General features: G+C 34.0%; 5 protein-coding genes across 5 annotated transcripts; 4 read left to right on the top strand and 1 right to left on the bottom strand.

Annotated features, from left to right (window-relative positions):
* Positions 1–15,038: 15,038 nt before the first annotated feature.
* Rcc1 (Regulator of chromosome condensation 1) lies at positions 15,039–17,821 on the top strand. The gene is made up of 6 exons (XM_018462000.1): positions 15,039–15,172; positions 15,283–15,363; positions 15,618–15,997; positions 16,234–16,600; positions 16,959–17,231; positions 17,322–17,821. Coding segments are annotated over exons 1-6 (1,293 nt in total). The 5' UTR covers positions 15,039–15,171; the 3' UTR covers positions 17,513–17,821.
* Positions 17,822–18,339: 518 nt separating this feature from the next.
* On the bottom strand, positions 18,340–18,802 carry Tim10 (translocase of inner membrane 10). Its single transcript, XM_018462004.1, has one exon. The coding sequence runs from the start codon at positions 18,718–18,720 to the stop codon at positions 18,445–18,447; it is 276 nt and encodes a 91-aa protein (XP_018317506.1). The 5' UTR covers positions 18,721–18,802; the 3' UTR covers positions 18,340–18,444.
* A 1,501-nt stretch (positions 18,803–20,303) lies between these two features.
* On the top strand, positions 20,304–22,653 carry LOC108731609 (G patch domain and ankyrin repeat-containing protein 1 homolog). The gene is made up of 3 exons (XM_018462008.1): positions 20,304–21,769; positions 22,132–22,360; positions 22,456–22,653. Exons 1-3 carry the CDS (start codon positions 20,636–20,638, stop codon positions 22,623–22,625), a joined length of 1,533 nt encoding a protein of 510 aa, XP_018317510.1. The 5' UTR covers positions 20,304–20,635; the 3' UTR covers positions 22,626–22,653.
* A 2,001-nt stretch (positions 22,654–24,654) lies between these two features.
* mst (misato mitochondrial distribution and morphology regulator) lies at positions 24,655–27,568 on the top strand. The gene is made up of 6 exons (XM_018461997.1): positions 24,655–24,729; positions 24,841–25,087; positions 25,191–25,271; positions 25,951–26,391; positions 26,475–27,279; positions 27,360–27,568. Exons 2-6 carry the CDS (start codon positions 25,010–25,012, stop codon positions 27,566–27,568), a joined length of 1,614 nt encoding a protein of 537 aa, XP_018317499.1. The 5' UTR covers positions 24,655–24,729; positions 24,841–25,009.
* Positions 27,569–28,302: 734 nt separating this feature from the next.
* On the top strand, positions 28,303–30,122 carry LOC108731610 (Calcium and integrin binding family member 2). Its single transcript, XM_018462009.1, has 4 exons — positions 28,303–28,388; positions 28,444–28,564; positions 29,307–29,472; positions 29,904–30,122. The coding sequence occupies exons 1-4, from the start codon at positions 28,303–28,305 to the stop codon at positions 30,119–30,121; spliced, it is 591 nt and encodes a 196-aa protein (XP_018317511.1). The 3' UTR covers position 30,122.
* Positions 30,123–72,089: the final 41,967 nt, after the last annotated feature.

Below are 72,089 nucleotides of genomic sequence, written 5' to 3' on the forward strand. Positions count from 1 at the left end.
GAGAGAAAGCGAGAGAGAAAGCGAGAGAGATAGAGATAGAGAGAGGGGAGGAGAGAGATATAAAAGTGGAAAGACAGAGATAGAAGAATGAAAGGACAGATGATAGAGTACGTAGAGATGATACAGGAGTGGCGTAAAGGGTGCAGAAGTTCGCGTTTATCGGTCGACGAACTGGGCTGCGTCCACGGTGTCAGCGTTATTCAAAATGCAATTTGCATCGGTGGCGCTTGCCTGCGGAAATCACAAATGCGCTCTGATTAGAGCAAGTTTTCCGCCATTCGTTGCCGGAAGATAGAAATAGGCTGAACAAAAGAGGGGCGAAGGGAGAGGGGAGGGAGAGGGGAGGGAGGAGGAGGGAGGAGAGGAGAGAGAGAGAGAGAGAGAGAGAGAGAGAGAGTTTTGAAACCGGCACGAGATACCAGGAAAGAGAGACAGGAGAAAAAAGAAATAACAGACAGATAAAGAGAAAAAGAAAAGGAAAAAGATTTCCCTCGGCTAATTGCATGAGATACGCGATTGTTTCATGCATATTCAGCGGATCCTCGGGTGGGAATAGCTGATCGCCATTTCTTCGAGGGAGGATCTTCCTGTTTCCTTCTCTTCCTCTTTTTCTGGATTTCCTTTTTCATCGCGAAAGAACGAAGTACGAATCTTGAGGGATCCTCTCTCGATAAAGAAACCCGATCATTAAATACAATTGCTCTAAGCCGCGAAGTGCTCCACTCGACGGCAATTAAACGCGACGATCCCGTTTTGCTACATTTTCCTTGGTTATCATTGTAATCCACTACCATGGCCAGTATACATAATTATATATTGTATATAATCAATTATATATTGTATATATACATATACATATATATACACATTTTTTTAATAATATGTAATAGACAGAATTATGAACAAAGAGAACCTCTAACTATGGATATCATAACTCGGTGAGCAAGATCTGGAATGGTAGTTGCGCCGCGATCGATAATCGCGATATTAACGCGATTGGCCCGTTCGACGACTTTTTGTCCGTATGCGAATAAGCTGGATGCTAGCGTGTGCACCGCGGCTAATTGATAAACACAGCCGTTCGAATAGCCGCGTTATAACCACGTCGGCATGGCGCTTTGTCGAAAATCAACGGCGATTCGACGACTAATTAATACTGTTTTTGATATGCGTTCCGCACCTGCTCGTCAATCAGAAAACCATCGATGTCGCGCCAGCCTCCCGGAAATCTCGCAATTCGCAGACCTCCCTGCTGCCTGCCTCTGTCGAACGTGTCATGAATGTCGATGGATTTTTTCGACTATGTGATGAATATTAACGCACATTATCGGGGCTTTATCAAATCCCAAGCAAAAAGTGGTATCGCTTTATTTTGTGTATCACACGTTCTACATGGTTTTTATTTCATGAATAGATTTATTATATAAAAATAATCATTTAAGAGGATGAAATTATAATTACGAAAAATTATTAAATCTGATAAAAGAATACAGATAAAAATATTAATTCATGTGATTGACCTAAAAACACACCATTGTAAGAGACTAATTTAGAATTCTTTCTTTCTCGATATTACAAATCTGATGTTGATGTAAAAAAAACATCAGTATCTTTGCACACATTAAATAGGTATTCTGACTTTTATATTATGTGTTATTGCATTAGAAACTCTGTACACGTTTATATCACACGTATAAATTCTAATCATTAATTACTTCATTCTTTGACACTACAGGAACAAATTCATATAACAGATTTCGTAGGAATCTGTTAGATGTAACTAAAACAAACAGATAAAATTCCGTTTGAACTGTTATTTCCATTATCGATCGGCGCGTCAATCTCCGTTTATACAGAGGATCGACAAATTGCTGGCCGCAAGCAACATGGACCATGCGCGGTGGATGGTACGATTTAGTATACGACGAATGACGCGCTCCGATAAACGTGATGCGATTTCCTATCAGGGCATAGAACTTCCGGGGATGCAAGTATTATCTTCGTACGAATATTATCTAGAATCTCCACGCATGCACGCGCACAGACACGCAGATCCACATCGTAATCGGTTTTGCCTCTGCGCGATCAAACGGAACACACGCATCACCCTTTTACGAGCTCTCACGTAAATTACTATTTTTTTTATTCCCGACCTCTCCCACGTCGCATGCAACCTAACGATATATTTCGCGAGGGAGACACGTACACACGCGAAGTGATTCAATTGTAATGGATCACGAGCGTAACTTTTCCAGAGATGGACAGGACAGACGAGCGAAAAATGTACTTTCGACTTTTTTTTTTTTTGGAAAAAGGAGGACAAAACTGGGTAATCATCGTCGCGCTTTCGGGACGTATCTCGACGAGCCGCGAAATATGCGACGCACGCGCGATTTGTGGAATTTTCTATCGGTACCTACCTGTGCTTTGCCCGTTCTTTCCCGAATGCTCGGCCGATGATTGATAACGGAGAGAAAGCGGGTCACCTATATTTTTCTTTTTTTTTAAGCGAACGTTTTACAGTGGCTTCAACCCTTTTATTCCGCTCGCGCGCTCTGATTGCGAAAGCATACCGGGCGCGAGCGCGTGTCGCGTACATTTCGTTGGTGTGTGTGTGTGTATGTGTGTGTAGTGTGTACCTCTCGAGTTTGTCCTTCTTTGGCGAACTCACGCGGTTCATCGAACGACGTTTCACGAGGAAATCCATATACATACACCACGGCTTTTGAATAATTCCGCACTTTTAAGAGAGAGAAAAACGTTCGCGCAATTTGCAATGCGCTTATACAGAAAACGTGATTCAACACGGTGATGCAGCATTGGGGTGAATTAAGAGGATCAATCGCGACGTTTTTTTCTTTTGCAAATCTTACATCATTGATTCGCTGGATTGCCGTTTGTATCCCTCTTCGTGATGCGAACTCATTCGATTCGAAACTCAGGTCAAAATGGATCTCATAAATATCACTATCGTTTCGCGCAGCTTTACGATTTTAATGTTCTCACTGTCTCTTCAATTTTTCCAACTTTTGTGCTAACTATTTTTATTTCCTATACAGCGTTTTTCTACGGTGTTTCGTTTGTCATGTCGAGTATCCAGCGCGAATTCGTTTTTTTTAAATATCATGCTTGTGAAATAACACGTATTTTCGAGTTTGTATAATGATAGCGCAGTTTTAATGTAAAAGTATGTTGTGAGGGAAAACAAGAGTAACTTTTTTATTGCAAAGTAAAATTAAAATTGAGATAACAAAAGCTATTGCCGGCTTCATAAAAAAAAATAAAAGAAGCGGGACATCGAGATGATTCTGCGTATATTGCCAACAATGTTTAATTCATTATAAACGATACCAGTTTTTCTGATAACCTCGTTTTATTTAATATGCTCGTTTTATATATTTTATACTCGCTATTATATGCGCAAACTATGGAAAAAAGCAATATTTATTATAAATAGTGATTTAAAAAGGATAGAAAAATTTTTAATCATAAAATGTGAAAAAAGAAACACCCTATGATAATTTTTGTCTTTTAACGCCTTTTCGGTATATCTGTGATGATCTTTTCTTAATCGCTTTTTTAAATTTTTCCTGCTTTTTTAAATACTTGATATCGTTATGTTTCTTAATATTTAGCGTTTCAATTTGAAAAAAAATTTTTTACAATATGTTCATTTTTATCAAAATTATAAACAATCAAATTGGGTCGAGTATCATACACTAATGTGTTGTTTCCGTAGTGAGATGCTTAGGGGTTAAGTAAACTTTGCTATATATAAAAATTCATTATACGAATTTTAATTCCAAATATGAATTTATATAATGTTAAAAGAAAAGAGACAGAATTTCCGATCGAATTCGTATTAAAATTATATTATTTGGAATATTATCACAGAATTCATAAGAAGAAATGCACGGTTTCTCGAAGAACTCGGTAGACGCTCGGTAGAATTTTTTGAAAGCGTTTCGTATAATTTCAACGCGAAAGGCAGCTATCTTTCTACAATCTCCATCAGAAATTCTATCAGCGCCTCGTGTGCCACAGAATACCGTGTGATGATTGATAGCGAAGAAACTGGGTTAACGGCGGCTCTTTTTTTCACATTTTGTTTCGATTGCAGTATCCGTCTTTGCGCGTGCAATGCACCGCAAAATGGACACCCGGGCGAACGTCATTTGTATCATGTGTGTCTTACAAACGAAAAACTTGAATACTTTGAAGCGCGCCAGAAACGGGAGATGAGTAAATGTCTACCCACTGCGAATGAGAAATATTAAAAGCGAAAACGTGTCTTCTTCGAGAGTACGTAAAAAAAAAAAACGGACACGAATACACTCTCTTTCCCATCTATTTCGTCGATTTTACTCCGAAAATGAGACGCGAACGCGAATATTACTTGCTCACTTTTTAAATATTGATGCATTTTTTTTCGATGCCAAGCTAGATAATTTCGATCACAGTTGTCGCAATCTAAACTTGTTTACAGATCTATAGATTTTCTCTGTAGAGAACCAACGAATTTAATCGGTAGCAGTCATCTAATTTTTTTACGTAAACAATCACTTGGGGTTTTTACTTTAATTAAAATCATTATTATCAACAACTTATTAATTGTTTTTTTATTTATTAATATTCGAGAACATTTTGGATTTAATCAAAATTTTCTTAAAAAATAAATAGAAATTAAATAAATGTTAAATGGAATAAATACGTTAATTAGGTTTATCATGATTTATTATTTTTTAATTAAGTTTTTAATTATTATAATTTTTTTCCTACGGGTTTTCAATAGAATTGCATATTTAAAGATTCATAAAGAATAGTTATTAAAAAAGGAAGAAAATATATTAACACTAGAAGGACTGGATTTAACGATCCCCATAAAAGAATTGTAAAAGCCAATTTGGCTCCAAGCACATTTTCTTTAACAAGTAAACAACAAATGGAAAAAAATGAAACGTACAGATAATTATAATGAACGTTTTTTTAACAATAATATCACTAATTTTATTAATTTATTTTATTACAAAAAACAGTTATCATATTATAAAAAAGTTATATTAGTTTGAGAAGTATTAGTTCGCGAGGAGCCAAATTGGCTACCTCGGTCCTTCTAGTGTTAAACAACATCCATACAAAATAATATTTTACAACAATTCATATTTTCTCCCCACTGGGAGATAAAACATAAAAACATCCCAGGTAACTTCTTAAGTAACTTCTTAAAAATGATAAGATTTGAATAAAAAATTTTAGAGATATTCTTTAAACATTATTCATAAAATAAATAAAATTAATATTTCTCTGAAGATTTTGCTAAAATTCTAAAAGTTTAAATACGGATCTGAAAGTAGTTTTGTTGGACTATCAAAATAATTATGTGGAACATTCAAGCATAATGAGCATTGCTGCAAAAAACTTTGACATTCTAGCAACTAGTTTAAACATTCTACATACTTACATAATTATTTTGATGATCTAACAACATTATTTTCAGATCTATATCTAGCAAAATTTGTAGTATTTTAGCAAAATCGTTTTTTTCCATATTGAACTAATTCATTATTAATACGAATTCTGTTTTTATGATGTATATTTCATTTTCTAATACTTTTCATAGTAAATTTTTATAATAAGAATTCAAATTTATATTTCTTATATTTAAATTGAAATGGTATCTACTTTCCGTCATGTAAAAGATAATATTGGTGATCGAGTGTAATAGATTCGCGAAGGTCGTTACGTCATATTACGTACAAATATACATATGTATTAATTCAATATTCTAAGTGTTTCACCTATTGGAAATAACATTTTGTGTGATCCGTATCGTATTTCTTAAGAGCACGTGGATGGATATCGATAGCAAACGTTGCGTCGCGCGACGTTCGCGTCCACTCAACTTGATTGTGGAGACGCTGATACGTTCATCCGAAGAAGAAAATCAATCCACTTTCGTCAAGCGAAATTTCTGTCCCGCCCCGTGTGAATTCGGCGCACGCCTCGTTTCCTTTCCACCAAGAGGTGGTGACTCAACAAGTCGCACAGCCGCCGAGAAGTCATCATCACGGCGATGCAAGTAAGCAAGTACAGGAAGCAAAGAAGAGATTGTAATCAAGATCACGTTCGCGTCTTTTGTCTACTTGATTTTATGCGACGAAATCAATTTATTTCATAAAAATTAAGATTGATTTGCCAACTTATGTAACTCGCCAGAATGTTTTATAAGGCATGTTAGAAGCTTTTATCTAATATATTGAATTGGAGCAAAAGTTTGCAGCGCTATTTCATTTTTATTATGTCTACATGTTTTCAAAAAAATTTAGAAATTATACTCGCGATAAAGCTAAAAAGTTCCAGCTTTAAGAATTTACTTCTTTAATTATGGTACGATGAGTTTTAACTTAATTATAAACAATCAAAGTAAAAATGCTCCCTTTATTACATTTGCAATAACTCAGTAACAAAAAATCTTAATAATATTTTTAAAAAACGGTTTTGTAGGGAAAACTAAGCTTTCACGTTGGAAAGTCGAAAATTTTCGCAAATTTTTCTTGGGACACGTGGCAGACCCGTAAAGTAAGAAGAATGTTTTCCATTTTGTCCAGATCGTAGTTTTATGTATAAAAATGACCAAATTCACAGAAATTCAAAAGATAGGGATAGATGGAAAACAGAGATTTTAAGTTCAAAAATCCTTTTTCAAATTTAAATTTTATTTATTTTTAACGAAATTTCAGCTGCTTGAATTTTAGCACTACGAACTTTTGTTCCAGCCCAGTACAAATTTACTAATCTTAAGTTTTCGCGAAGAAAAGAGTGAGGGACTTAATATTTCATTTGCAAAGTTAAATGCATTTGCAATGTCGATATCACATTTTGATAGGCTGGTATTCGTAATCAGTTCTTATATCTAATACCGTTTTAAGTACAATCTTGAGATGTCATAAGGCAATCAAAGAGCCATATTAGCATCTTAAGACATACTTAAGACGGTCTTAAAATAAAAACAACTATGAATACCAGTCTTACACGTCGCATATGAATGCATTATTTCATGATTTCTTAGTTTATTATTATTCATTGTTCAATTGATATACCAAATTTATTCCAATACGTGGGTTTAACGTTAATCTTTTTATCACTTTTTTTACTTGCAATTTTTAACGATAATAATTAATGTAACATTCATCTTATCAATTACACATTTTTTTGTTGGCTCGTTATTAGTTTTTTTACTCTCAGTGAAAATCTTGTACGAAAAGAATCGCAAATTTTTCGTATTTTTAACAGTAATGCAATAATAAAACTTATTCAATCGCTTCTTACATAACTTGTTACACATTAAGTATTGAAACAGCCATCACTTCTTGGTGATCACGCGACACCAAGGCTTGCGCATGTTCTCCAGATGAAATTGTGCACGTGAAAAGTTACTCACCCCCTACCAGCAGCAGCAGTAAAAATCGACGTGTCGTCCTCGTCATCGTCCTCGTCGCTCTACATCAAACGATCCTATCTCCTCGAGCGAAGATCTGACGACGTCGTTGTCACTCTTGATCGACGACGATCCCGCGTTCTTCCCGCAATTGTCACGTGGGCCCCTCTTCCACTTGCAAATATTTCGCGGAGGTGTTCGCGCGAGAAGCTGAATAATTGGCCGTTACTCGATTCCACGCGTTGATCGTGACGAAATCAAATTACACGCGGACGATGAACGGACCAGTCGGATGGATGGCGAGGGAGAAACAAACGGGGAAGCTGCGCGGGCGAAGTCTCGCCGTCGACTGGCGCGCTTCCGCGTATCCGACCCCTCTGATAACCGGCCGGCACCCTCTGCACCCTACCGCACGCCCTCCCCCCCCGTACCGCGTATCACGAACTCCCGTGGTCATCCTCCACTGTGCGCTAATTCGCGCTGCGACTCGCAACCGCGCGCACCGTTTTGTCGAAAGATAACAAATTTCCGAGAACTCGACTAATTTCCTGTTTCTCTATGGACACACCTTTCGACGCTACCCAGCGACCTGAAATGATTATCAAATGGAATTGTTATCGATGAGAAAGTTATATTTAAATTAAATTGAAAAAAGCGGGCAATTAAAAGCCTAAGTAATTGGTGCGATTATATTTTCAAACAACATATGTGTTTCATGTCTTATATAATTATAAAGATCGAATGTTCCGATTAGGCTCTTAATTTCCCGTTTTTTCAATTTAATTTTTGTTTAATCTCTCAAGAGCTCAATTTTGATTATTTGTTATTTAAAGTTATATTTATCAAACAATCAAACAATGGCTGCGTTCGGCAGAAAAAACAGTTTTGCAACTGTTGTAAAATTCTTTAATATGATTGGTTTTGCCCTTAGTTCCTTATATATTGAATCTAAATGTATAAACTAATCATACCTTATACATACATATCAAAAGAATTGCACAGCTGCTTTTTCTGCTGAACGCAGCCAATGTTAAACAACTTCTCTCACTGATACTTTTTTTTAATTACTAGTACGTTACGTTACAATGGAAGAATTCAACAGAACGTTTATTTTGCAATTGTTGGAAGTTTTCTTCGTAATGATTGGATTATATTTTTAGATCTAGAGGAATGATCCTATCTCAGAAGACAATCATAAAACGGTTGCAAAACTGTCGTGTTCTGTTGAACGCAGTCATTATCTTACTAAATCGCGATATGAATATAATTTTCGAACGTCTATTTAACATATTTTCTTATCATTCACATATTATATCATAGCAGGTCGGATCGAAATATATATATATATATATTTTAATGGTATGAATGATTTTTAAATTATCTGAAGAATTTATCGTTATAATTCAATGCCTGCACGTGACATAAATATAGAAAAATGCGCTTATTTCCGATAATGGAGAAAACGCAAAAGTTACTGTAAAATATTATTCCCCTTGATATATTCACTGTACAAGTATCTAATCGTAATTGATACATGAAAGGTTAATAAATTTATTATAAAAATCTCCGAAGTGTTTTTATGAGCATTTTATTAATTATATTTTATCTTAATACTCTATTAAAATTAAAAATTTTTTTAAATTAATTGAAAATTAAATCTTGTCATTTTTGAAGTTCTATTATTCACTCGGTAATAATTAGAAAAGTCATCGACATTACAATAATAAAAATTTGTGTCTCCTATAGCTTACAATTAGATGAAGATTGACATCTTATCTTTATAGAAATCCAATACTGGCCAATTCATATTGACTAATTAATATTGGTTAATTAAGTACTGACAGGTAGTGATTAATTACTTATTTTGAATACTAAGAACACTGAATTAGCAGTACTTTTAATACTCAAAATAATAATTAATTATTATCTTTCAACATAGGCGTAGTCGAGAAGGATCGCAGTACTCTCTTAAAAAAAAAACAAGAAATTTTAAAGGACAATAGTTACAAAAAAATTACACATTTGAGGACTATGTTTAATAAATATTTACAAGAAATTAATTTTAGAAAAGAAGAAAAAATTGGAGATAAAAGTTATAGAAATATTTTCTGGGAATCTAAGACGGCTAATATTATAATAAAGTAAATTAGTAAATTAAACGTGATTTTGTGATTCATATGCTAGTAATTAATTAAAAATAATATAAATAAAACAAATCCGTATCACTCGACTACGGCTGCTTTCCTTTTAGGAGACACAGTCGACACAAGTGTTTCTATCCTTCTTGATATTCAGAGAGTGTCAAAGATAGAACGACACTTTGATTGGGAGGGCTAAATTAAAGTTGAGACTTTAATTTTGTATTCGGAAGGGAGAGATACCCTGCTTTCCATTTGATGATATAAATCGACACAAATCGACACAAGCGTCGAAGTCTCAACTCTAATTTAGCTCTCCCTTAAACAAAATCCTGGCTACGTCCATGCCTTCCAATGTTAAATTCTTTAATAAATGTATACGGCGAATCGAATCTCTCCGTGTTCGTAATTATGTAAGTATCTGTCCGTAAAAGATCGTACTCACCATTGTAACGCGTGCGGGCTTGCGAATCAATCAGTGAAATCTCTCGTCGTGAATCTCGGCAACTTCACGCGACGCCGCGGCGATAAACATTCTTCACGCCGAATGAGAGATAGGCTACTCGAGAGATCGTCGTATTTTCAGCGAAAACGATGGCCGGATCGATAAATACGCGTACTCACATACTCACGTACTCGTTTAACTCGCGATTATGACGGGCGATTACCCGTGCATGGCACGTGAATTCCGCATGAATCTTACCCGAAAAGAAGAGCCACCCGCGCGACGTTACACGCTCGCCCGCCCTATTTACTAACAGTGTTTTGTTATTGGCGGGAAGCACGGTTGCCAAATGCCAGGTCTCCAAATTTTGACTGGAGACGCCAGTTTTCGGGACCAATCTCCAGTTCTCCAGCAGACGGGCAAAATCTCTAGTTTTTCGCTCGCGTGGGGTATTTATTGGTTGCTTTTGGTTGCTATACCAGAAGCACGCCAAAAATCACCCTATTAAAGCTCGTTTTATAGTCGTTGTATATCCGAGATATATGCCCGTATTCATAGTCAGGCCTTATACTTAAGGCTTCCTTAAATTTATCTTTAGATGCTCAGTAGCCAATGAAATAATTCGTAGAGCATCTGAAGATAAATTTAAGGAAGCCTTAAATATAAGGCCTGATTATGAATACGGGCCATAGTCATGGTATGGATTATTGAACTTGTTTTGTTTTATATTATTTTTAATTAATTAACTGGCATATGAATCACAAAATCACATATTTATAGCGAATTCGATTGGCGCACTCAGTGCGCATTGGTGCATATTAAAGCCATCGTACACAAAATAACGTAAAGATATGTTTATAAATAAATATAGAAATCGATTAAATCGTGAAATACTCAATACATTTTATTGTACTATTGGGTAAAATATGTATTTCATAATTCGAAATATTTACATTTCATTTTTATATTCAAATTAAATCAGTATACAACGGCTTTAATATGCACCAGTGCGTACTAGTGCTTCCAATCGAATTCACCATTAATTTACTAATTTATTTTATAATACTAGCCGCTTATATTCCTAGAAAAGCACGTTGTACACTACTCTGATCTAATTGTGAATATAAAAGTGAGATATCTCTCTCTTTCTCAATTAATAAAACGGTCAGTGTGTATTTTATCAAATAACGCAATAAAATGTATTGAGAATTTCACGGTTTAACTCGTTCCTGTATGTTTATTAAACATACATCTTTATTCGATTTGTGTTCAAGCACTAGTTCTGCCAATGAAAAACGCTATAACTGTCGGTGAATTCATGATACTCGCAGGACCCTCACTCACGTCGCCGAGATGCGTATGCTCCACAACTAATATAACAAATGACATAATTAGAAGAAATGACGGATACAAATAACAAAATTAATGAGATAAATGAACGACAATAAAGATAATAAATGACAAAAGTAATGAAAACGGAACCGTGAAAAACGATGGCGATTAAACTTGCGATATATTATCATGAGAATGGACATTTGCCCTTTTCAAAATGTTCAAATATTACCATCAGAATCTAACTTCCTATATATTTAAAATTCTTTTATCGATAATATCTCGAATATCGCAAAAACAAAAATAAAATTTGATACTTACAAATATAGTTTTGTTAATTTTATTTTTATTTTTACAAGATTCAAGAGATCACCAATAAAAGAATTTCAGAAGCGTAAAAAAATTAGAACTGTTTTTTATCCGTTTTATCTTAATCGGCCGATTATTCCATTTAAACTGATCAATGGTATTTGTTGTTAAACAAAATTGACCAAACACAGTAGACACTTAACAAATAACCGGAAATGATGTAACCGGCCTTTAGGGCACAGACACACAGGGTCACTTTGCTTGGCAGTTTTTTTTAATGTCGCAATGTAAAGTAGCTCGTTTGCTTGCACTAACCCATTTCTTCCCACTGTCCTATTTATTTATAGGATAGCATCTTTTTAATTTTTTTTCCTCCATATATGCAGCATTTAAAACATTTTTCATCACATGTAGGTATATACATATAATCCATGTGTATAAAAAATTGAAAAGATGCTTCATATGGAGTAGTCATATGGAGAAAAACATCAAAAGAATGTTGTTTAAATAAAATGTGGGATGAAATGGGTTAAATGACATGCGCATGTCGACCCAAGCTCTTATTTATGATCAAATCGTGTATAATATTTCGTGAATATAAAACAGTTTTAAATGGACAAATTTCGAGCTGTTGTTATCTTTGTTGTCGTTAGGCCCGATTGCATCGGTTAATATTACTGCGATTTTAAGCGAGGTTTTAAAATTTTCTCTATCTTTCTCTCCTTCTCGGCTTTAAAAAGAGAAAGTGAGAATTTTTTAAGCTTCACTTGAAATCGAAGTATCGTTGGTGCAATATAATTGGATCTTAATGATCGTAAATTTGGAAAGAGAGAAAAAGTATCGATTATCCTAAAAATCTAAAATTGAAAATGCTTATATATGCAGAGAGATAAGGCGGACTAGTCTTAGATTATATCATATAATTTAAGACTGATCTCTGCGAAATTAAGGCCAGTAGTCATGTAACTCAGTTCAACATTTTTTGGGACCTGAATAAACAAAGTGTTTTTCGATGGATTTTTGTTCGCTGAAAACGAATCCGGCTGCGAAATTGGTCTAACTCGACAGGTTTCTGAGAAAATTGAGGTTAAACTGAGGCAAAAATTGGCGTTTTTGGCCATATTTACCACTTTTTTACGGCTAAAAAAATTTTTCTTTTTTTCAATTTCGTTTACGCCACTCTCTCTCTCTCTCTCTCTCTCTCTTTAAAATATTATCTTTTATCTATAAAATAAATTTATATCTATTACAGTACGATTTTTTTTTATATGCATAATTAGCATATACTATCTAAATCATTAAGGGCCGGTTGTTTTATCTTTAAATAAACTATGAGTTAATTTATTTATTGGATAAACAAAAGAGTAAAAGAGTAAGAACATAAGAGAGTAAGACATTGAACTAAAATTTACCGAAAGATGGAACAACTCAGCCTTAGTTGAATAGATATAATATGATTATTACTATTTATATATGTATAAAATGTAAGTACATGAATTATAATAGTAAGAAATAAACAATTTCACGGGATAGTTAAAGTGCCAAAGTGCGTGACTACGTTCCTGTCCAATAAAAATATTTGGAAACATAATTATTATTGGAATCTCTGACAGTACGCATTGTAATATAATTGTATCGTCATGAATATAAATTTATTTTATAGTTAAAAGATAGCACTTTAAAGTAGCGTAAACGAAATTGAAAAAAATGTAAACTTGGCCGCAAAAGAAGGTAAATATGGCAAAAAATGCCAATTTTGGTACATTTAACCTTAATTTTCTAAAAAACTTGACGTGTTAGGCAAATTCCGTGGCCGGATTCGTTTTTAGCGAACAAAAATCCATCGGAAAACACGTTTATTCAGGTCCTAAAAAAAAAAGTCCATTTTTGTATAACTGTGATAATTGGTTTTTATATTTAAGACCGTCTTAAGTATTATAGCCCTAAGATGTCATAATCCAATCACAAAGTCGATCGCATTAGCATCTTAAGATATTACTAAGACAATCTTAAAATAAGAACTGACTATGAATACTGGCCTAAGTTATTAATCTGCTAAACCAAAAAACATTAATCTTGGCTTCTAAGATCTAAGATATTAAACCACAGAATTCGAAAGTTTCTTAATGTATTGCAGCCGGTTTTACGAAATGTTGTAATATTTGCGTCCGCCTTCGTTTATTAATTTACTGCGAGAAGTTATAAAATATTAATCGTTCTTGTTATCTCAGGGTCGTAATGTTTTTTACGAGTGAACTTACCAAACTCGTATGAATGCCGATTGTCAAGTTCGATCCAACTCCTAACTAAAATATAAAAGTGCATAAATATTATGAATATCAGAATGTGCGAATTTTATTCTTCATCCAACAAAAATATAGAAGCGAAATGAAAAAAAAAGTAGTATCAGATCACGCAAAAAATCTGTTCCTAAACCTTTTTTAGATATAATATTTTAGTCTGGATTTCTAATAGGTGTAATAAGTCTTACTTATAGCCTTTCGGTCTAAGCTTTAAACTGTAAAGTTTTTCCAGCAAAAAAATGTTCTAGCGCTGCGTTAAGCCATAATCCTTAATTAAGCTTTAAGTAAACTAACTAGATCCGAACTACAAATTAGTTTATTAGACCTTACAATTAGAGTAAATTAACGTTATAATTCAAAGCTTAGAACAAAGAGCTTACTGCTGCTATTATAGATCGAGGCTTACAAAACTTTCTATTAATAGCACCTACGATTAAATACTAAAGGCCATTTCGAACAACTCTGATTAACTTAATTAGCACTATTTTATTAAGCAATACAAATGAAGCTATCAAATTAATTTAATTAAAATTAATAGAATTATATTTAATAATCGAAAAAAGATTAAAAACAACGAACTGTATATTACAGATATTATTTTGTGAAGTAATTCTGCCGATCAAGTTAATCGTCGATTAAAATTAAACGAAGTCAAAATGGCTCTTATATACATAAAGCCCGCATTCATATTCAGGCCTTATATTTAAGGCTTCCTTAAATTTATCTTCAGATGCTCTACGAATTATTTCATTGGTTACTGAGCATCTAAAGTTTAAGAAAGCCTTAAGTACAAGGTCTGACTATGAATATGAGCGTAAAACTCGCTTTGATTAACTTCGAATGAGTTGCGAGAGATGGTAAACATTTTGGCGGGCAATCGCAATTATGAAGTAGTACGCTGAACACGACAAAAAACAATTGGATGGCAACCAATTAACCTCTTTATCACCACACGTTTTATCTCATTCCCTAGCGTTCCGCCGGTTCTCCATGCGTGAATCGTATTCAAATCCACCAATGAGAATCGTCCGTAACGATTAAAGCAGCTGTTGGCGCTGGTTGGCGGCGTTGAAGCCGGGTTGTTCCTCGACCGTCGACGTACTTCACGAGTTGCGCAACAATAACGAGGTTTGGAGCATTGTGGCTTTTGGCGCCAACGGAGCGAACGATAACATATATTAGCAATCCGCGAAAAATAATAGCAAAAGTAAGTACGTATATAAATATTGACGTTAAAAGCGCCCGCCGAGACGCGGGTGACAGTCATGATAAGCGTTTTATGAGAATGTTTTCGAATCTAACCTGAAAATGTTGCAGTGCCACGAAAATCCACAAAACGGACGGCCGAAGCCCCTGTACAAACGGACAAGGCGCCAAAACAGATCAAAAAGAAGCAAGGTATTAGTTAGCAATTTTTTGTTTTACTCCGAAAACATTTTTTCTCCCGTATTTAAATATCGTAACTCATGCAATCTCTCCTTCCAAAAGAACATGTTTTGTAAGAATATAAAAATATATTTTTCGATTTCTTTTTCTGTTGGAATTGAAAGTAAAGATATTCTCTAAAAATGCTCGACAAATTAATATCAATTGTCCTTCTATTAGGAGATTGTGTGGCATAAATTTAATTTCCATACATTTGTCTTGTACAGGATTAAGTGTAAAACCTGATTTACGATCGCTTTCAATTGGTGGTGTTATGCTTGTATTTGGACAAGGCGATTTTGGACAGCTTGGTCTAGGAGAAGATGTCACTGAGAAAATGCGTCCAGCAGCCATATCTGATTATCAAGATGTTATAACTGTAGCTGCTGGTGCTATGCATAACGTATGTCTGAGAAATACAGGAGAAGTATTGACTTTTGGATGTAACGACGAGGGGGCGCTTGGACGAGACACTACCAAGGAAGGATCTGAGACAGTACCGGGCATAGTTGAATTACCTGGTAAAGCCATTCAAGTGACAGCAGGAGATTCACATACCGCTGCATTGTTAGATGATGGTCGAGTATTTGCGTGGGGCACATTTAGGGTATATCTTTTCTATTAATTAATAATCATTCCTTTTTATGAATTATTACTTTTATATATTACTATATTTTTATAAATATAATTTATAAGAATATATAAATTATGTTATGGTTTCCTAAATTATATAAAAATATGTAAAACATACTTTTAGAAATTATTTTATTATAAATTATTATTTTTATTAATCAGTGTTAATTAAAAGAAAACCTCATTTATGTGAGATAAATTTATAAATAGGATACACATGGTTCTATGGGATTAACGTTGAAAGGAAATGAGCGATTCCCTATAGAAATATTACCTGACGTAAAAGTTGTCAAAATAGCATCAGGTAATGATCATTTAGTGTTTCTTAGTGAAAATGGACGTGTATATACTTGTGGACGCGGTGAACAAGGACAATTAGGACGAGTAGCTGCACGTACAGCCAGTAGAAATACACGGCAAGGAATAGGTCTGCTATTGACTCCAGGCATAGTTGAATTTAAAATCAGGAAGAAATTATATTTTGATGATATATGGGCTGGAAATTTCTGTACTTTTGCTAAGGAACATGAAAAAGGAGACTTATATGTATTCGGTTTAAATAATTTCCACCAAATTGGTAAGAGAAAGACAGACCAATAGGAAATAAAAGCCTTTAATGATCAAAGTTAGATCTTAAGTGCTTAAATAATTCGATATTACATATATCATTATACGAAAATTGCACGTCGAATTGATTTTTCAGATTTTTTTAAAATACAATCCCGACAGAACTAGAGTAGTAATACAATAATTTAATGCTTACAGGGGCATCTTAGAAAGACAAAGGTATCTTAAAGGCTTTTATTTTCTATTGATTGTGTATCACATGTACGCAGTCCAATAAGTTTCTTTAAAAAAAAAAGAGAAACTTATTTTTTTAAATCGTATATTTTCCACACACAATTTTAAGTCGCATTTGTTGGAAAATATTTTAGGTTTGAAGGACAATGATATCCATTTTCATCCACAAATATCAAAAACCTTTAGTGGTAAAATATGGAAACATATCAGTAGTGGAGAACACCATACCATAGCTTTGGATGATGGAGGACAAGTTTTTGTGATGGGTCGCAAAGAATATGGTCGCCTTGGTCTTGGACCTAATTGCTCAGACGCGGAAGAACTTACATTAGTTCCTGCTTTAAGTTCCACTAAATGTATTGACATAGGCGCGGGTAGTAGAGAATCTTTTGCCGTCACGGAATCTGGTAATATGAAGTGTTAATGTAGTATAAAATCAACTATTTTTAAAAAAATAAAAGATTCACGTATATAAGATTCCATTTTTATTATAATAGGTGATTTATATTCATGGGGTATGGGAACCAATGGAAATCTTGGAACGGGAGATGTAAAAGATGTCGAGGAACCAGTATTAGTTAAGGGAAAGCAGTTAGAGGGAAAGACAGTGGTACGAGTCAGCGGTGGTGGCCAGCACACTTTGGCGTTGGCAACAATTCGTCCAGTGAAAGATAAAACTGCTGGTTAATATTAAATATATTTCGAAATATTATGTATGTGATATGAATTTAGACAAGAACAAAAAAAAACCATTTATTCTTACTACTTATTTCTTAACAACGGCGGATATTATCTTGCCAAATAGGACTACAAGAAACCTTCAATTAAGTCTTCAATTTTGTTCAGAATCCATAACATTTAAATTTGTACATACTCTGTCACATTGCCATAAATTCATTCATTGTTTTTACAATAATTAATATATTGTGTTCTTGTTGTATTGTTAGCATTAATACTTATTGTATATGTATATTGTCAAAACAAAAATTTTTCTATGACACAAAAGTGTGTCTAAAAGTATACACGAAAGAGAATTACTTTGAATGGACAAAAGCTATATTTTGAATAATCAATAAAAGTTGTTAAATGTGAAATAGGAGTAATAGACAAATTTTTCTGCTATTTAAATTTCATAAAAATTTAGGTAATGTATTATGCATTATTATTTGCAAATTGTGTTGTATGAAATTTTGAAGAATAAACTATTTGTAAATGTATTTATTCATCACAGTGATCTATATGTCCCAAGGCTTTATGACGCAAATAAATCTTATAGATATTTAAATATCTTATATTTTTTACAGATAAATATCTGTTCAAAATAAGTTTAACAAACTTATAAACCACTTTAGTAAAATTCAACAAAATGATAATATTTAAGAAAATCAAGAAAAGAATATGATGTACTTAAATATTTGATAAATTGGAAAATTAAAAATTTGTAACATGTTATAACATTTAGTTTATTCGTAATTTAAAACATTAAAGTACAGAATGATACTACAGTTTATCATTAATTTTAATTTAGGACACATCCTAGTAAACTGTCATAACTGAAGCAAGATTAAAGACAACTTATAATACATAATAAGTGTATCAAATACAATTAATGATAATAGATTAACTTGTCTTTGGTTGTTCTGCAATTTTTGCTTCTTGCATCGAAATTTGTGTGAGTTTCTTGCCGATACGTTCGTGAACGTCTAAATATTTAGCGATGCAACGATCTAAACATATTGATTCTCCTTTGCCTAGTTCAGCCTCAGTATATCTTGGTGCTATACATTTTCTGTGGCATGCAGATGTCATACGGTTATACATGTCTGACATCATTTCTATTTCTAAATCCTGCACCAGCTTCATTTTATCCTCGTCCAATTGTGGTAATGCTGCCATTCTTCCAACTTCGTACTCTACAATTGCGCTTTCTTTGTTTAAAAATCTTTACTTCTTAATAAATTAATCTACAATATTGACGTCGCGCAATCGTTGTCTAGCTTTCATAATTTCGTATCTCTGAGCATTGATGCTTCTCCTGGACAACACAAATGAATAAAGTCCTAGAACAGTGGCTACAGACCTATAAAATATAAATTCATCATTCTATAATAAAGATCACATTAAAATGTTTTTTTTTTATAGACTAGCAAACGCAAAATCTGAGATCTTCGATCTATATAAATGTCAAAAATCATAAATCGAAATTATTCTATCGGCATGATAACCAGTTTAATTTTTAGGTTAACGTTAACGTGATATGCAAAAATCAGACGTGAGAAACTTTTCTCAAGATACTGTGCACACGTACCATCCAATTCCTACCTTCGCCCAAATTGGCAAAGCCATGTTTTTATTTAATCGTAATGATAGCTTTTATCATTTACAAGTTAAAAAATTTCATGTACCTGAACATGTACGCCACATGCGTCACGCAACCGCCGGCAATAATTTCTAACCTAACCTAACCTCTCTCAACGTTTTGCTCGACAAATTCTGATTTCTTGAACCTATCGTTTTCTATAGAAGCAATTGGAGAAATCTGTAGACAAATTTGTGGACATTAAAAATTGATCTGTTAGCGTTGCTTGTATTGTTTGCATTCAATATATTTGCTTTTTTTTCTTTTCAATGCCTAAATATGTATTTATCTCATTTTAAATGCAAAAACTTTTGAGGCTTTCAAACGCAATTTATATGTATAAAAAGTTTCATTAAAATTTTTAATAAAACTTTTTATACATATAGATTATTTTACACATAAATAGATTTTAATAAATAGAATTTAGAAAACATCAATTGAGGCGGAAAAATAGTTTTAATAAGGAGCGAAATGACTCCTTATCGATCCTTATTGATAAAGTGATTTTTAGATTTTTTTCGTAATGTCTCAGAAACATTCGAGATATTAAAAAATATTTAATACAAAAATTTTATAATAAAATTATCTCTATTTATTTACGTCAATAATATTTTTAAAAAATAATTTTTTAAATATGAATTTTGTAAAAATATTGTTTTTTAAAAATATTATTAACACCTAAATAAATAGGTAATTTTACTATGATGAGAAGACGCTAAATGCAAAAAGTGCAAGAGAGAGAGAGAGAATTAGAATTACACTATAGATTCTCTTGTTAGATTTCATTTATGAGCAAATATTTCCGCGACTTACGTCGAAATATGTCAGAATAAGATATCTCATAAAAATTATAACAAGTTTTAAACAACTTTCTTATTTCACACTTACAAATTTTTTGATTACTTAATCGCTTTCAAAAAACGCGCTTTAAAAATTGTCGGGTAGATTTCGATTTGTCGCCCTAAGTGCTAAATTCCCCACATTGGGTTCTCTAGAGCCTCTAGAGAATATTTGGCGTACATAACCTAATTGTGAATTATTCGTGATTTACGTTTTATGTGACTACGTTCAGGCGAGACGATTGCAGTGATAGCGCGTTGAAGCAAAGGTAAATTTTGCTATCGACGTATTATCTCGTTAACATAACATCTCGATCGTCTGTCAATCGAACAATACGCGCCAGATCTGTATACTCTTTTGAGACACGACTTTATTTTGTCTTTACCAAGTTTTGCAAACTTCTATTGTGGCAATAAGGTATAGAGCAACACGTTGCTCATCGTTTGTACTTACATTTTTACGACGTTTTAAACCGCAAGAACATATTATTTGTGATAAATATGAACTGAGATGATAGGATATTTTATAAGGATTCTATACAGATTTCAACAAGGGAACGACTAAAGAAAAGAACATGTACCAGTAGTATAAGACAACGTGACGTAAAAAAAGATGCCTTTACAACAGTGGCTGCATATACGACACAACATCGATATACCGTGGAAGACCTTCGTCAGAGAGTCACCTAATGTACAGGATAAATCTCCAGAGAGATACGTTCGTCAATTGACTTTCCAAGGTAACGAAGCAAAGGCTGCCTATGAAGAAATTGTTCAGCAAACTAGTAACAGCAATACTCCATCAACAAGATTAAAGAATTTAAGGTTAAAAATCACTGGAAACCAAGACAATTCCAACACAAATTCAACTTCTATTGTACAATCAAAAAAGAATACACTTTCCGATGATATTCTAGCAAAAGTCACAGTCAATACATTGTTAAAAGCAGTGGAGCAAAAGGACTTAAAGTTTTTGCAAAAATACATGACAACAGAAAATGTTAATTCGTCTGATGATTTTGGTTGGACTCCATTAATGTCTGCTGCTTACTGTGGTCATTTAGAAATTGTGCAATTTTTATTAAATCTTGGGGCTAACAAAAAAACTAGGGATAAGTCTGGTCTTACTGCAGCACAACTAGCTTTAAAAAAAAATTATTTGAATATAGTAGCGCTGTTGAAGAAGTCTAACTCCATAAGCAGTATTAATCAGTTAACTGCAAATATTCCAAATATAAATAATACAAGTACTTTATCAGTAAGATCATTGCCTATAGAATCATCAGTGGAACATAATAAAGATAATGTTATGGAAGATAAAACACAACTCAAGCAGAACGCAGCGTTTTATTGTGAAATCTGTAAAGCGACTTTTCAAGAAACAACGCCACAAAAACACGAAAGTTCAACTCTACACATCTTTAACACAAAGCCGAAACTGAAATATGTAATGTATGGAATATCGAGGCAAAATAAAGGATACAGAATGCTTTTGAATACAGGATGGGACGAAGAAGCTGGTCTTGGTCCTTCTGGGAAAGGAATAAAATATCCCATCAAAACATGTTTAAAAATGGATCGCAAAGGATTGGGACAGTTAATAGAAAATGAGTATAAGATTACTCATTTTAAGCCGGGCGATACAACTGCCATTAACTCCAAAATGCCAAAGCAGAAACCTTTAAAGAAAAGGGACAGGGAAAGATTACTTCACAGAGAGGCTAGAAAAGAAAGAGCTTTGCGTATAGCATTATCTTAAAATAAATATAAATAATTCTATTTTGAATGTGATGTTATTTCAAGATTGAATGTAATGAAAATATAACTTTTACTGTTGTTATATATTTAAGACTTGTAAGTTTATCCTCAATCTTTTTTTATTATAAGATATTTCATATTAATACTTTTAATAGAAGTATTTTTTACTTCTCTACATAATGTTACTAGTACAATTTTTTATCTCATGCTAATTATATCTAAATATGCTAATAAAAATTTTTAAAATATACAAAAATAAAGTTTATTTCATTAAAATATAGAACGAATAAGAACCTTTTTATATAGTATGAAAATATACAAAAAAATGATACATTTATTAATTTGTTATAGATGGCGGACGAGCAGCACAGATTATTGGAACACTTAGAAAAAGTTGAAAACAAAGCTGGTGAAATTCTCACTGATCGAGAGGAAATAGTCGCTCTAGACAAGAGACGAAACGATGATCGTGTTGGAATGAGAGCACTTCAAAAACAGTTGCATGAAAAAACTTGGATAACAATAGGACCGTTGCTTTTAAAGATGTCGTCTAAAGCAGCTGAAGAATTACTTGAAAAAGGTAATTTCAAATAAACAAGCAAAACAAGAAAATTTACATTCTGTAATTTCTATAATCTGTATTATTTACATTATATATTATACATTACATTACAGATCAGAAAGAATGTGATACTGCCATTAATAAGCTAAGAAGCAATTTAAAGATAAAAGTAAATGAACTACGTGATTTAGAAATGATTCCACCTGTACCTGGATTAATGTTAGAACCTATGTCTCATAAAGAAATGAATGCAATCGGGCAAATTCTTGGTCGAAGTGTCTGATATATAAAGTCTTTTGTTTAATTATATAATTAAAATTAGAATAAATGTATGAGCTTGAAATATTTAAGTTTCATTACAAACTTTTGTATAAAATATAAAATAATTATCTCATATCTACAAAGTTATTATCTCTTACACATACATCTATTTCAAAACTAATCATATTTGTCACTTTAAAGAATAAGGACTAAAATAATGTTTTTCTTTTAAGATTTTTTAAATTTTGTTATATGTTTATATTTAGATCAATAATAATATTACAAATAATATAATTTTGTAAAGAAATTACATAGTTGCTTTAAAAAATATACCTATATAAGCAAAATAGATAATTTTTTAAATAAGCAACTATGTGTTTTCTTTAAACCAATTGATTCATCTCATTATTTTGTTCGTAAAAGTATTAAAATATGATTATTAAAAAACTAAGCGTAACAGTTTAACAGATATTTAATATTTCATGTCAATGTGCCAGAATAAAGTATAAAATATCTCGTAAACTCTATTGGTTTTTTGTGTCTCTAGTTTGGTTTTTTTTTGTGTCTAGTTTGATATGCAAAATAGTTTTATATGCAGAATAATTAGAGGAATCATATGTAAAAAAAATTAATATAATTTTATTTAAAAAAAATTTAGGTAATCTTGACCTGACCTTAAGGATATCTTCTCAAAGTCACCATCTTCTTTTCCTCTTGTAACTGAGCAATATTTGTCTGAAACATTTTTGTCTTAAATGCTTTTTTACTGGATGGATCAAGATGAACCACCTTGTATACTATTGTCACCAATAAGCTAGAAAACAATTTGAAGAAATAGGAAAATGAATTCCATTCAAGTTGACTCGACCGATATCTGAATGAATATCAAAATATGTTTCGGAAAGTAATAGATAAAATCGGGCAAATATATTCTAAGTTGAAGTATCTAATATATCTAATAAAAAGTTTTTATTTTATTCAGTAATATAATTGAATGCTTAAAGCAACTATATTTAATTATACAATTATTTAAGTATTTATATTTTTTGTAACTTTACAGTGTTTTAAGATGCTCATTAGCGTCAGTATCATTAAACTGCTTGTCAATTTAATTTGTTATATTACGCATTTCAGCTTTAATTTAGGATTATGTTGCAAGATCGATAAATCAGTACATAGTTTGCATAAACTGGAAATTGTAAAATTCACGCAAAAATATTATTAAATACTAATATCCACTTTGATTGGATAAGGATCTCTTTGCACTTATTTTAATTGTAAATTTTTGCGTAAAATATATAAAATAATTATCTCTCATACTGTCTCAAAAATGATTATTACTCTTTCATCGATAATATTGAAATTTTCGATCAGATCTATTGGATCATTTACATACATAATTCTGACCGTTTAATCTCTCTTCAAAGAAATAAGGCCTTATAAGTTCATTACCATACATAATACCCGCCCATACCGTAACCAATTAGTAATCAGTAAAACGCGAAACCATAACAGCGGATCGCTTCTGATTGGTTACGCGTTTCCGCATTTCCGCATTCCGCGCCCATGTAATGCTGGATTCACACTGCATCTGATTTTCGTCAAAAAAAATCAGAAAACAGGATTCCGATGAATTTTGCTTCGTATTATCGGAATCCTGTTTTCTGATTGGATGCAGAACGTCGTACGACGAAAATCGGATGCAGTGTGAATCCAGCATAAAGCCGGAATCAGACTATGCATTGAAGATTGAGATTGAAGATTGAAAGATTGAAATTTGACCAATCAAAACAATAGAAGCTAAAATCCCTTTGTCTCCTCATTGGTCAAATTTCAATCTTCACTCTCTCTGACAGTTGGTCTGTTCGACTTTCTTACACTTTTTACACTCAGTATCTTCGCTTTCTTTCTTTTCAGCGCCAAATATATATCTATCTCATTTTAAGTGTAAAAAAATGTATGCAAGTCGAACAGAGCTAGTAATGTGCGAGGGCAAAGTTTGCGATTACAGGAAAAAGGGAAAAGGGCCCTCAAGTTTCTCTCTGGTATGTGTCCGGAAATAACCTAACTGACCTAACAATTAATTAAGAAAGGTGGAAGATATATTTACTCTCTTCATCTGAAAGGTATAAAAAAAAACTTACATTTGATATATATAAATGTATGTAAACATTCATGTGCTAACTATACGAATATAATCATACGAACAGATTAAAAATTTTTTAATCTCTATCAAGGTGGAGAGCAGGCAGGAAGTCTACTTGATGGATAACATTGAAACAGATTTAGATATCTCCTATCCATCAGTATAAAATAGGCAAATAAATTTTTTATACTTGGTCGAGAGAAAAAAAGAGAGACTTTAATACATTGTTTTATAAAGAACAAAATATAAATTTGACAAGTATGACAACACGGGAAATTTTGACCATTCAATTGGGTCATTATTCGAATTTTATTGGCACGCATTGGTGGAATCTGCAGGTATTGATGGCTATAATTTTTTTATTGCTAAATCTTGATGTATATGCATCTCTGTGTGTTGTGTTTGTTTAACGATTATATACATTACAAAATTATTTCACAGGAATCTAATTTTATGTACGACCCGAAGAATCCATCCGAGATAAATCATGACGTACTATATAAAGAAGGTGAAAACATGCGAGTAAGTATAATTGTAAAGATTGTATTTTAAATATGTTTTGCTACTTTTATAGATAGGCAACATAAATGTATATCGATGGCACTAAAAATATTGTAACTATCGAAGAGGTTTATTTATATAGCAATTTTAGTTCCAAGATTAGAATTTAAAATTATATTAATATATAGTTATATTTTTAGAGTATATTTTTTTACAAAGGACAAAGACTTTGTGATTAAATCAATAATAAAACAGAAACATGAAAGCCAATGCAGAGATTGGTATATATTTTTTATGTATACAATTTGATCAGAAACATGAAAGCTAATGCAGATATTGTGGAATTATATTTTTTATATATAGCATTCGATCAAATAACAAAAAATTCCTAAAACATTTTTCTTAAAAGTGCAAATTGCAATATTTTATTGCAATTTATATAACAAAAGGAACAAAAGTATTTTTTTGTGCATAACTTCTATATCTCTAAAATATAGTCTGTATTTATATTAAACATATGATATATATGATAATGTAAAAGAAGAGATTATTATATTTTCTAATAAATTTCTTTATTATAATTTTAAAATTCATATGATTCTCTCTCTCTTCTCTTTCTCTCATATTCAAAACCTATATTATAAATGTACATATTTCGATATTATAAAATGGTAATTACTACTGGACAGTTATGTTTCAGAAACAAGTAACATTCACGCCAAGATTGTTAATAGCAGATTTAAAAGGAGCATTAGGTTACCTGAATGAACAAGGTTCTTTATATGATACAGAATCTTCAGACAATCAGCTGCTATGGGATAATACAAAATTAGAAGTTACCAGCGCCGAACCCAGTCCAAAAACACCTTTTATTCAGAATTTAAATAAACTTGATAGAGTAGTGGATTCAGAAAATTTCAACTTTGAAAGCGATGTGAGGTCATGGGTTGACTTTCTTTTACCACAATTCCATCCAAGAACAGTAATGGTTATCAAACAGTATTTACACAATTGTACACAGCGGCCATTTAATATATTCACGTATGGACGCGATCTATGGTCTACGGAACAATTCTTTGACAATTTCACAGACAAAATACGATTATATGTAGAAGAGTGTGATTTAATGCAAGGATTTCAGGTGCATATTTATACATTATTGCACGCCATTTTTTTATTATTACAACAATCATGTCATTACTAATGTAATATCTTAATGAATAGGTGCTTATGGATTCTGATGATGGCTTTGCTGGTCTTGGAGCGTCTTGCGTTCAGCATCTACATGATGAGTATGGAAAGAGTATCTTGACATTTCCATGTCTTGACTTTAATAATGCCGAACCTAGTGCATCGGACTTAGTTAAAGTTGTCAATACAGCATTATGCTGGCAACACATCGGAGAGAATTCATCGCTTTATAGTCCACTTTCTTGTGGACAAGTTGGTTGGCCATTCGGAGCTGATTCACGTAAATTTGAGAATATAACATATAATCCAGAGCTAAAATATCACAGTAGCGCGATATTAGCGACCGCTTTAGATACATTGAGCTTGAGATATAGAACTAAGAAGTATCCGAGCGCCAGCTTATCCGATTTGTGTGCCGATTTGAACAAACTAGGTCGCAAAGCTGCGGCGACTAGTCTGAGCCTGCCGTTTCCTATGAAGATGAAAATGGATTTAATAGATGTATTAGATGAATTCGAAGGCTCTCTATGGACAAGCCTAACACCAAGCTGCGATATACCAATGGATAATAATATGCAAAGTATAGTGTTACGAGGAATTCCCGAAGACAGAATAAAGCGACCTATTCACGAAGCTAGTAAACAAATGTCCAAACCAGCCTACAGATGCTCCAGCGTACATGAAATGATGACGTTGTATCTGGCATGTACATGTCATGCATCAGCTACATATTTATCCAACATTGAGGCACCGTTGAAAATTGCTTTACCATATCCAAAGATCTTTAATAATAACGTAACTAAGGATGGGAATATCGCCGGCTGGCCTGTAGGAACCGGTGAGTCTTCTTATTAATATGAAAAATAACGTCGAGATTAAATAATGATAAAATTTAACAGCGTTTGCTTTCTTTTTCAGATGTTAACTCGATTGCAGTAATGGCTGGAATGCACAGCGGTAGTAATGTCGCGGCAATGTACGAATCTCTACTTAAACAAACTAAAAGGATAAGAAGTATCAAGAAATTCCATGCCTTTACGGATTCCGGACTCGAGGAAGACGAATTTATGGAATGTATTCATAATTTAACAGATTGTAAAGAGGCATATGAAGATTATTATATCTAAAGAATTATAAATAGAAGGTTATAAATACTGAATTATAAATAAAAGATCATTATATTGAATAATTTTAAGTATTCTAATATTTATTGTAACTTACAATTACATTTTCAATATCTTGTACAAAATCTTTTATGAAAAACAACTTATATGATTAAGATTTTGAAATATATGTTTTTCTACAATTGTATCAATACAATTAATGCAATTAATCTTCTATAACACCACACTTGAAACGTTTTAACATATGTATACATATGCATATATTTATATTTTTTAAATCTTGATGATTAATCAATAATTTCCATTTAACAATTGTATAATTTTTTTATAAATATAAAAGTCTCGTAGAGTATTAATATCAGAGAGCTCGCATGTTCATATTGTTTATAAAAAAGAATTGTACAACTAACAATAAAGTATATAAGTAGGTCATAGTTTCTCGTAAATTTAAAATCGAAATGTCCCTGAGGGTAGGAGTGGCGAGACACACCCTGGTTATTAGATTGCAAGATTTCGCATCGAACATCGTGAAAACTCAGTCCTCGTTATTCTTTCGTAAATGTAACAGTATTTCTTAATCTAGTTTAAAGAGTTTTCTAATTTCCATCCAAATTAATTTTCTTAAGCTGTTTTCCTGCTAAAAAATAACAAAAAATATCTTAAATTAAAAAAAATCTAGAATCCTATGCGCGCGCGTTTATAGTGTTATATTAAAAAAAAAATCATTTAATAGAGCAATGGGAAATAAAGTGGCGACGTTCACTGAAGAACAATTCGAAGATTATCAAGATTGCACCTTTTTCACGCGCAAAGAAATCTTAAGGTAGTACCTTATTTGCATTATTTTACTTTGTCGAAACTTCTTTCATTTTTTACAGAATATTTAAGAGATTTAGAGAAATAGGAGATCCTGGAATGATACCGCGTACCATGACATCGCAAGAGGCATCGTCTCTTCGTTTGCCCCTGTCGTATTTGGCTCGTATACCCGAACTGAAGGTTTGTATTATCTAATATTAAAATAATTTCGAACACAAAAATTCTATATAAGTTTCATATGCATATGTTGTAAAACTTCATTTCATTTATAGATTCTCTATTCTTTTTAGAAAGATATAATTCTACATAATTATTTTAAATTAATATACATATATGTACGTATAATTTTATTTTACTTTAAATTATGTACATATCATTATTTTAAGTATACAACGTTACATTTACATAACTTTAATTGTTATTTACTATGTAAGGAAATTTATATGAATATTTTTATGTCTTAATTAAAATATATATTCTATATATATATTTGTGTAACGTATAGTGACCGAATTCACTCTAAGTTTATATTATTATGTAGTTTAAGTATTTAATTTGATTTGTAATAATTAATCACTTGCACTACACTAAATCAGTGCATACTAAAAGCTGCCTTACATGAAGTTAACAAAGTTAAATGTAAAAGTATATAAATATTTTAAACGATTAACTATCTCCTAATGATATAGTCATGCTATTTAACAAAATACGTATATACGTATCATTTCATTGTCAAAGTTGATTATATTGTATCATTGCATTAAGATATTTTATATACGTAAAGCAGCTTTTAATATCCAGTATAATGCGAGTGATCGAATTTACCATTAAATAATACTTAAACTTATCTTATTACATTTTAGCTAAAAATATATTTTTTCTAACAGAGTTTTTACTAACAGGATATTTTTTTTCTTTTTAGGAAAATCCATTTAGAGAACGGATCTCGGAAGTTTTTACGCAACGCCAGGATTCAGGACAATCTACATCCGAAGGAATCTGTTTCGAGGAATTTCTCGAGATGCTGTCCGTATTCTCCGAACAAGCACCGCGAGATTTGAAAGTCTTTTACGCCTTCAAAATTTACGGTACGAACCACCAGGTGAATCAGACGAGCGGACAGACAGACGGAACGGGCGGATCGTGAGAGAGCCTGGAGGTCGACCTCGCTGTACCTATAGTTGTTCCATGGGATGAGGAGTACATACGGCGTTCAGACACGACATCCACGATGCACGAGAATATTTGCACGGAACAACCGATCGATTTTGCCGCGGTGCAGCGTTATAATTATACCTTTGTCCGAGCAGAATGTTTTTCCTTAGCCGTAGATTACGCGTTTTTATCTCGTTATCCATTGCTTTTAACTCTCATAAATATTTTACGATTAGGTTTAAGTGAAAAGGCATTATCGATACAAAGAAGAATCGCCGTTAAGTTTATTTAGCTTTGCTTGGACAATGTTCTGATGATTGTTTTTGTATCACGCATCTATCAATTTGTAATCTTCCGCGAACAGATTTCGACGAGGACGGGGTGTTGGGTCTGGGCGATTTGGAGCGCACCTGTCGGCAACTGACTCGAGGTGGGCTAAGTGCCGAAGAGGTGACTACCGTGTGTCGAAAAATTCTGGAGGAGAGCGACATAGACGGCGACGGGGCTCTGTCTTATCTCGAATTCGAGCACGTTGTAACCAGGTCCTCCGATTTCATGGCGACTTTCCACATAAGAATATAAATACACGATCGAAGTTACATACACGGAAATAACGATTTTGTTGAAATATCTAGAAATTTAACTCTCTCTCTATATACAGATCTAAAAATAATTTTATTAAATCATCAAAACGATTATGTAAAATATTCAAGGTGGTAAATAATGTTACAAAAAGTTTCGATATTTTAGCAAACTTGAGCATGCTACATATTAATTATTTTGATAATCTAAAAATTTCTTTTCTAATTTATATCTAGCTAAATTTTTAGATACTTCAGGAAAATCATTCTTTCCGTGTACACAAAATATATATGATGCAATATATCTAAAATATATCTAAAATATGTATGTTTAATTATAATATATGTTTAATTATAAATAAGCGAATGTTAAAGATCGGATTAATCTTGCAAATCATTTGTTAGTTTGATTAAGAAATGTTTGATAATGAAAAAATTTAATTAGAATAAAATAAAGAATAAATCTTCTTTAAGGACAAAGCGCAGAGATGCATTCCTCTATATTACAGTTTCAAAGTTATAATAGTCGATAAACGAAGTGAAATATAAAAGACAAATTGAATAATAAAATTATGTCGGTGTGTGATTTGAAAATTACATCACGTAATAGAGGATTAACAAATACCTGAGAAATTATTAATTGAGCTCGAAAATTATCTCTCTTCCGTTTCATTTCAGTTCGCGCTTCATGCGATGTAATTAATGCCCATTTGCTCATTTTTACTCTACTATAATGAAGATTGCCGGCTTTTCAGTTGAGCCTTTCAATACGTCGAGTTTACGTCCATAGTCGTAGAGTCGAGACGAAGAAGTACGCTCGAAGGTTGCTCGAGGCGGAAAAGAACAGTAACGCTTAAATAATAACGCATCTCGAACAAACGCGTCGAAACCTATAACAGTTTCTTGACCCGCGACGTTCCCCGCCGCGTTAATTTATCGTCGTGGTACGAGGTAAATCGAGAAGAGGTAATCTGCATAAAACGCGTTTGCGGATCCGCGGATCTCAGCGACGTGCCTATAATGGACCGCATACGTGACGAAGTTAATATCCTTCGTCATTAGTCGTCCACTGATTGCGGACTCGTGGAAAAAGTATCGCTGTGCTCAAGCATCATTGGGTCCTACAAGGTATTCTTAATGCGCCACTTACGCGGACGACGCGTAAGCCGGCAAACTTTCCGGATTGTTCGCGAATTGACGCACCTTCGAGACACGCGGAAGCTGTGTGAATAATTATAATAATGCGAAACGCTACTTGACAGATTGGCAGCGCGTCTGTGATGTCTCAAGCGCCGTCAGCAACGAATTTCTTAATGACGATGTTTCCTGCCGACGTCTGATCTGCGAGGTATATATATATATAACGATAGACAAAATCGCCCGGGGATCTTTCGTGAAATACCACGGATGAGACTTTCGCAAAGTAGTAGACTCGCTGAGGTAATTGTTAGCTCGATAGACGTTTGGCTGAAACGCCGATGTATCGGGCGTGTCAAAAGTCACGTTTTTTCATACAGTACACTTTATCCAAGAGACGTTCTGAGAACGTTCTTAGAAAGTTTACAGGGTTGCCACAAAACTGGAAGTCATTGAAATCAGGGAAATTGATTAGGAAAATCAGAGAAAAGTCAAGGAATTTTGCAAAATTTTCTGGAAAATTAAAATTTTTGACTTTAAAGAGATTTAATATGTAAGTATATCATTGCAGTTTTGGAATACTGCCAACTTAATTAAAAATGCAAGTAGTGACAGCAACATTAATAATAATTTATATTGCTACGTTAAATTAATCTCTCAACAAAATATTTAGTGTTTCCAAATCAGGACCAAAATATAAAAAAATTTCAAAATATTATTGAAAGCTAAAGAAAATTATGAAATTTTGTTTGAAAATTAGAAAAAAGTTACGAAATTTTAGGACGAGGAATTTATAACAACCCTGGTTTAGAAGACGTTCTTTTGGGACATCTTTGGGAATTCCTTGGAGATCTATGCCGTATTGGAACGCTCCTTCATTGACCATTTTCTCCAAACAATACGTGGAATCTCGCTTTTCGTTGCATTTTATTATCTTCGACCTTGAAAAACCTATTATTCTACTCGCGGTTTGGCTTCGACCACCTGTGGCTTGGATAAAAGTGCACGACCTTTGAAACAGCCTGTACGTCGCTTTGTACGCGTCTCAGATATACCTTCTTGCGCTCTCACACATAAGTTGCCCCTGTTGAACAATAATGAGCGATGGTGAGCAAGTAACCGGGCTATTCATCCTTGCTCCAGACAGGAGTCCCTCCCGGCGACGCGGCGACGCGGGGGGAGATCCGCGAGTGCGATTTCACGACTACGTTAATTTATACGGGACGAGACGTAGGCGTTCGTCCTCCGCGGGATCGAGTGGTGGACCGCGGAAGAGAAAAAAAAGAGCGTGCGTGTAACACGTTGCGTTTCGCTTCCCATTATTTCTGCGGCGTTTTGCCGGGCCGGCAAACCGTATCTGCGCGTTTACGCAATCGTATACCTGCCGATTTCCAAAGGTTACTCGGAGTTATTCGAATGGATCGCGCGTGGAATACCGCGCGCGATTCTCGCGCGTCTCGGACCCACGATCTGACCGCGACGGCGCTCGGCGCTCGAATAATGGAACACCGCGCGTGAGAAGCATGCCAATCTTTTTCGGTTAATTGCGATTAAGCTGTTAAATTGGTTTTTGCGGTACGCCTTATGAGAGCGTGAGTTGTAGCCCGTGCAAAAGATTTCGTTTCAGGTAACATGTAGTACGCGCGTCGCACGCGTAATGCAATTAAGTCGCAAGTTTAAATACTCTAATTGTATTCCTGTCGCAAGTCGCTCCGATACAATTGCTTTCTCATTTTGAGCGCGTAAGAGCGCCTGTAAAATCTATTCTCATCCGCGAATAAGAATTAATAAATGAAATGTTGTAAAAATAGAAAAGATTGCGGAATGTTCTATTAGAATGCGCGAATTGTCACATTACTGAAACTGATTTATTCTTATTACAATCGCGAGTACTAAAAGTTTTCACAAAATTTCATCGAGCTGCTCTGTTCTCAGCCTTCTCGAACATACATGCGCACGTCTTGCGTATTCGTCGGCATGTCGCCCCTTCGGACTTCCCCTGCCGGACCAGGCGGGGCCCCCTCCCCCTTTCTGCTTGCTGGTCGGCCTGGCCCGGTCGTCTTAAAAAGCGGTCGAAATCGGAGATACCGCCCTGTGGCACGGCCAGTTATAGACAGCCGCGCGGTAACTAACCAAGTCTCGGGACCAAGGCCATCCGGTCACTTCCCGGCCCCTACTTCGGGCCCCCGCCGTTCCACCGTCTCTCCTCGTCCTCCCGGCGGGTCGCGGAGTGGCCCTCGAGGCCCCGTGAAGCTCTCTCTCTCCCGCCTCCCCCTCGACGCAGGTCCTCCGCCGCTCTACGTCGAGGAAACCCGGCTCTCTCGAGAGGCTTCCCCTTCGCGGGGCCCACAGCCAACCGCCTTCCATGCCGCGATGTCCGTGCATTCTTGGACCTCCTCGACGCGGCTTGTCGCGACGGGTCCGTGCGGAGGGACTTCGCGTAGCTCCCCTCCTCCCCCTCTTTCCTCTCGAGCAGAGGCGAGACGAGAGAAGTTGGAGAAGAGGAATGAGAAGGCAAAGATCGCGGGTGGATGGCGACGAGGAGGAGAAGAAGAGCTTCAGGTGGAGAAGGAGGAAGAGGAGATGAAGACGAAGAAGAAGAAGAAGAAGCAGAAGAAATGAGCAGTCCCGGGCAACATAAGTAGAGGGAGAGAGGAGAATGCAACAGTGGTGAAGCCGATGGTGGTGCGATGGTGGAGGCGGTTGAGGAGGGCAGATTCGAACTTAACTTTTATGGCGCCCTGGCGTGGGCGAGCTCTTGCACGCGCGTACACGCTTTGGAACTTTCTCCGATGCTTCGACCCAAGTCGTCTAGTAGTGACACTATTCGGATGTAGAGTTTTCGATGACGGGTGCTAGGAGGATTTCCGAACTGTGTGGGCGGTTTGGTAGGTGTATCGAATCCGTTGCCAGGCGACACTCTGAAGGCCGGAAGGTGTCCCAGAGTTTTGTTCGCACAGAGAGTTTTATTCGCGCGACATACAAAGAACGTTAAGCTTCATCCTCTCTGCAGAGCACAAATTTTATTCAATTGCTGTATCATGCATCATTTAGAAACCGGTAAGATTAAATGATGCGAAACAGCAAAGGAAAATCCCTCTGGTTATTGCTTTTTAATGTTTATACAGAAGAAAATGGGAACTCTAATCTTGAGCAGCCCTTTGATGGGCAAATTGAGAGTTTGCATCGCATTCCAGTAAATATCAACTAACCGTAACATTACAGCAAAGTTGTGATTTCGTATCACTCAACAATCTAACGTATAACATGTTTTATATTACATTTTTATTGTTGAGTGAGAAATTATAATATTGATGTAATGTTAGTCAGTATTTACTGAGATAATCATAAAATAAAAGCAACAGATATTCAATTGTTTTTAAAAGGATCATAAATGTTAGGGAAATAATAGGGCACAAAGTATCCCAAATAATTAAACATCATTCCTTAGGAAACATGAGAAACTTCCAAACAAATTAACAATAATAATAAGCTCTATAATATTCTTGTAACTTTCAATGAAAATAAAATGGTATAAGCAAATACAGACAAGTAAGTAGTTAAGTTATTTATAGGCACAATAATCAGAACAAACAAGCTCATTTTGAAATTAGATAAATCAATCAGAATATAATCCCTTCTGTGTTTAATACATTTAAATTAAGAAAGTATATATGACTCGTTGATATCGAAAGATTTTGTAGCGATTAGCAGGCAGTATATATTATCCGAAGCCAGCAACGCGTAAAATTATGATGATACTTTTTTGAAGTTTGAATAATTTGAATTACGTAGGAGAAACCTCATAAAGTACATGTCTACTTAGATGCCTAACTGGAATAAGCTGATTCCATGGCCTTGAAAAGCGTCCTGTGTGTAGTCATCGCGGACTACCGTTTCGCGGTAATATTATTCAGAGATAATATTAAATGCTCGGAAATAATGGCGCTCTCTCTCTCTCTCTCTCTCTCTCTCTCTCTCTCTCTCTCTTTCTCTCTCGCAAACTAAGCGTGAGATACGGTCATGTCTCTCGATGGTATCTGCTAATTACCTTAACTGTATTGCCACGTAGTCGCACATTAGTCGCAACCGCTTTACGCCGAATGTATTATCATTCACGTGCCGTTAAGGGAAACTCGTACGAGCGTGAATTTTTACCACGTCGACATTGTAACGCGAGTTCATCGCGATCGACTGCCTGACAATAATTATGTAAGTGCTCGCATTAATTGCACATCGTGCGGGTACCACGCACGATAACGGTGCTCTTATGTTAATTAAGCTCGATTTCCCATTAGATCGTCGCAAGTTGAAGTCAAAAATCGATAACATGTCCAAGGCGTTATAAGCGATGTTTCGTTAATGTAAAATTGTTCATGACTTAAATTTTTAAAGGTGTACTTGAGGATCTTGAACCTCCCGAAACCGGACCTAGATATCTTCTCTTACTCTTTTTCATTCTCTCTCTCTATCTCTCTTACTTGCTTCACCTTCTCCTTCATACCGGTCTGCTATTCGTGGAGCCGGTCTTCACATTCAGAATAAGTCAGATGCATCGTATGGAAAAATCGGATACATATCCGTTGCTTTAATCTCAGCTGTTGCGAAAGACGTTACAGCAGACGATAAAAACGAGGAGAAAGCGAGGATGAAAAATCGCGAGTGCCCGTCTCGCGGAAATGAGAAAAATGCACAAATGATCACGCAAGTTGGCAAGATGATCATAATTTATTACTTTGTATGATTATCTCTGTTCTCATCTGTAGTTCGTATGAAAGCAATGTTACTTAGCTATCGAGACTACAGAATCATATTTTTTTGCATAGTTATATTGATTTACAAAACAAAATTAATTACAAACAAAATATAATTCTACAGCACTATACTTGTCAATAAATTCATACACGGAAAGAACGATGCTAATCCAAATATTTATGTAGAAAACTCAAGTATGATGAGAGTAATGCTGCAAAAAATTTTGATAATCAACTTGAGTGTTCTACATAATTATTTTTTGATGGTTTGATAAAATTTACTTTCAGATCTGTATCTATAGTTAAATATTTAGATACTTCAGCAAATTCTTTCCGTATACGGAAAAATCGAAAATATTTGAAGGGTGTAAAGTTCACCGAGCAGAAACGACCAAAGTGCGGTCGATATTAAAACGTCCGATATTATTGCCACGTGATCAGCAAGATTCACGACGCGATGTAGCGTATCTATTCGACAGGCAAAGTACGACGAGGAGCAAATGTTCGTACTTCGGCAAGGTTACGTAGAACGCTCGTAGTCGAAATAATATTGGCGCTCTCGTGGGCACATATCGTTGTGGCTCATAAAGAAGCGAGAGCTTGTATATAGGGAACCATCTACCAAAGAGGGGGAGGAAGGGTCTCGGCCAGCGGAATGTTGCTTGACCACCCGACCTGCCTCTCCTGCCTCTCCTCCAGCATCGTGAATCCATCGAGAGAGGCAGAGGAGAGGAGAGGAGAGAGCAGGAGAAGAAGAAGACTGGACCAACCGCCTTTGGATCCTAATGGGCTCCACACATTGGGGTGCACGAATATTCCTTTACTATCGCGGACATCTTCTCGGGAAGATTCGTAATCCGCCATGCATGAGACCTTTTTTTTAATGTTCACCGAGATACCTGTTACTCTCGAATTGTTTGCTCGAGATTTACGGAGATTAAGAACCCACAACCGCGGAAAATTTTAATATCTGCAGAAACCTGAGTGTAGGAGCGCAAAAAATTAGCCAATCGCGTGATATTACGATTTCTTAAGTCTAAAAATATTACATACTATAAACTTTGGACTTATATAAAAACTTAATAAAAGAAAGGTTTTATCATTAGTTTAAAACTAAGGATGTTACGTCTGAAAAATATACACTAAAAATATACATACGTCTCTATTTATATGAAGATCTCTCTTTTTTAGAGTATAAATTATGAAAAACAAATAAATAAATGCAGCAAATAAATTCGGAACTTTTAAAAAAATTTTATTTGGATGCATATATAATCAAATCCTTTCTGCAGATCTGACACTACCGGCGAGAATTCTATCGAATACAAATTTTTCAATGAGATAACGATCGCGTAAAGCGATGTACCTGTTTTGATATTGATAAAAGGCGTATGTTTCTTGTGTCTCCTACGCAGATTCCACGACGATAATTTTATATCGTTTTTATCTGCCCGTGGTATCGGGGGAACGGCAACTGTGATTTAGCAGAGTTAAAGAATTTCTGCAATATAAGCGGGCATTAATAAGGATTTTTGCCGTATACTTTCAGCGCGCATGCAAACGAGTAAAACTTTAATTGAGTATCCATTGAACGCACAGCCGATGCAGAAATATATTATCGTGGGAAGATCCTCCATGGCGGCATGTTGTACCCCGCGGAGCCTGGTCTTCGTAGACGCATTATCTCTCGATACGGACGAGACAAGAACGAAAATGGCAGTGACCTATGAGGCTGTCCGTCGATGACGCGAGAGACTTAATCAAAGGAGATGCACGACTGACACTTTCACAATGGACGCGCGTATGTCTGCACTTTCTGCATCAGCGATACGGAACGTTTCCTCGCACGTCGCTGGATTGCTCAAAGAAAATCGTGAGATCGTTATACTTAATTCTAGGAAACCGCAGATGCATAGCGAAGATATACTCGCGCCAGAATTATGTCAACAGTTACGACCGGTTCGCCGTTCGTCTTCGCTTCGAGTGCTCGCGACTCGTTCGAGGTGCTTCACCGAGGACGATGTAGAATATGCAAGGCTGCGATCGTCTCGAGGAAATCTGATTTGCATAATCTTTAGAGGTTTATAAAGAATTTGTCCGTCTGCTCGATAAAGATATTAATCTCAAACGTTTTTTGTTTTTAAATAAGAACAATTAGCGGTCGATCGTTATCGTCGATTTGCATAAAATGAATTTGAAATATTACTCCCATTATAATGTAACAAAATCTGTAGCAACGTCTTATAATTTAAACAAAGATTTTTTTTATTCTACAATCTTTCCTCTCCTTCTCTTTTTCTTCTTTATAGCAAAACGATTCGCCTATTACTGACATAAGTACTTTGAATACAACTTCGTCAGTATTCAAAGAAGTTTCGCAACTAGTCGCGGCTGGTGGATCAACTTTCTGCTCGAGCACCGCCTAAAATTATTCCACAAGCGTTCTGCATTCGAAAGGCACCATGTCGTCCGCGGAATATTACGTGATTTCTACGTTTTCGGCAAACATTTGCAGTTAACGAACGCGAAGCTAGTCCTCTAATATGATAATATAGCAGCGTACAAACGGAATGATAACAATAACTGCTGGCATTGTATCAGTATTCAAAATACATTACTTGTGCATGCGCTATTTCGTACGATAAGAATGTCATGGCTATCAACTACAAATATAATCCCGTAAAACTGTATAACAAAAAAGATGTGTATTCTATTTTTAATGTATTATGAAAAGTAACTATCTTCTTAATTAAACTTATTGTCCAGGTAGGTATTTTTTATCACATCAGTATTCAAGAGCTGCGGTATTCAATTTGTTTTCTTAAGCATTTTTGGTCTTCTTAGTGTAGTTATCTTTCTCACATGCATAAAATTTCCTTTTGCCCAAAGATAAAAATAATCTCATTCGTCAAGTCGACAGCTGTACTAAAATAAATATCTAAAAATAATATATCGCAACTTTAATTTTCCACATTAAACTTCCATATATCCCTTTTAAACATATTCTTACAAATATTCGATAGTATTGAATCTGAAAATTGAATTACGTCACTACAAATGTATATTTATTAATAAGATTTATGTGATAAGAGCACTGTTAAAAGAACAACGGTAATCTAATCTCTTGAGATTATAATAACATTTCGTTATTTCTAACTTTCATATGTGTCAAAATGTAAATCAATCCATTTCTGTAGTTATAGTTTCAAAATAAAAACGTTCATATTAATGTATATATTTAAGATAAGAAATAATAAACTAAATTTGAGTCAAATTTAATACATTTTCTTGAATTAAATTGTTTAATTCCGTTGTTTTAAATTAATGACACATCGAGTAGGAGCAACGGCGATTTATAAAAATGGTTAAAAATGACTTAAATTTAACAATGTGAAGCGATATTTAGTTAGATTACAAGCAGTGTAATCTGATGACGAACGAGATGCTTTAAGCGCGATCTGGAAAACAATATTTTCGTTTGTCATCTTCGTCTCGCTGGTTTTTGCGAACACGGAATAAGTATCGTCTCTCGAAGTCTCGACGAACAGCGAGCCTCATAAGCAAGCGTAACAAATGCGGACAGCCGTGCCAATTATTTACACAACAACTCACGTTCCCGTCGGCAACAAATAGTTCACGCACATAGTTATCGTCTCTTTTATTTCTTTTTGTCAATTCCTATTAACGAAAGATATCGAAACGAGTGATCCTCTTGTACAGAATTCCAAAAACTTTTGAGATTTTAATAATCGATGGAAAATGATAGACATTTGAACGAAATTAATATGTTCTTTTTTTAAGTAATAATATGAAAAATCGCAATAAACTTTGACTTTTAGGACATACTTTCTAAAATTTAAAGTGACTCACTCTGAAGTTGATATCTCACTCTTAAAGATTAAAAATTGTGCCACTTTTCCAAAACTGGACTTGAGATTCCACTCCAACTAAGAATTTAGAGTATATTATAATAGAGTGTAACTAAAGAGAGTATAAAACTGGATTAATGAACATGTTATTCCAATATGGCGACTTTATATTGGATCTGGCTGGATCCTCATAGTCTTGCTATGCCATATATACAGCAAATTCGATTAGACACGCTATAATGCATATTAAAGTTGTTACACTGATTCAATTTGTGTAAAAGTAAAAAATATAAATATTTTGCATTATAAAATATAGATTTTATTTAACAGCACAATAAAATGTATTGAGGATTTCACGGTTTAATCCGGTTTTATATATATATATTTACATTAAACACATATTTTTCAATTTGTATACGATGGCTTTAATGTGCACCAGTTAGTGCTCGCTCATTGAGTGCATTCAATCGAATTTGCTATTAATTATAATTTGCATTTTGTGTGTTACTTATAGACTTTGTAGTCTTTATGTATCACATCTACATTTTTTTTTAAACTGATGTAACTTTTCCGTAATGTACTTGTCTTCTCCACGAGAAGAGCTTATATATTATCTCGAAATCGAGAAATCGATAGAAATCGATGATCTGGAAAGTTTCTAATCCGTTCGGATAGCGCATCAGACAATAACGACAACGACGACAACGGCGACAACCACGATGATGTAAGTAAATTAAAGTCTTCGGGGCGGAAAATGAGAACGAAACACCGTTCGTCGCGGTTTGCAAGCTGGCATATTTCTTTCCGCAGCAGTAAAATAGAAGGCAATGAATTACTGGTGTACGGCTCCTTAGGCGAAGGATCTACTCAGATAGCAAAACTGGTCCATTGAAACTTGAAAAGTATTCATTTTCTTAAGTTCTTTATGAATTAGCGTAATTTGTTCAAAATAGTATATATAAATTGTATTTGTAAATATATTACCTACTTTAATAAAAGTAATATGTAATTTGCATAAAAATCAAAGTATGATTTATTCTGTTCAAAATTAAGAAACAGAAAAAGACGAGAAAAAAAATATCTTTTGAAACAGAGCTTACAATTCGTGACATGAAGTCGTTTGGAACTCTGAGATAGACTTTAGAACAGAAATGTGACAAAACAGGATTTCATTTTGTAAGTCGGTAATTAAAAAAGAATTCTTTTCGGACTCTCTGTGCTATCTGGATATTTAACCGCGATATTCCGTAACCACCATTACGACGCTTGTAGGCCACAATATCGTAGCAGAAGTGCCGCGTTGTAGGCAGAAATATACATAGCTGATTAATGCGCGTCCAAATATGGCATGGCGCTATCACTACCGGATTGCAAAAACCAGTTATCAAATTATATGCATAATTGTCTTCTCACGAGTTCCTACAAGCGAACAGCCGGAGCTGTCGATTTGTCGCGATGTCAATCTCGATGTCGGTAACGGATGCGATACACACGATTATCTCGATCGTCGAGCTGTTGCGTAGATTGAAATCGGTATAATCTTGGATTTCCTTGCGACGTAGACGCACGAAAAAGACATCTACGTTTCTACGTGATGATATGAATCGCATATAATAAATCGATAAAATAAATTTTTCTATTCTTATAACGTTCGAAGATAAGCTTGGAGAAAAATTCTATTGGCTTTCTAATAGCAGTGGAATTTTTGCAGAAAAATTTTTTCATTGTATCTGCCAAATATATGCCGAATTGTATAGATCGTACAAAGATTTATTTTATCACGTGAGAAATATTTGTAACCAGTAAGAGAGAAAGTCTCGTTAGAAGAGTAATTGGACGAATAAATTGCCGGCAATTTGACTATCGACCGACTCAACGTCACGTCCGCGTAAAATCATCATCTGTTTGCGTGAGTCATATGTTGCGAATCGAATCATTCCTGAGAAAGAAAATCGATGCACGATCTCTCCAAGCTGGAACAATGAGCGAAATAATCTAATTGAAAATTTTAGTACAATTTTATCGACGCGAATCGCTAATTAATCCGCGCAATTGCGGATACAGAAATTGAAGAGGGTCGAGGATCTACAAGAGAAATGGGATATTCACGCTGATTTAATGAGGCACCGTCGAGACTCGTCGAGTGACGGTTGATGGCGGCAATTTAATCGAATGGCGACTGCTCCGATCGTGTGAACTACGTTTCTTGAACTCGTGATTGCCGAAGTTATATATCCTCTTCCTTACGAGAAAAGACTGCGCTGTGAAGACATATCACGAACAGAACGAATGCTACCGTTAACTCAGTCGCATTCCGAATCGACGTTATCGATGACAACGCGCCTGCCGATCGACGCGATTAAATTCGAGTCGACGAGACACATTCCATTCGGTGAGAGAAAATCTTCCGATTATGCTTGGTTGCTGTGTCATATTCACGCCCGTTGTTCGCTACTTTATCTTCTTGCTTCGATCGCTACAATGCTTTCCAATCTGACTTTCAGTATACTTTATTAGGTGGTTTACCTTCAATGAGGCTCCGTGAAAAGTGTATCGTATAAGAATTCATTCAATGTATCATATCTCAAAAGCGTAGTTTCGTAGGCATCACTTTGTTTCAAATAATGTCTGTAAAATATTTTTAAATGAACTTTTCGTGTTTATTTTTATATTTGTTTGCCAAGCATGAAATTACAGTACGTGGAATCTTTTTATAAATTTGCTTCTCTAATTTTGATATACTCTTCTATATATACTTTTACTTTTAGATATTAATATCGTCTTCTTTATATCGTAATGGACGATCCCGCTAGAATGATGTACTGTACATATCCATGTTATATTCTTTACAATATTCCAATTTAATACTGAAAATTACTTATTTTAAGTATTAAAAGCATTGTTTTTCAGTATTAAGTATGTCCATTTGTAAATTAACTTTAATCTTGTTAGATATCCTATTTAATATCGAAAATTACTTATTTTGAGTATTAAAAGTATTGAGTCCTTTTAATACTCAAAGTAAGTAATTTCCCGTATCAAATTGGATTTCTCTAACAAAATTAAAGTTATCCTACAAATGGACATAAACTATCAAATTATATATATACATACATCTCTTACAGAAATTTAATACACGAAGATAGTAATTAATTACTTAATTTAAGTATTAAAAACACTGTTGTTCAATGCTTTTACTACTTAAAATAAGTAATTAATCACTACCTTCGTGTATTAAATGTCTGTTAAGGATGTATATACATATATAACTTATGTCTATTTGTAGATTAACTTTAATCTTGTTCTTTAATTTACTTTTTAGTTCTAAAAATTGAAAAAGATAAAGATTAGATTAAAGAAACCAAGAAAGTTAATCTACATTAATAAAAATGGACATTAATATGAGTAACTACATATGCTCGTGTATACAGCGATTGGCTGTACAAAAGTATTCTTATTGGTGAAAATATTCTGTAACTTTTTTATATTCCACTCTCATCATCCGTAAAGTCTGCAGAGTTCTAACTATAATTCGTTGCTAAGCACAGCAAGTTATCGATTTCGTAGACAGATAAATAAGGAGGCTGTGCGTGTCATTCGTGCGTGTTCGCTCTTTAAAAGTTGAAAAGAATTTTTTTAGGGTGGAAAAAAAATGTGTCCTAACAAAATGAAAAAGAGATCGGAATTTAATAGTATGTGATCTCAGAGTAAAACGGGAGCTCCGAATCATGACGTCGTATAACAAGATCGATCGGCGAGACATCGAGTCGTCCACCACCCTTGATCATCCCCCGAACCGGTGGCGGCGGCGGTTGCTAGAGCGACTACGAAGAGTCCGCAAAAAGGTATCTCCTCCGCAAATAGCTCGGTCTTGGTCAGCCACGCGATGGAGGAGCTCCTAACCGTTCTAACGGCCACGAGAAACGCCACATGACGACGAGAAGGAAGAGCAGGCGAAAAAATGAACAGGAGGCGGAGGAGACGGTGAGAGGATGACGTGGAAAGAGAGACGAGCTCATGTATGAACATCCGGATAACCGCGCGTAAAACTAAAGCAGCGGCGATTGTCGGCTGCGGAGAGCCGGAGACAAGAGTAGCCACGACGGCGACCGCGAAAAAGAAAAACAGGAAGAGGAGAGGAAGAGAAGGCGGAGGATAGGTGAAAGAGAAGCAAGATGTGGAGGAAGAAGAGGAGACGAAATACGAGCGAGACAGCAGGAGGCGAGAAGAATGTAGAAGAGAGAAAGAAGAAGATGGCGCGTTCTCTCGCGGCGAGATTGCCGACGAGGTCCAGACCAGGCTCCATCTGCATAACCGGTATATACCGGCAACGTGGACCAACGTGGAGGCAGAATCGAGCGTGTCCTCGGTACGTTATATCGCTCGACTCGTCCTCGCGCGCGATGGCAGAGCCTGAAGCTCTCTCGAGAGAGGGAGGTAAGGAAGGACGATGGAAGATACGGAGAGAAAGAGATGGAGGAAAATGGTAGTTCAACAGGAGGAGGCTGCGATGCTCTCTTTCTACGCTACGTAGCTGAGAAAGAGCGTACGCGGTGCTCGAAGAAACAGGCGAGAAGAGAGAAAAGCGTAGGCGCGAGTACTCGACGACCGATGACATCATCGGAGCTCTTTGCTTCTCTCGAGTCATTCTCCCGGCAGAGTTGCTCTCTCTCTCTTTTTCTCTTCGTTATATCTCTTTCTTTATCGTTTTCATCTTTATCTTTCTCTATCTCCCTTCTCGCTCGATTTTTTCCACAGCTTCCGCTAGATCAGTCTCATGCGAGATTCAAGATCCAGGAAAACCGGATGTTCGACTGAACGTGTAGGTGTAGTATTCTCCAGTTACAAGATCAATACTCGATCGTGATCTTGCAGCCAGGACGTGGATTTGTTAATCCAGGAACTGTCTCGGCAATTCCGAGAATGAGTGAGATAAAGCCGACAATTTCATGAAAAGTCAGTTATTTTATAGATTTCAACCAAACAAATAAAACTCGAGGATTCGTTTAAGAATTCCGAGGACCCGTTCAAAAATAGTATAAGGGATATTTTGTGATCTTCTAACGGAAATTAAAAAGTGATCTTGTAAACGGCAAATATTATACATCGGTATCTAGAAGATATTTTGCTGCGGGCGACAGTTAGCTAGCTTGAGAGATCAATCTTCAATCTTTTTACATTTATAGCTTGTATGATTAACGGTCAGCGTTCTATTTCTGTGATAAAAATTTTATTAAGGATAAGATAATTTAAGAGCGATAAATAATCTTTTTTTAAATTCTTTATGCTGGATTTTCTAACATTAAATTACTATTTAATATGATTCATGTTTAAGTATTATATTAATCTGGGACAGTTAGAAAAATAAAATAGTTCTGTCTTAATTAAATTTTAATGAAATTTAATTAAATCTTTTATATATACAATTGTAGATCCTAACTAATTAATTGTTTTTCTTTCCTTACATATGTATACATACATATATATATATATAAGATGCAATGTAAGTTCTAATATGTTTTTTAAAATGATATATAAAGTCAAATGTTTTAAAATTTTTCTATTTATCAAATAATTAAAAAATCGTTTATCTGTTTCGTTAATTTATACATACTTCGTATTAAAGAGTAGTTATCTAATCAAAATATAATTGTTTTTTGTAAATTTAATAGTTGATTAGCCGTTTTAATAAGCTGAAATAAACAGAAGCGTTATAATGTATACTATAAATTATTATCAATACTGGCAGAACACACAATTTTAAGTCGATATTTTATGTGTCGTACAACAAGGCTTTTCAAGCCTGTTGATTAGCAGCAGGACAGGAAGATCGAAGAACTCTGTCCTGTAGCCAATCAACACACTTAGAAAGTTTGTCGTACGATACATGAAATATTAGACTTAAGGTGCTATTTCATTTATACGTTTTTGTCGTACGACAAATGTGTGCAAGACAGAGAGATTCTCAGATCTCTCTATCCTGTAGCCAATCAACAGGATTGAAAAATTTGCCATACGACAAAAACGCATAAATAAAATAGTAGTCTTAAGCTTTCTATAATGTTCATCGAAAATGCCAACATAAATAAATAACGCACTCTATCTGGTGCAGGAATATATTAGATTTCATTTTAATCTTGGACTCCTATTCTTGAAAAGAATCTAGTATATCCCTGTATAGGCCTATTTTGTAATCTTTAACGACAGTACGATATCATTAGGCCGCTATTTCATTTTCATCGTGCGATTTTTCATCATGTATTTGCGCAATGATTTCCTTAGTAAAAGGCTAGTAAAATTGTCGTTAAAAAGTTACAGAATGAATCTACTAGGCTATATGTTCAGATTCTCACTCATGTATTACACCATACTTTTTATTTACTGAACGTTAAACAAGGATGATATGACACTGATTGGCTATGAGATCTCTCTATCCCATAGCCAATCAACAGGCTTGAAAAATTTGTCGTATGAACAAAAATGCACAAATGAAATAGCAGCTTGAAATGCTTTGTTGTACGACATGTAATATACCAACCATGAACTGTAGCAGTTTCAGCGCAGTAAATTTGAAACAGTCAGAATAGGCCCATACTGTAGAATTAACGTAAACGCGTTGGTGAAACCGCATTGTGATTGCGTTCGAGCAACATCTTCGCTGTTGGTTCATCGTTACTTATCTATTCGCGCGGAGACTTCAATGCCCGCGCAACCGCAGCCGCAATCGTATTCTCGGTGAACATATACCGTCGATATCCCCAACCACTACGATAAATCGCATCAGCTGATTAGAAATTAAGACAAGAAAGGTAAGACAAGAAATACGAGGAGAAATATGAAAATTAACTTATGAATGGTTTTAATTTTTCTTTATTAATTTAAAAACTGAACAACAAACGTTTCGATACCGATCGAGTCATTATCAATATTCGCGAATAAATGTTATATGAATTAAATAATCCAGTCAAACGCAATAAAATATACATTATTACGTCTCTGGACACAGATTAGAAAAGATATTCTGACTTCTATCGTAAGACTGCTTACGTTTTTATTTCTATCGACTATGAATTTACTGCGTTCCATCGTTTAACTCACCATTTTTAATCTTAATTGTCAATTCACTTTTCTTTCTAAAATAGCGACAAAACTATGATGTATGACATAATATCATTTCACAACAAAAACACACATCAAGACTTGTAACTTTTTCAATTACTAACACCATCATGAATGTATTCACGTTGACTGTACTGAACAACCAACTCATATCGAGAACAGTAAATAGTTTTTACTCTGTTAATTATAGAATTGATTAAATTATGTAAATTTATGATTTTATATGTTTTATTGCGTTTGACCAGATTATTTATATAATATCTATTCGCGAACATTGATAATGACCCAATTGGTGTCAAAACGTTTGTTGTTTTGTTTATAATTTTATGTTTATAATGATCATTTTCACATTCAAATATTAAACGTTTTTAATAAAATAGGCTTGTAGCCCTTCTATTTTACCATTGTGATTTCATTAGCCATATTATCTTTAATTTAAGTTTTAAAAACTGAAGAATTTTACATAACATCCCGGGAAGAAAATGTTTCATATATAATTATACATATATAATTTTATAAAATTATGTATATATAAAATAATTATATATAAAATTAATATATTTTATATATAATATGTCCATTACATAACATTTTTTCCCGGGATAAATTAATATTATACAATTAGAAAAACCAATTGAATTCACAATTTGAAAGTGAAAGAAATGAATTAAACGTTAAACGAACGTGTAATTGTTAATTGCCGCAATAAAGCAAAATAGGGAGAAAAAAATATACGATGGAATAATTGTAGATATTCCTAATGATACAGTAATGAAATATCATGAGTAGATTAAACATTCTCTTTCTTTCTAATCACTTGATAGTATTACACATTCTTATTCCAAGCTATGGATTATTATTTGCAAATATGATTGAATTTATAGTAGTAAAAGCAGCTATTATTAAGCATAATAACTGTTTAATATTGGCTGCGTTCAGCAGAACGTTTGTTTTGCAACTGTTGGAAGTTTCCTTCGCGCTAATTGGATCATACTTTTAGATCTAGAAGAATGGTCCTATCTCAGCAGACAATCATAAAACGGTTGCAAAACTGTTAAGTCTGCTGAACGCAGCCATTGATTTCTACCCCAGGCAGCACAGAATATTTATAATAAGTATTTATAAAATATCATAAATATTTATTTGTTTATTTTTTTAAATATTATACAGTAATAAATTTTGTTAAACATTATAATTAGTTTATCAATGTAATCTTGGCTGCGGTTTATTATTTATCCATTACTTGTCTATTGCATATTGCATAATGTTTTAATAAGTTTTTTTCACAGGTTAACATCGAGCTCGATCATCGATATCTTTATGCAGGGATGCATTTAATTAGATTCCTCGCTCAAACGCTAGGTGGCTGAAAAAGTGAGTTTATAAGTTGCTGCAAGTTGTTTTAGAGAGCTACAAGGAATTAAAACGGTAAGAAAAAATATGGATGCAAATATAAATAAACACGGATACTGATCGACAACGAGTTCATAGTAGTAACTTTTACACTCTTGATATTGCAGCTCCGAATGTTTCCAAATAAGAATTCGGACACTCCCCCTCCATGCTTCATTACTTCGAGGGAGAGTCGGAAAGAATTCGAATGAGAAATCTTTTGAATAGTCAAGAATACTTTCGTGCAGAATAAGAACGATTCTAACCTATCAGAAATCGGATACATCGGAACACACGATTTCTAATAGGTTGAAATCGTTTATTCTTTATTCCTAATTATTTATTCCTTCTATTGTGCGCAGGGCCTATTTCTACGTGGAAATGTTTAAATCTCGATGCAAGCGATTTCAAACAATAGTGCTCAAGAGACGCTTCTTTTGAAAACGTGCTTATCCATTAATGAAAATACTTTAAAGAATTTTTACACCCTCTTCATGAGATGTTTCCGAAACACTCTCAATTGGTCAGGTATGACATCGTACGAAATTACTAGTCTAGTTTTCTATATTATCCTTTTTTTCGTGTCTTTTTCATTTTTTCACGAATTAGAGAAAATATATAAGTGATACAGTAAGGTGCAGAGGCAAAGATTACAAAAAAGATATTCAAGATATGTTGACTAAAGCAATAGTTGTGTAAAAAATTTCTTAGGAAAGATTTCATAAAGAATGAAGAATAAATTAACTAGAAATAATATTTAATAAGTCTCTATATCTTTAAAATAGTGAAGAAAATCTGAAAGAGCCTCTCACTGAGTGATCTCAGAAAAGATTTTCTACCTGTACAGATGGTTTCTTCTAAGGTCAAAATCCTTGCAAAAATGTCGAAAGATCTAGAAACTTTTCTACCTGTATAGAACCCTTATATAATTGTAAGAAACTTCAGATATCTACGAAGAGAATAGAAAGGTACGCTTTGATCTCTTACAATAGTCTATAACCCTTATAATATGTGAACACTTACAGACTACAAGATATGCAAAATAGAAGAAAATTTCCTGAAAGGAGTCTCGAATCGTTATATAAATTTGTCAGGACAAAATGTTTCCTTATTCCTTTTTTTGATATATATAAGTTTTCTAAAAATCAACTCTGAAAATACCACATAACTTTATGAATCATCATCACATATGTATTACAAATATATTTTTTCAGTGCAAACCTCTTAATAGCGCGCGGTTCAGGACTCTGAACATGATGAAATTCAAAATCCCATTAAAGGACTGCAATCTCCATTTATACTACTCATGCGTCTAGTGTGTATAAAAAGGATTTTGTGCGCCGTTTTGAGATTCACTGTTTGAGGTATTAGTGTATATTTACCCAAAATTTTGTGATAAATATAAAATTTTGTGTAAATGTCTCGTCTGCGAGTCTTTTGAAACCACTAATTATCAGTTTAACATATATATGATATTAAGGATGAGATTTAGCTGGTGGTTTTTTTTTTCAGGTCACTTTCCAGGAAATGCATAATCCACATTTATAAGTAAATCATCTTATAAAAGCTGTATACATAAGTCTTTTAAACAAGCACTTGCACAAAGCAATATCGGAGAAGGAAAGCCCTGTATTTTGAAGATTAAAGGATCATCCTCTCTCCACTTTGTTGCTTATGATGAATTTGTATGGTGCATAGATATTTTTTGGAAACCTTATCGCACAAATCAACTCTCTCTTTATAAGGACACTTTTTTCTCTTCTATCATCACAGGTAGACTATTGCATAGAAGTTTGATGCAAAGAAAGGAGCAGGTAAATATCTATATATTACTTAACTTAAATTTAATTTGACAAAACTTTGAACAATGTTTTGGCATTTATCTTTCATAATTTTTGGTGAGCGTCCACCGGAGTCTATACAAGATTACAGCTGAAAGACCGGAGTCGACTGTGTACCTCGAAATGAGGTGAAAATTACAAAAAAGTCGACTGTGTACCTCGAAATGAGGTGAAAATTACAAAAATAAGCAAATTCTAGAATATTCATAATTTGTAACTTTCAGCCGATTTTCAGTTTGATTCCCGTCTCTTACCTCATCAATCCGCGAGCAGTCTAAATGCTGATCGGCATATTATATACAAAAAATAGAAAAATACTACTATAATATTAATTTCCTAGCTCGAAAATTGCAGTGCAAATGAATACAAATAGTAGATAGATCAAACGAGCAATTTAATCGATCAAAGAAATTAAAAACAGTTTATTAAAAACGATTATAAGAGAAACATAAACTAGCAGTTTATTAATATATGTAATAAATATATGTAATTAATATATATAATAAATAGGGACTGTACTAAGTACAGTCGATACGTCTTTTTCAACTTTATCACTTTGTAATAAACAATATTAAGAGAAAAAAGAATAAATACACTATTACTGTAATAAAATACTACTACAGTATACGTTATGTATACTATAGTATTTCTCTAGTTTCTAGTAAATGTTTCTTTTCAAGAATAGGGGTCCAGGTTCGTATTTATATATCTCTAAGGCAGGACGGATTTGTTGTTTGACAGTGAGGTTTTCATTCTGGTCTTTCAGCTATACTTTGTTCGCATAAACTCCAAAAGTTATGAGACAGTTAGTTAGATGCATGTGAAAAAATGTATCTAGATATAGATACAGATATATAAATTAAAATATGTATAGACACACACAGATACTCAGATATTTTTAAATTATTTTTTTCTGTAATAATAGCAATATGTAATAATAGCAATATACAAAATATATCTTAACAAATATTTTATTACTATTTTTCATATATTACAATTCCACTTTATTTGCATTACTCTCACATATTAAAAATGTTTCCAAAATATTACTCAGTTTATTTCGCCGCGATACTAAAATTTGACTACCAGTGCTGAATAATTGCCCAATTGCTGATAAAGATAGAATTGTGTTAATTTTTAAAATAAATTTTTTATATGAGGAAAACGTGCGATTGACACGTTCTTTTACTTAACAAATAAAAGAGAATATCCATATCGATAATACTATCAGTTGTTCTACGTGATTTCAATCTTTTAAAAATTAAAAAAATTAGTCTTCTGTTACTAACGACAGATATAGTCAGATAAAAAATAATCTTTAAAAGAGAAGGGACATATTTTTTCCACTAGAGACAAAAAGTGAAAATATATCTGAGAAACAATTCAAATACTGTGTTTTATATCTAAAATATTTCTTTATATGCATATCTAGATACCTGTATCTAAGTACGATCTACCGGTGATTGAATTGAATTCAGCGATGTTTCAAAACACAAAACTGTCCCTTAAGGGATACTTAGCACAGCCCTACAGTATTCACAATGCAACGCAGAATGTGACCTTCAAAGACCAAAAGGGCAAGAAACTTAAAAGATGCAGGAGAATGCATCTCTTTTAACGTTAGAAAAGAACGTTAAAGGGGGATCTATAAGACTATTCTGAAGGACAGCGTTTTATCTACCTGAACTAAGCAGGTGTGTTCCGAACATAGTCTCCTAACTAGCGTTCATAACGTATAAAGTCTGTCTAACCGTCATACAGTTAAGCTTTCTGCACACAGAACGCGGCAACGTTTGCCGCTCAAAGGAAGTTAACGCCAAATTTACCGCTTTTCCATAAGAACGAAAATATGATTGGCTACTGCGTTCTGTATACAACCATCAAACTATTAAATTATTTCACTGTACGAGACAAACAATATCAAAGATAAAGACAAAGAAAAATCCATATCGAAATTAATGCGCTAGATTGATGGACGATCGATGAAGCAAGATGCAGATAATTCTATTAGAATTAAAGAGATGTAATAGATGTGTGTGTGAGTATATATTACACATATATTAATATTTAATCAATAAATAATAAGTAAAATGCCTTTGCGAGCCATCGCTGATTGAAGAGCGTAGAGAAATAATAATATAATTAAATCTCTCAGTTTGGATAATGATGAAATTGATTTCTCGAAACGATCCGATCCTGGATCTGGATCCTCCTCAGTGTATACAAATTGACAAAATTACATTAATTTTTATTTTTACAGAATTAATATTTACATTTTAAACAAACTATACATAAATATATGAAAGTTGTGTTTTTATTATACATATATGTATATAAATTCAAATCTGCAACCGAAATTTTTTTTAGTCTTAAAACGCATCATAAATAGAACTAGAATAATAATATTACATATATTAAATTACAAATAACTTAATAATATTGATGCTAATGAGCGTCTTATCCGAGTTTGAATCCCGGCTGAGGTAATATTTTTCACAATAAATTGTTTGCAGTGTTGCATTGTTTTCCAGGTTTCTTATTAATATCAAATTATTAATATTCTTATAAGAATAGCTTATTAGCATCAATATTATTAAATTGCTTATCAATTTAATATATGATATTACTACTCTAATTCTGTTCATGTTGGCGTTTTAAGATTGAAAAATATTTTGTAGAGTGGTTTGCAGAATTAGATATAAATTAACATCACGAAATATTTAAGCATTAAGATCCACTTCGATCGATGATAGGATTTCTCTTACTTAATTAGAAACATGTTTTTGTGTGTGTATAAATTCTTTATAAAAAAGATTATTTTATGATAAAATAGGTATATTTGATTTACTAATTGTGCGAAAATAAATGACTCACTATTGTGTGTGTGTGTGAGTCATTTATTATCACACAGTTAGTAAGTCAAATATACCTATTTTATCATAAAATAATCTTTCGTGATGATTGCGATGATCATAATCTCTATACTGGCCAATTTAAACTTACATTAACATAATGATAATTATTATGTACAGGGTGTATATACAGAGTGGGGCATTTTAATCGTCCCAGGCGAATATCTCAGAAACTAAAAAAGATACAAGAAAAAGTTTTATATGAAAGTTGTAGGTTTTCTTAGGGGAAAGAAGGTGGACATAACGGGTTTTGGATAGAGGACACTACCAAGGTCAGGTCAGGGTCAACATGAATTTTTTAAATGGAAACCCCAATTTTTTATTGCATATTCTTGTAGCACACCTCGAGAGCTTTCCAAAACGCTATAATAAAATATTTTTTCATGAAGTACTTTTCAAGTTATAAGTCTTGAATGTTATAGTTTCGCCAGCAATAACATTATCCAAGGTGTCCGACCGACACTAAAACTTTTTGAATGTTGTTCAGGATCACGACTCGAATAACGTTTGTCAAGATCAAAGTCATTGGAGGTTGTTCCTCTAATTTTCATTTTTGCACTAAAAATTCATTTCTAAAAATGAAATAAGAAATACAATTTCTAATGGCCTTGATCTTGACAAATATTATCCAGGACATGATCCTGAACAACATTCAAAATGTTTTAGCCGTCGGACACCTTGCACTCAGAGAAAAAAGTCGTATCAGTAACTATAAATTTGTAGTGAAATAGCGCCTCAACTATATACATATTATTAAATTCTAATAAGAATACTAGATTAAGTGAACTAAGAAAATATAGTACATTAACCATATAAACAATTTATAAATGATTAATATTACTATATTTTCTTAGTTCACTTAATTTACTTATTGTTGTTATTAAAGCTTTATAATACATAGTTACAAATTTGTGTATGCATTTCTTATTTATTTTTGTCTTCCAAGTTTGAAACCAATGCTGCGCCTTTTATTGTAAGCGAGTGGTTTCCTTCTTAGGAGAAAAAAAAACTGAACTCCGCTATATCCCTCTGGTGACAAAGCCGCGTACTACTCGTACTGAGCGACCCTTTAAAAATTTTTGTCTAAACTAGAAAAATGTAATTGTTATATCTATTTGCATAAAGTCCAAGTAACTACTCAATGTAGTTGAGTCACTACTTCACTACCAATTAATAGTGCATACAATTTGTTACCGTGACTATATTTTTATAATATTCAGCACTACTTTAGTTTCTATTACTTTGTAAAACTAGTTACAGGTACTTCAATTGTAAAAGTTGCCAAATTTATAGTTGCTGGAACTATTTTGTTTTCTCTCAGTGTGGGTAATGCTAATGCCAGCGGTACTGTAACATGCAAACCTTATAACTTGAAAAGTGCTTCATGAAAAAATATTTTATAGCGTTTGGGAAAGCTCTCGAGGTGTACTACAAGAATATGCAATAAAAAATTGAGGTTTCCATTTAAAAAATTCATGTTGACCCTGACCTTAGTAGTGCCCTCTATCTATTATAAAACCTGTTATGTCCACCTTCTTTCCCCTAAGAAAACCTACAACTTTCATATATAATAAAATTTTTTCTTGTATCTCTCTTAGTTTCTGAGATATTCGCCTGGAGCGATTAAAATGCCTCATCCTGTATATACAGAGTATTCCGCTTAGATATAATAATATACATATGTAATGGATATAAAATGGATATAATCTAATAATATAATAAAAGAGAGATTCATAACACATAAAGTAGTTCTAATGACAAAATGTAGATTAGACTTGTCAATATCGAGCAAAAATATTAACTATGAATATATTTGGATATTTTAAAACTATTTATATTCACCCTGAATGAATAAGAATTATATCGAATACATTAAATAATGAATAGGCTTTTCAAAAACTAAATAAAATTATAATATACACAATCCTAATTTTTTTTATAATGAAGCTTGTAAACAAAAAACCATCTTTAATATTTTATGTAGGAAAGATTTCGTTTGCTTATAGTTCCGAGTTACATACGAATAGTTACACACGAAACGATTCGTCAATTACGCTTAATCCTCATAAAAGCTTGATATGTACAAATTGTGCATTTGAGAAATAGAAGTAAATGAAACTTGATGATTAAGATTGCATGAAATTATATCAATCAGGATATATATTTACCTTTACTGTTCTGATTAATCAAATATCATGTAATCTTAACAATATGGTGACTTACATAAAATATTTGATTAGTCGATTTTATAATTAGAAATATTTGTATTTCATTTTTATACTCAAATTAAATCAGTGTAATCACCATGATTTTAAGAGGCTCTGCACAATCAAAGGAACAAAGAATAAGAATTTTAATCAGAAACCATTCACTAAATATGTAATACGCAATTTCTGACAGGTTGAAATTCTTATTCTCTATTTCTGTTCCTATTCTCTGTTCCTATTCCTTGATTACGCGGAGCCTCTAATATTCCCCAAACGTAGCCTACATTGGATCGATTTTCGATTTCAAGAATTAATTCATTAAGGCCCGGTTGCGTTAACGTTACTTCGACTTTAAGCGAGGCTTAAAACTCTCTATCTTTCCCTCATGTCTCTCTCGGCTTTAAAAAGAGAAAGTGAGAGCCTCGCATAAAGTCAAAGTAAGGCTACGTTCGGGAATACACACCGAGTGTCTCCACGTATCAATTTATCCTTGTTTAACATACGATGAATAACAAGGATGATACTCGTAAGGCCGGAATCAGACTAAGCATTGAAGATTGAGATTGAAGATTGAAAGATTGAAATTTGACCAATCAAAACAATAGGAGCTAAAATTCCTTTACCCTCATTGGTCAAATTTCAATCTTCAATCTTCGATCTCAATCTTCAATGCGTAGTATGATTCCGGCTTAAGCACTCGATTTGCCTGAACGCAGCCTGTTGGTACAATTGGGTTGGTACAATACCTAAAACTCGAATAACAAAAATCGATTGATCGAAACAAAAAAATGTGTGCAAAAGTCGAATTGAGATCGTCCATCCTCCTGTAGTGCGTTCCAAACTTGATTCAACTCCGAATATTTTTTTATCCTTGTTCAACATTCGGTGAACAATAAGGAGTCTGTTTTTTTAACTAGTGTACACTTTTGGAACTTAAAGTGAGATATATATTTAATATTGGGCGAAAGCGAGAAAGAAAGTTCTAGTGCAGTCTATGGCACGTTTACACCGTGCGATTAGTCCGCGACCTGTACGATAGGTCGCAGATTAAGCGCGCGGTGTAAACGTAGCCAATAGGCCTGTTCTTTTTGGCTAAACTTTTGCACCATTTCATCTTTTTTCCTCTTCTTTTCTCCTGGAGAGAAAAGGAAGAGAGCTGAATTGGTGCAAAAGTTTCAGCCAAAAAGAACAGGCCTTATAAGTGTAGGAATAAAAAAAGACCTAAGGGGGTAAAATGATACTCGGGTGGTTGAGTCGAATTTTTAAATGCAAGAGGCCTGCACCCCTTCAGTGCTTTTAATATCTTCCGTGTAGCATAAGAAGTATGTGAACGCTACAGCAAAAAGTGTTTTGTACGCTATTACTTGTGGAATTGGAAGTCCGTGATGCTTGTAGTGTTTTCAATTTCACAAGTGGTAGCACACGAAACACCTTCTGTTGTGGCGACCGAAACAATGGGTGTATCCAGTAACAATATTACAAATATATTATCTTTCAAGAATATTTTTAATCAGTGATTACAGATACTACATTTGTGTCGCAAAGTATATCGAATCATCAATTCAAGAAAGAAAGTGACGGTATTTTTCTTCAATTATGATTTTTGAAGACGTAGAAGAAAAGAAATTGCAAACTTGTTGTGAAACAGAAAGTATCACTTTTCACTATCCATCCATTCACGATGGGGCTCGTCGCTTTCTGCTATTACTTTTACTACATTAGCAAATGTGTGTTTAATCGATTCACATCATCACATCTACATAAATCACTTTCTTTCGCACTATGCATTTCTACTGTGCAAACCACAGCATCACCTTTCGCATAATCGGAATAAGTAAACATGAAAATTTTAATTTCTCGGTTTACAAAGTATGTTTAAAATGATATCGAATTTTTAATATACTTATAAAGTAAATTCTTTAATATTCATTAATGAAATAAACTTTTATCTTTTTTATGTTTTCTTATATTTTCGAGAGTTTAACATAGAATATAGATGCGTACAAGATATATTGATCAAATCAATAGACAATTCAATGTAATGAAAATTTAAAAAAATTGATATTCTTTATGTATATAAAGTTAAGTGTTCAAAAATAAGTATGTGATTAATACAATTAGCCAAATATATCATTATAAAAAAACCTCAAAAAGTCTATGAAAATCTATTTTCGATTAAGAAGAAAATTATATTATTTATTTTTATTGTTATTAATAATATTATTTCTGCAAATGATGTGAATAAATATGCATCAGACTATGATAGTTATAAATGTTAAATTATATTATTCTTTTTTTAGGGAGATTTTTAAGAAGACCACAGATTTTGCAGAATCAAATCTGACCCAGCGAAATTTTTCTTGAATACTCCTGAAATAAAAAACAGGACGAGGTCAACAAGTGTCTCGTGCCATATACTTGTTATACATGACACAAGGTAGAAAATGCAGTATAGAATGTTGATCGAACAGAAGGTTATATAAAATAATAAAAAAAATTATCTGCAAGCAAGGAAAACAAGAGAAACATTAAAACGAGGATGACATACATCCGGTGGAAATTAAAGGATATCAGTTCATGCAATATTTTTGGTCTGTCTAGATTTAGTAGAGACTATATTCATACTTATGGGTGTCCTAGGTATACCTACCTGTTATATGTGTCACCAATTGGATGGACAATCTATTATACAAAGGAAGCGTGCTTTGAAAAAGTAGGTAGTCACAAAGGTTGAATCACAAAGGATCATTAAAACATAAATATATCACAAAGATAGATATTGCTAGAAATCTATATATATATATATAATAGCAGAATTTTTTCAACAAATTCTTTTCAAATTTATATACATATAAATATGGGCGTAACATTGCTAGTCAAAAATTTCAGAACGAAAATGTTTGATGGTATCTTGGACCGTCAATCTTGGAATTTGCATTTTCTTTGCTGCAGCAAAGAAAAGCTGCACAGCTTTGACAAAGAGTCCTTCTTTTTGAAAAGCATTACATTAACAGCCTGCGTTTCACGATCTGAAATCGATATTTTCTCATATCTTGAAAAGTATAAATAAAAAAAGAAGTTATGAGTAAAGCAATTTCTATAAACTTGCAGCATATATTCTGTAAGTTCTCTAAACAGCAAATAATTTTAATTGTTACACTTACTTCTGGAGATATTTACATGTAAGTATTTTGCATCGTACAATAATTGAAAAACATTTTAATATGTCTGCACAGGTCTATTAATGCAAGGTTAAAAACTACAAATGTTGGCACTCTGGTGGAAAATTGGCAACAGTTGAAGTAACGTTTACAAAATTGCGAAAAGGAAACATAAAATCACAGGAAGGAAAGTATGCGTTATTTGTAACGCTGTTATTTTATTACAATAACAATTTGGTAATGACGTTGCAAATTTTTTATGACGGTAATGGTAACCAGATTTGGAAAAGTTAAACGTTACTTGTATAACGGGTTGGAAAAGTCATTCATTACTGAAACAAAAATTTTTTATTCGTAACTTTTATCAGAAAAATCAATGCGTTACAAGTTACTTATTACTTATTTTTATTACATAACGCATAATGGTGACAGGTTATTTTTCAAAGTGACTTTCCCAAATTTGGCGCAACCTCAGTGTTTAATTAATAGCCTGATTTACACCGTGCATTTAGTTCGTGACTTGTAGGATAGATGTTTTTATTTAACCTATAGGTTAAACAAGAACGCCTATTGTTTAGGTCGCGGACTAAGCGCACGGTGTAATTGTAGCCATTTATTTATAGTTATAAAAAATTGCAACAATATTATCAAATTATTATTATAAAAAATAATGATAAAAGTAACGGCACAGTAACTCTTCCATTCCCTACATAAAACAATACGTAAGTACATAACTAAGACTTCGAAAAATGTAAGAAACGTCAAATTTATTCAGCATTTGCTGATATATAATGCATGTGTGTTACGATGTTGAGGCATAATTAAAATCATGATATTCACATATCCGGAAATTTTTAACCAGCAGTGCATACATAAGTCTACGGAGAAATGCGGAATTTATCGAGACGCTCGATTCAACGAAGCCGTGCAACCCAGCCGATAATCTACGCCAAATTAATCTCACCCAGCTATTAGTGCAATCTCGCACGCCGTATAACGCACGCCGCGCTACGCATTACGCAGGCACGCGTAATTGGCAATTCGGACGAATTAGTGGAATAACATGGCGCAGATTCACGAACGCGAAATTAATAACACGGGGCAGCGTTTCGCTATCGACGCGCGAGACGACCTTAATATTCATCCTCTACAGGATGAAACGCTCAGACAGGATTAAATCGCTAATTACGAATTGAGAAGATTTTAACACTGCTGGCGTATCCAAGCCTGAGAATCAATTAATTTAATTACGATACGTAGTTCAATCACGGCGCTTTGCGTCTCAGCTCGAGACTTTAGGCTGTCTTCGTTATTTGTCGCAATGTGTGTCGCATTTGCTTGAAACAGAGCTGTTACTTTTGACTGATTTTGAAGCTTGGAACAATTCGTGTAAATGACGAATTTATTCAGGAAATGGTAAAAATATTTTTAAAATGTTAAATTAAAAATTTAATATATGTGCTGAAAAATATGATATTCTTAAAAAATTTGAAAGTATTATAACTTGAAACATTACATATCAATTATAGTCAGACTTACACATGTAAATAAAGAAGAAGAATGCTCAATACATCAATCCAATTAAGGAAATTAAAAAAGTGAAAATAAATTTATTCTCAAATCAATGAATAAGGACTAATAAATTAATATGAATGTTTTGGCTTTACTAATTGTAAGTCATCTTTAACATAATACAATAATTTTAAAAATGAAAAATCGAGATAGAATCATAATTAAACTCGTATTTTTTAATTTAAAACATAAATACAATATTAAAATATTTTATTTCAGATTTTGTCATATAATTTTATAAATGTGCACTTATCTCAATACTATTACAATTATATTAAATAATATTATATCATAATAACTTTGGTTATTCGAAACTTCGAAGTTTGAAGTTTCAATCTTCGAAGATTTTAATGCCGAAGCTTCGAAGAAATTCAAATGTCGAAACTTTCGAAGCAAATCACCAACCCTAGTGCGAACTCGTCGAAACTCACATTTTAGCGACGTCTTCGTGTACATGATTGTCGTCATCGTGTGAAAAGCGAACGAAGAGAAAGAGAGAAGAAGGTGGAACGACGTCGCGCGTATTCGCACAAGCAAATTTTTCGCGTGACTCATGAAGGCAGCAACGTCGACTGCGACCTTCGAGCTCCTGCCTCGTTCTCTTGCCAGGAGGGCCGATACGCATGCGAAATTTCATTCACGTAAGTGTCACGTACAGTCTGAACGTTAGCAATAACATTCCGGGAACAGGTCGCGATCGAGACTTCGTTTCGTAAGGTTCATATGGCAACTCCGTCCGCGGTTTCTTGCTCGACCCAAAGATTAAAGCACACATAATGAGATATTAAAATAAAGAACAAGAATTGGATATTTTTAGTATCTCCTGGAATTCCCCCACTTATTGTTAGTTGCCATGATAATTTCCTTGACTAATCTAAATTCGCTTTTTTTTAAATGAAATATCCGAAGTGCCAATAATTCTTTAATTATAACTTATAATAAATCAAATTACATGAAAATTAATGCAATACAATAGGTCTGTTCTTTTTCAAACAGATCTGAATTAATTTTGAACTTAGTGCGATAAGTTAGAGTAAAACATATAATTTGAATCAATGTATATCAGTTCAGAACTTTCTTCGAAAAAGAACAGACTTAATAACAGGATTTTCAAGTTTATTTAAAAGTGCATGCAAACAACTTTTACATTCTAATTTTTTAAGTTTAATTGATTATCCAAAAAGAAAGAGAGAGAGAGAGAGAGAGAGAGAGAGAGAGAGAGAGAGAGAGAGAGGACTTCATTATTTATCTATTTTATCTTTTCGTCACACTTGCTTTCTAATTGATTATTTTTTACATTTAATATCTAATTATTGGTAACATTAGGTTTTATTTCTCATTTGTTATGTTTTATTTTTACATTTAATCGTGTCCCGCCCCTAATCGGGCAAGCTCTCGACAAAATCCATCTTCTATTCACATCGACAAGACGAAGGCGGATTACATACCGCGTAAGGCGAATCGTCGATACTTAATCATCGTTTACGGCCATTGAGTCGGACAACGGAAGAGCAAAATTACGCTGCGTATCGAAGACGTAATCTTGCGCAAACAGCGCCAAACTTGGATCTCGCCGATTCTCTCGAGAAGCAATCGAATCAAATTAAAGACCGCACCTGCGAATAGATCGAATAAAGATCGTGATATTTTATTTCTCACGTTCCTAATTCTCCGAAACTACTGCGTGCAATTCGTAACTTCCTGATGACATCTGAAATTCATTGTGTTCTCGCCTATCGTAAAAATAGTAAAAGTTTATCATTCTGTGATAATCCTTCTTCTTTACAGATAATGCGGCGGTTGTATTTAATGGCAAAAGATAAATAATAACACAATTTTAATTTCGGAAATTTTCAAGAAACCGAAGCATACCTGCAAGGTCACACACGAAACGTATCCTACGGTCTCGACGACGTATAAGATTACCGGGTGGATATAATCTTAAATCATTAAAATTAATTATCGTGTGCAGAGAGGAAATCGGATACCGCGGAGAAGACGGGGCAATATAGTGTACAACACAGTTACGTATGTATTTTCACACCTCGCAGGTCGCCACTAAAAATCGTTTTTATATTTTTAGTGAATATCAAACATTATCTGCAGCGTAAAAGTAAATGATTCAGATTTTTATTTTTATTTAATATGTAAATTTATAATTAAAATATATAATATATTTTAATATATATTTTCATTACATATTATACATATTTACTATATAAATATATATTAGATATTTTATAATAAAATATATAAATTGTAATAAATTGTAATAAAATGAAAATTCATTTTGTTCCAGGGCTGAATGTGCAAATCATTACCGATCAAAGAACGCATTCTGTTCGCACACAAAGTATGCCACTAATGATGTTTCAGAAGAATCTGTCCCAACAGCTCAAATTGTTTGTGCGAGAGTTCGTGCGCGTTGATCACCGCGCGTAGATTGCACTTTCAGCGTGAACTCTAAGCCATGTTGAAACTATATTTGTGCACACAAATGCAGACTTTGCGGCATATCTTCTGTCACGCGGCAATCGCCTTTCCCACAAAGAGGAAAAACGTCCGGATGTCGTGTCAAAGAATAATACGTCAATAGCTGTCGCATCTGACGGTGAGGAGAATAGCTAAGCTTCCTTTTTTCTCTTCGAAGGAAAACGGCCGTACGAATTATTACGATGTCGCTTTGTTCGAAAAACCATTTGTATTCAAAGCAACGTCGTCAATTTCCATGCTGCCAGCGTATACGCGGCATTTGCGCGAAGATGTCCCGCCACGAAATTAACGAAGCTCGCAGCGCGATAGAAGCCATTCGGCAGAATTTACGTTAAACGCTGTCGAGATGCCGCACAGTGGATGGTTGTTTTTTGCGCAAAATGGTAATATAGTGGCTACCGCGATATCCGCGGAATATATAATCGCCGGAGAACGCCGCCCGTTGTAATGGAAGATACGACACACGGCTTTTACATTCGTACTCCGCGCTCTCGCTGCGAAAGCGCTGCAAAAGCCGCGATACAGGATAAAAATTCCTGACGGATCCTTGTGGAGGAGTAGCCGGGGTGTGAGACTCCGCGGTTTCAACAAGCCGTTCCGAGCTTAGTAACGCAGATTGCTTTCCGCGTCACGCACAGTCCGCCGATTAATGAGCGAGAAGCGTGCGGACGTGGAGAGTCGCGTGTCGCAATTTTTCTCTCTCTCTCTCTCTCGCTCTCTTTCTCTCTCTCTTTCTCTCTGCGGTCAGAGCGATGCATCCGGGTCAAAGTATCGCGCTCGTCGAGCCGCAATTACATTCCGCAACATATTGCGCCGGCTGATTATTATCCGACGAGGAGTCGGCACCGCGAGCGAATTCATTTTACGTTCCGAATTCCGCGAGGGCAGAGGAGAAATCAATGTTCGGGCGCGATACAATCTCGCGGAATCGTTCGCCAAAGAGGTAAAAGTCTCGGCCGTTGAATACACGGCAGAAATTCCCACGCAAGGTAGGTACGTTGGGACGGGTTGAACGGCTTGGTGCATTCGGGAAGGGTCGCGCGGAGATAAAGGGGGACGCGTGAAGATTCCGAGTTCCGACCCCTTTCGCTGCAACGATCGTCCTCGACGAATCGGAGCCACGACGACGGCGTGCGTACGTCTGGGATCATTCAACAGAGAGAGAAATTTGCATTTCTTAACACGCGCGCGCTTCTTGTACCCTTCGATCATGACGAGAGCCGTGTCGAAAATTCATTCACCCCGGGATTCCCCATCAGGAGATTCATCTCGAGGTATCGACGCGTCTTGAAAGCGCTTGAGAGAACGCCGAGGCCCGCCGACGGGATCGTGACGTCGGTAGATCTTCGTCGAAAGATCCTCGCGAGAGTCGTGTCTATCTAGGTACATACGAGGTCGAGCCTTCACCTCGATCACCCAGTATATACATATGAGACTCGTGTGCGAGAACGAGATAGGGTGCAAGATGGAGAGAGAGAGGAAGAGAGAGAACGAGCGGACGAGTAGAAGGCAAAGAGAGGCTGTAGAATACGTGGAGCCGTTCAAAATGTGTAAGAGCGAGCGCGACGGGAGAGTTGGGGAAAGATTCGGAGGAGAGCGAGAGCGCGACAAGAGGAGAAAGGAGAGTGAAACGAGGGAGAGAACGACGGCGCGAGAGATCGGTAAGAGGGGTCATTGGTTGTTCGTAGCTCGCTCAACGTATGGGATTCGTTATGGACCAGGTACAGCCTTTGGAATGTGTTCTTTTTTCCTTTTTGTGTCTCCCTCGTACCTGGCGAACCACTCTCCCTCTATAGCGGCGGCGGCGGTGGCGGCGGCAGACCACGACGATGAACCTAGTGGGTAATCCTGCCGGCCGGCAAACCGGCAACCGGAGAAGGATCGAGTTCGATCTGAAAAGAAAGAGAGCGAAAGAAAGAAAAAGTGCGACAAAGAGAGAGAGAGAGAGAGAGAGAGAGAGAGAGAGAGAGAGAGAGAGGATGAACTGTGTAAGCAAACGAGGAGGACAGAATGGACACGAGCGACGTGTTGGAAGGAGAGAAAAACTCAGATCGACCGTCGTAAAGAAGAGAAAAGAATACGAGGGGAGATTGGGCTAAAACGGGGTGGCGAGGGTGTAAACGATCAAAGAGTCAAGAAAACCAAAAGGGACAAACGGCAGAAGGAGAAATAATGGGAATGAGATAAAAAAGGCGATCAGGAGATAAATCGATGATCATCGATGGACGAGCGATAGATCGAGAAGAGAAGAGTCGGCTAATATAAAAAAATTGTGAAAGTTCGAGTCGAAGAAGAGGAAGATGCGCGAGACGAGACATCAAGGACTGGTAGGTAACAGCAAAGATCAGCCGATGGAAGAGGAAAAACAGACAAAGAGAGAAAAACGCTACTAGCGATTCGGGAGTTAGAGCACAAGATTTTGGACGACTAGACGACATTTTGCTGTCGTTGACAGCAATGTAAAACATACATAATAATGTTGCAACATAAAAAAAGTAAAAAATTGATCACTCCTATATAATCTTGAATTTATAATTATTAATATAAATTATATAAAATATAATTTATAATTATAAATTCGAAATTGCGAGTGTTCATTTTTTCATTATTCTCAGCTATGATAGATGAAAAAAATGTATATGATTATCAGATGATTTTGGAATATGTTGTTACATCCAAATAATACCTGATAATTTTTTAAATCTTTTTTTTTTTTTAAAGATCTATTGAAGTTAGGTATTGCAGTATATCTATAGGAACTAGTCTACCTACATAATATATAATTAAAAATATCAACTAGAACAAAAGCAATATGAGATTGGATAGAGATTAAAATCTAGAAAGTATATGTATAGATAGAGGAAAACTTGCAAAAAAACAGCATAAACTTGATCCGTGATTGAAATCCGTATAGGTTTATTAATCCGAGGAGATAGAACAACCGAAGTACATTTCCTCTACGAAAAAACCACATAAATGTAGAGCATGGATAGTGATATACGATTCTCAGCATGGGTAGTGATACAGGATTATCCTCGATATATTCAAGACGCTTTAGGATGTTCATAGGATATTTTACATATCATAAATATCTTTTATAAACATATTACGTACATACATGATTATGTTTTTATCATATAAAACATTTTATTTAACTTAAAAATATCAAGTATAACGCAGAAACTTAAATGCAGTACAGAAAAGAATCATTTACCGGACAAAAGATGTCTGTGGGATTTTTCTAGGATGGTTTTAGGTTTTAACCAAAATATTTTATTAAAAATACTTTGACTTAAATTTTATATGGTAAATATAATTTTATTATAAATCAAAAAGAATATACATATATATATATATACTGAAGTTGTTAAAATAATCGAATCAACGTACAAAAATTAAGGCTTAAATTAAAAGCTATTGCTTTTGACAACTTCGAAGATACAAAATTCGAAAAATTATATTCATATGAATACAACAAATAAAAATATATTCATAATATATATTCGTAAATAAATTTATATGCTTTTAATAAAAACATTCGTTATTATTAGATATATTAAATTAATAATTGCATAATTATTAAGCTATATTAAGAATTGAATAAATTTATATTTAATAGAAAATAAGAGCTGAAAAATATATAAAAAGAATTATGATACTAAATTTGTTTTATATAAAAAGAAGAAAAGCACCTGACTGCCCACGTTGCGAATTCAACAGAACTTTCTGGATCCAATGTAAACCTTCGATACTGGTCGCTGTGACCAGAGCCGAGACGAGACATTTCGGCGTCTGAGGCAAAAAGTACTTAAACCTTAAACAAAAAAAATTTCTTTTACAACAGGTAAAATATAATGAAAAATAATATTAATTAGTAATATTTAATATAATCAATATTAATTTAGTAGAAACATATGTATAATCACATGTACAAGTATACATTAGAAATATACAGATTAAGTGTAGGTACATGTAGGTACGTTACAAATGAACGAAATTACTGCTTACTAAAATCACAGTAAAATTAGAGTGTATATGTGTAGTATACATGTCATATAGATAATGTTAAGTCTTGTCTAAAAATTCATAGAATATTAATTTTTTATTTGAAGTAATACTTTTCGTGCTTTAACAGCCGCAAAATTGTCAATTATTTTATTAAAACTTATATCCCTATATATATTTTTTTAATTTTCATTTAATATATATCGAGCGCTCGATGTCAGGTGATTGTAGTCACCGTTAGTAGCGAATGAATTAATATGGAAATTTTTAAGCTCCATCAAATTTTTTACATGAACCAAATGCCTTGTTCGCCACACCCTAGTCCGACAGCTGTGACTATGATCAATCACCACATTGTTAAACAGAATGTTCTGTAAAGAATATCATATTAAAAAAAAAAATCTAATGGTGTGTGAATTCTATTGAACGTACTCAGTGCGCATTGGTACACATTAAAGTCATCGTACACAAATTGATGTAAAAACGTGTTTAATATAAATATAGAAACGGATTAAACTACAAAATATTCAATATACTTTATTGTGCTATTAAAATATGTATTATATAACTCGACATATTTGCGTTTCACTTTTACATTCAGATGAAAATCAGTGTACAATGATTTTAATATGCACTAGTGCGTTCAACTGAATTCGCTATAACATTTTAAAAGTCTCACTCTGATATAATATTAATATGAACTTTCACTCGCAATCAATCTCAATAAAATCAGTGTAATTAATCCTAAGATTTTATTGTTTAGTCAGTTTTGAAGTTTCTTACGTACACACATAAAGCGATCGAGTTTGATTCTCATAGTACATTCGCAACACTCGGATACGAACTAGAAACCCTCTAATTAAAGAGTGACCATAGAGGGATATTTTTGATTGGTCCTTTTATTTCAACATTTTCTGGCAATTCACGTCAGAACGAGATAGCACATCCTTTCCTCTCTCGCACTACTGTAGAGTGAGATAGCACATATCTTTTCTCACTCGCAGGATTTTGCTGGAACATGAACCATACGGTTTTATAACTATGATTAGAGGATCTCTAGTTCGAACATGTTGATCCTTTGCGACCCTATTCGAAATTGGGAAACTTGGCGCAACATCTTAAATTAAATTTATTTTTTTTAAATCATGAATAACAGTTAATTCGAAAAATGCTAAAAATATATATTGTATATATTTAAGAGTAAATATGATAAAAATTATATGTAAACATATTGAAATTAAATTAAAAAGGAAATATTTTTTTTTGTAAAAATTTAGTAATATAAGACTCCAAAAGTTTACAAATAAAAGTTTAACACATTTAACAATGTATGCAACAAAAGTAAAGAATTGTCTATTAATTTTAAAAGAGACACATACTCTCCAATCTTTTTAAAAAATACTCCAGGAAAGCTTATTCCAAAATTATATCATGTTCAAAACTGCATAGGAAATTAAAAGTAATTAATCAAATACTTGATTATACATTACCAATTTATAATTGATACATAAATGAAATATTTTTTTAGATTTTAAAACAAGATTTGTACTATTTATAGAAAAATGGTACAATCAAAAAGGGAATGATTCATGTAAAAACAAACAAAAAATGCGGTATAAACTTTCTTCGGGGCTCTATTTTCAAGAAAATAGATTTTGAAAATTTGTCAGATACGCATACGATTAAATACAACTTGGCTATCATATTGCTGTATCATGTATTCCGTTACTGGTCATGTTTGTAAACGTTGATAGTGATACAGTTCAAATTATACAATAAGTTTTTGTAGATTACTCATTTATTTATCTCAGTGCAAATATTGGTGAAAATGTTCCTCTCGACGAATTTAAAAAACATGAATGGATTCTAGTCCATTTTACAGAAACAGAAATAAATCAGCAACGGATGACTGTCAAATTGTATTCAATCGTACACGTATCTGACGAATTTTCAAAATCAATTGTTGGGAGTCACAAATCTTTAGCTTCTCTAAATTATAAAAGTGAATAATCGTTTCCTTTTTGTGGTTGTACCATGAATTACTCATTCGATATCCCAGACAGCACACAATATTTATAAAATATTTACAAAATATTTATAAAGCTTATTTTAAATATTTGGTAAATATTTTGTGATCTTAGATTGCATAGATCATAAACATTTATTATAAATATTATGTAATATTTATTATAAATCTTGTAGTAAATGCTATGGAAATACTTAATAAGACATAATAAAAAATACTTAACAGAAATATTTATTTATACTTATCATAAATATTACATTAAATATTTAGAAAGAGAGAGAGTTTATCTTTTAATAATATTTCGAATAAAGCTTTATATAAGATATATATAAAATATTTATATAACATTTCAAAAATGAATAATAATAAATATTTATCATAAATATTCTGTGCTGTCTGGGATACGTAATTGGAAAAAAAATTTCTAACAGAAAATTATCTTTATAATTTGAAGAAGCTAAACATTTGTGGACTGGACTGCAGAAGTGCCTATGTTCAAAACGCCAAGATAGCGTGCGATGCGGAGGAGGCGAACGGTATCCAAAGACACCGCAAAGAACAAGCTCGAGAACAAACTCGCAAAGGCGCTCGACCGCGGGGACGTTCATCGACGTCGCCGTCTATCGGCACTCGTCGCCGATGAACTTGCGATCGCGATTCAATTAAAAAAAAAAAAGGAAGATTGAACCGATTATCCTCAAAAGAGCGCGATACAAGAATAAAGCGAAGGACGCCGAAGAGCGGGACCGGGAAACCGGCAAGGAACAGGCGCGAGAACTTATAAACGCGAGAGATCGACGTAGAAAAAGAGGGAAAAGGAGAGAGAAATGAAGAGCAAGGAAGGAGACTTCCGACGCTTCGGTTAAGAACGGATCTACCGAGTGATGGAAGGGAAACTCGCAGTAGAGTATCCGAATGGATCCGAGACGGACCGACGAACGGCGAACGAATAAACGACGGACGACCGGTAGAAAATGTAAGTAGAAGGACAGGGTATAAGACGTGGTTCCAAGGGAAAATGAGGATGGCGAACCGGCGAACCGGTCCTCTCTCTCTCTCTCTCTCTCTCTCTCTCCTGTCTGCCTCTCTCCTCTCTTCACTCTCTGCCCTCTCTCTTATCCGTCTCGGCGTAACGCTGCGGCCGTTTGTCTTTGACGTCACAATACTGGATTTGAACGAGCCAATCGGCACTCGCAGTCTTGTACGCCGGTTACATATGTTGGAAGACGGGTAGAGCTGTGCTCGGTCACATCGAGGGGGATCGAACCACATGGTGGGGCGCAAAAGGTGCGTCGGCTGGAGTGGCGGCTGTTCTGTCGTTGCTGCTATTCGCAGTTGTACAGTGATGAGTGCGGTAGTGTCTCATCTGGTATCGTACCAGGTGTACTCTCTTTCTTTCTCGGTCTCTGTGTGTCCTTGGTACTACGGAGACCGTGAAGGGACCGGATACGTGAAGAACTAAACTTTGGGAAATTCTTCTTTTTTTGAACCATCTCTCTCAGGTATTCTTCCCGGATCAGGTATGGTCCACGCAAGATTTAGTAGATCCGTAGTAATGCGCAGTTTGGAGAACGCGCGGAGGAGGATTCGTTCATTCGAAAGCGATATATATACTCTTTGAAACTCATCGACTTTATTTCGTACTCGAGTTAAGTCCGTGCGAATCGAGTGGGAGTAATTAATTAGTGTTAATTAAAATAAATACGAATTTATATTGCATTATAAATTATCGAGTCTCTTTTCCATAAAAGTGTTTTTCATAAAAAAGAAATAATTTTGTACAGAGTTGGAGATTACGAAGTAATTAGTTTTCCAAGGTCGAGGAAACATATCCTGTGTAAACATACAAATCGTAAAGCCACTTCGATATGCGAACGACGAAATATTATACATAATTCTAAAAACTTTTAAAATTGAAAGATACATAAAAGAAATATTCATATTGAATATGTAGTCGAATAGTGTTTATTGTTTACAGCAATTAATACATGTGTAATCCATACAGTACAGAATATTGGAAGAAAATTACTGAAACAATATTGAAATGTGAACGATTTTTCAACATTGAATCTATATTTTGCGAAGTTGAATCTATATTTTACAATATTTACAAATTCTAAGATACTGATTCAACATTAGTGTGCTGTATAGATAATTGCACCGGTGAGATAATTAGGAAATTAAAAGAAGCGATCAATGTTTTTGCTAACGATAAACCTTACATTGTAATAAAAGTACATATATTAGTGAATCAAGTATTATTCATTTAACAAATTAATTCTTAACTGATGTCATGAAGAAATCATTAATCTTGGAAACGTTTTTATTATATCTTTTTGATGTTTATACTCATTTTATTATTTATTTTTAATCAAAACTAATAATAAAAACTAAAAAATTAGTATTGTATTGACTCTTACTTAAAACATATTAATAGACTCTTTGATAGACATTAAAAAATTTAATATAGGTCCAATGGTTCCACGACGAGTTAAGGGTTAAATCAAAATTAGAAATGATAAAATATATGACATAAATAATATGAATATGGATATGGATGATTAATTTATTATCATATATAACGAATTTTTGCACAATTTATATTAAAGAAATTATAATTGATTTTTTCATTGCATCATAATCGTGTGGATCAAAAATTCGAAACTGGTTTTGTGACAATTAGAATTTTTATCAGGAAGATTATAAGCTATCGGTCAATATTTATTTTAGAGTCTATATCAATATCTATTCTAATTTGTTTTCAAAATTATTTATTTTTATTACGACTGTTTATATAGATTTTTGTCTTCTAAAAGATAATTTATTATCACATAGTATCACAATTTGTTTGTTCTTATAGTTAGAAATTAAATAGTTCTTGACTCATCTTTAGTTTGAGATTAAAATGTCTTTGTATACTTCGTATCAAGATGAAATATTTTCATACTTAAGGTTCTGAATGTTATATACGCGAGATAGTTTGTTTGAAAATCAAATCCAAATATTTTGCTTGATGGCAACTGCTCTAACATCGAATCATTTAGTACTTTCAGTAATTAGCTCAAGATCAGAAAATCTGGTGATAGTCAATTAATAAATTTTTTGCCACGAAATATCATGATCACACATGATAAGCCGATATCTGTCTCTAAATGCAAAATATCAACCGAAATATAGCGTCAGAAATAATGATGAGTATCGAAAAAAAAGAACAATGAAAGAATAGGAAAATTAGAAACGATTTCCGCAATTTTAGATTTCTTATCGAATGCAACTTTTGTACGAAATTAATTTTTGTCGATAATCGTGTAATCAATACATAATCAAGCACATTTTGGTATTGCAATTTGAAACACTGTTGCTACATCTGTAAGATGAGAATTCTCAGGCGTATTCCAATAATTTGAGGTAATCAATAGCAGATTAAATCAATAGCAGATTAAAGAACCTTTTTTCAAGATTACAAAGTTGTAAATATTTA

This window comes from Mycetomoellerius zeteki, unplaced genomic scaffold, assembly GCF_001594055.1.
Source record: "Mycetomoellerius zeteki isolate Tzet28-1 unplaced genomic scaffold, Tzet1.0 scaffold135, whole genome shotgun sequence".
Lineage (NCBI taxonomy): Eukaryota > Metazoa > Arthropoda > Insecta > Hymenoptera > Formicidae > Mycetomoellerius > Mycetomoellerius zeteki.

Excerpts from the sequence above, each read along its gene's own strand:
- LOC108731609 (XM_018462008.1), top strand. The coding sequence starts at position 20,636 with ATGCCTTTACAACAGTGGCTGCATATACGACACAACATCGATATACCG. Across the intron at positions 21,770-22,131 it reads AAGAAAGAGCTTTGCGTATA|ATGGCGGACGAGCAGCACAG; the intron begins GCATTATCTTAA and ends AATTTGTTATAG. Across the intron at positions 22,361-22,455 it reads TGAAGAATTACTTGAAAAAG|ATCAGAAAGAATGTGATACT; the intron begins GTAATTTCAAAT and ends ATTACATTACAG.
- Tim10 (XM_018462004.1), bottom strand. The coding sequence starts at position 18,720 with ATGGCAGCATTACCACAATTGGACGAGGATAAAATGAAGCTGGTGCAG.
- mst (XM_018461997.1), top strand. The coding sequence starts at position 25,010 with ATGACAACACGGGAAATTTTGACCATTCAATTGGGTCATTATTCGAAT. Across the intron at positions 26,392-26,474 it reads ATTTAATGCAAGGATTTCAG|GTGCTTATGGATTCTGATGA; the intron begins GTGCATATTTAT and ends CTTAATGAATAG. Across the intron at positions 27,280-27,359 it reads CGGCTGGCCTGTAGGAACCG|ATGTTAACTCGATTGCAGTA; the intron begins GTGAGTCTTCTT and ends TTTCTTTTTCAG.
- Rcc1 (XM_018462000.1), top strand. Across the intron at positions 15,998-16,233 it reads TTGCGTGGGGCACATTTAGG|GATACACATGGTTCTATGGG; the intron begins GTATATCTTTTC and ends ATTTATAAATAG. Across the intron at positions 17,232-17,321 it reads TTTTGCCGTCACGGAATCTG|GTGATTTATATTCATGGGGT; the intron begins GTAATATGAAGT and ends TTATTATAATAG.
- LOC108731610 (XM_018462009.1), top strand. The coding sequence starts at position 28,303 with ATGGGAAATAAAGTGGCGACGTTCACTGAAGAACAATTCGAAGATTAT. Across the intron at positions 28,389-28,443 it reads ACGCGCAAAGAAATCTTAAG|AATATTTAAGAGATTTAGAG; the intron begins GTAGTACCTTAT and ends CATTTTTTACAG. Across the intron at positions 28,565-29,306 it reads CTCGTATACCCGAACTGAAG|GAAAATCCATTTAGAGAACG; the intron begins GTTTGTATTATC and ends TTTTCTTTTTAG.